Below are 72,089 nucleotides of genomic sequence, written 5' to 3'. Positions count from 1 at the left end.
ATGATTTGGCAATATTTACCAATAAATACTTAAACTGAGTCTGACAATAATAGGTCATATTCTATAGCCTTCTTCAAGGAAAGGAGGAAGATATATTATCTTGTCTATTATCCAGAAACAAACTTTTAATCATTAAAATTACATAATTCTTCTTTTTTATTATTGTGGTTTCATTGTAGTTTTTGTTTTAGTTTTGTTGTAGTTTCATTTTTATTTCATTTTTATGCTGTCATTTTGGGGCATATTTCTCTTTTATATTGTCTTAGCCTATGGTATTGCACTGAACACTGACTATCCTTAGGTTCTCTCTCTTCATATGCTAAAGCTGATTCTTTAATTTCATGTACATCGAGATGTACTCAAGAGAAGTCAAACAGTTACTATTGCTACTATAGGATATTCTATATACTACTATAACAACTATAGGATGGTTGAGTTAATGTTTATTGGATGGTTATTCTTATCACATCTATACTTTATGAGTTCCTATAGATATGTTTCTTATTAAAAGTCAGATGCTAATATTGTCTTAAAGAATACTTTTTAAAAATATAACCCCACAAATAATATTATATAATACTCCACCCATAAATTCAATTGAACTTTCCTACAGTAAGAACATAGTAGCAAGGGAAAGCAAGCAAACAAAGTTCCATGCAGTAAAGCTTGGTTTATATTAGACAAAATACAGAATCCTAGATTTAGAGATGAAATGACCTCAAAAGACATATAATATAATCCTCTGATTTTACAGTTGAAAAAAACTGAAATTTAAGTGACTTGCCAATGGTTATGTAATGAGATAACTATCATCTGTGGGATATAAATCCAAGTTCTCTTTTACTTTATCTCAGCCACACACAGAATCCCACATTAGAACTCACTATACCTATTAGTGTTATACTTCCTTCATTAGAAATTAATATTGACCAATCCAAACATTACTTCCTATCTTTTCAACTTTTGTATAAGCCCTCCTGAGGATATTCTTTGCCTTCATTGATACAATGTAATCCCTGCAAATCATTACATTTTCTCAGGACATTATGTCTGCTGTGACTTTGGAACACTGGGTGGCAAGGTATCTCACAAATCCAAAACTAGAGACTTTGATGTCCTCTTTCTCTCTCATGACCTATGCATAATTTTTTGTTGTTGTTGATCATAGCTTCTGTGCTAAACACATAAATGCAAAACCAAATTGATCAACATTGTATTTGATTATTATCTGACCAGGTCTATCTTAACTCCAATTTCAGAAAAATTTTTTTTTTCATTCTATGACAATCACTCAATTCATTCTTTAATTTATTTAACAGGCATTTATTAATTAAAAGTCACTATATACTAATGAATTATGAATGAAAATAATGAAAGTATCTTCCTTAAAAAATTGCATTTTAATGACAGTAGGGAGAAATAGCTTGTACCAATAGCCTACATAAACTCTGGGAATATCCTAATTCTCACTAAATTGTTGGATCCCCAAAACTTGCCCATATCTTCTCTTGATAGTTCCAAGGACACCTCTGAAGGGTCTTGAGTGATTCCTTAGTGCTACTTGGTTTGAGTCTCCACAAGTGAGTTTTCATCTAAGTTTATCAGGTAAGAATTACTAGTTACCCAGCTAAAAGTAATTTTAGAAAAGGTTAATTATCTAAGAGATTGGATAAAAATAATTGGCATAAAAATTCTCCTTAAATTTCTGTTATATTCTGTTCCACAACTGTCTAGATTCTAGGGGAAAGTAAGCTCAAACTTGTAGAAACAGGTGACTATGGGAAATTCAGACCCTTGGTTGCCAGAGGTCTCTTTTTTTTCTTGACTTTTTTTTATTGTATAGCTTTTAATTTACAAGTATATGCATGGATAATTTTTCAGCATTGACAACTGCAAAACCTTTTGTTCCAACTTTTCCCCTCCTTCCTCCCACCCCTTCCCCCAGATGGCAGGTTGACCAATACATATTAAATATGTTAAAATATAAGTCGAATACAATATACATGTCCATACAGTTATTTTGCAGTACAAAAAGAATTAGACTTTGAAATAGTGTACAATTAGCCTGTGAAGGAAATCAAAAGTTCAGGTGGACAAAAATAGAGGGATTGGGAATTCTATGTAGTAGTTCATAGTCATCTCCCAGAGTTCTTTCGCTGGGTGAAGCTGGTCCTTTATTGGAACTGATTTGGTTCATCTCATTGTTGAAAAGGAGATGTCTCTTTGTCTTATTTATGTACTTATTTGTGAAGAATTCAAAAATTTCCTCTTAAATTTGATGAATTACTGTCCATTCTATCCTTGTCCAAGGTAGGCAAATGGCTTCACTATGACTGTTTTTTGTTGTTGTTGTTGTTGTTGTTTGTTTATTTTGTTTTGTTTTTGTTTTTGTTTGTTTTTAGCATAAATGAGCATTATAATTTGTACAAAATTTGCCATAACATGGATTTGGGATAGGAATGTTCATGATATGTCTCTGTATGTTAACAGTTTCCAAAAATTGACCCATACTTACATCCTTGCATAAACCTAGTTTGGTTGTAGTATTCTCATATACTTGGAGTCAAGATTTACCTGATTTTAAGTTTATCGCTGACAAACTCTTTGATCCTGTTTCCAATTTGTAATATAAAGTGAATAACTATAGCACTTACTTTACAATCCCATGGTGAGGATCAAATGAGTTAATATACAGACATCCTTTTGCCTTAAAATATTATCTAAATACGAATTGTTTCAAGTTGAAACTAAATGACACAGGCAAATAAACAGATGAGTAGTACAAATAGATAACTGAATGTGAGTTTTTAAAAGGCAACCCAAAGATTTAAATATTGGAGGAAAAGATTATTTGTGTCCCTATCACATGATGTAATTTATTCAAATAGACTAAAAAATAACTGAAGTCAAAAGAGTTCAACCATTTGAAGTTTGCTTGTAAAGCCACATATATAATACATGCATACACACATACACATGCATATATAAGCATATGGCAATGCTTTCTAATGAATAACATAATAGCTGACTAAATATGTTTTCATCTGTGTAGGGAGTTCTCTACTTAGAAACCCCTTTTACCAATCCATATCAGCAACAGCCAAGTAACTGTATGTTGTAAATTCTCAAAAAGTCGCCAAGGGCCCTTAAAAGTTTAAATGATTTGCCCATGGTTACAAAGCCAACATAAGTCAGAAGTCAAACTTTAATCCAGATCTACTAACTGGCTTCATTACTGCCAAATGGACCTCCTGATGGCTAGCATTTGAAGAGCACCATACAATTTGCAAACCATTTTAAGTGCTATCCTTACAAAAACCCTGGAAAGGAGGTGGTATTATTATTATTAGTCCCACTTTATAGATGAGGAAATCAAGGCTGAAAGATATTAAATAACTTTGACAAGGTCACACATAGGTAGTGTCTTGGGAAGAATTTGAACCCAAGTGTTCTTGAATCCAAGTTCTATTACATCATACAGGCGATTGTTAATGACTCAGGGAACATCCAGAAAATTTTGGTGAACTGAATTTTAAATGCCCTTAACTTCTCTTCATCTGCACTGCTGATTTCATGTCTCTTAGGTTCAGAAAGGGAAGTGATAGACTGGGATGAAAAGTCCTGTAAATGGAGGTAAAGATATCACAGTTAAGTCATAATTGTATTATTTGCTAGATGGATGATGTCTAGCTAAGTAATTTCATTTCTAATATTCTTTATCTCTTCAGTAAAATGAAAATAATAATATTTTCTCTCTGTACTATATAAGGTTGTTGCAAAGAAAATCTATTGCAAAAGATGAAGGAAATTTAATTTGTTATCAGAATCTGTTAGTTTTGTTACAATGCTTAATGACTTGAAAATAACAATAATTAACAGTTGTATTTAAGGCCAGCAATTATCATTTCTGATCCTCAAAATAAATTCATAAAACAAGAACACTATAAGTGTTCTTGTTATTGGTCTTTTTCTTATTATTAATCCTATATTACACATGAGGCAACTGAGGCTCAGAGAGTTCAAATGGATTTCTCACAATAACAACTTATGTGAGTGGGAGAGTTGAATTTTGTTACTGTTTTTGTTTTTGTCCAGCACTCTGTACTACATGAGAACATGTGCCACAGTTCAATTTTAAAATAAAGTAAAGGAACAGAGCAGGTTATCCTTCTCTCCAGAATTTCCCAAAGTTAAGAGGAGCATCTTGCAGAGCTTGCTAGTGCACAGCTAAGTACATCATTCCCTCATGGAAATTCAGACAATTGAAGATGCCAGCAGAAAGAATGAGCCTGGTAAGCATGGCTCTTTTCCCCTATATTCAGATTATTGTGTGAATAAAGAGAAGACCTGAAAAACCTGGCAGCTGAGATCCCAGCTCAGTATTCAAAGATCAGTATCTGAAGAACATTTTATTATTTTGCATTTTTTAAATCATGTTTTTTCGCTTTTCACTGACCTTTCACTTTTATTCTCCCACCTTCCCCAACCTCCTCTGGGGTTGTTAAGCTTTCATTTTCAGAGTGGCTCAGAAAAGGAAAACAAGGACACTAGTGCTTGTCCCCCAGTCTTTGGATGCAATGATTTCAGTTTCCTCTAAAAATATGAGATTTTCCCCTCACACTGATTTACTATGCACAGATGCAGAAGGAGAATTACCCAAGTTTCCCAATAAAAATAAGCTTGGCTTTGAGAGCACCTGCTTTCCACTGTTTAATAATGCTGAGCTCCCTTCTCCTATGCTCTTCTGTTTACTCTTCTACAAATTATTTTTGTTCTCAGTTGACAAAGATAAATGATGGGATTAATATATATTGAAGAAGTCCCTGTGAACAGTTTGCTAGCAAAGAGGAAGCGTTGATATTATTTCCCTCAGGTAACATATCACAGACAAACTGGATTAAGAGTAATTTGCTATGGGGCTTATAGATGATCAGGATCCATTAGTGAACACCATTTATGAAAATTGCTTTTTCTTAAATAAAAATTAGAATGACTTTCATTACCTTGCCAGGACTGAGCCAAACCAACTAAATTTTTTTTTCCTCAGGAGGAAAAACAAAATGCTGACAGGAGGAGGGCTTAGATTTTGGAGGAAACCTCAAAGAAATCTACAATTGCCTGAAGTTATAAAGAAATATAAAAAATGTGTGACAAGAATTTTAAGTTTGCAAGGGTCATGGATGAAAAATGTAATTAGCAAAAAAATCATATGATATGAGGTTTCTAAAAATATGGGGTAATTTAATCTACTTTGCCTTTTAGGGATGGCAGAGTCCTTTGGCTAAATGTAATTTAAATGTTATTTTAGTTTTATAGGGATTTTATCCCATTGCACCTTATTTTGGTAAAAAAAAGCCATGTTGTTTTTGTATGTAACAGGTCACCTGTTTTCCAAAAGTTAACATGAAAGATAAAACTAAACTGAGACAACCAGAAGTTTGTCCCAAGCTCTTCCCCAACTAAAAGGTGCTGATAGTGCTTATATTCCTTCAGTAGAAAAAAAATTAAGGTTGGCACCTAGTTAGCAAGAAAGAAAATACTTAATAAAGAAAAGTCACAACTAGTGTTCTTATATTCCTGGGTGAAAATTCCTAGGTGAATTCCTCCTTGATGTGCCTTTGCCCTACTTAATTTTCTGGAAACATCCAACTCAGCATCCCGGTGATATTTGAGATATCTGAGATGTCTTTGGCTCCTCACACAAGGTGATATCCTAGGATCTATCTCTACTCTTACAGGGCCTGATATTGCTAGGTATAAGTTCTTTCACCCAAATAGTGTCTTCTTTCCCTCCCCTCCCTCTCTCTCTCTCTCTCTCTCTCTCTCTCTCTCTCTCTCTCTCTCTCTCTCTCTTTCTCTCTCTCTCTGTTTCTCTCCTTCTCAGTCTCTCTCCCTCTCTCTTTCTCTGTCTCTTTTCCCTCCCTCCTTTTCTCCTTTCCTCCTTCCCTCTTGCTCCCTCCCTCTCTCCCATCTACCTTCCTCTCACCTTTCTACTCAAATAAATTTATCTTAAAAAGTTAATTTGAGCTAGGAATGGTAGCAAATACCTGTAATTCTTAAAACTGCGGCTGTTATATCACATGATTTCGGAGTTTTAAGCTGCAGTGTGTTAAAGTATTCACACTAAGTCTGGCACCAACATGGTGATCTCTAGAAACAAATGACTACCATTCTGCTGAAGGATGGGTGGGCCAGTTTCAGTCAAAATTGCAAAAGGGAAAATACTTCTCTTTTGATCATTGGTGGCATCAAAATCAGTGACCTCCATACTTTTTATCTTAACATGTTCAGGAGAATGAATCTTAAAAAAAAAAAAATTAACAATACTTTTCCTGCTGCTTACTCTAGCACCATAATTGCTATTGACCTCACATCTTAATATTTATTTTTTTATTTTTATTTTTGCTGAAGCAATTGGGGTTAAGTGACTTGTTTAGGGTCACACAGCCAAGAAGTATTATGTGTCTTAAGACCAGATTTTAACTCAGATCCTCCTAACTTCAGGGCTGATGCTTTATCCACTGCGCCACTAGCTGCCCCTTATCTTAATATTTAGCTACCACCTTGGGCTAGCAAGGGTAAGAAAGAAAACCCTCATTTTGTCTGTCAGAAATATATATGCATATACACACATACCATATTTGCCATAGTACCTTTTAAACAAAGGGAGTGTCAGGTTTTTGAATTATGTTTGTTGGAAATGAACAGTTTAACAACAGTGATCATTACAGAATCAGAGAGTATAATAATTGAAAGGGACTTTAAGGGTCATTTAAGCCAACTCATGTTCCCCCCCCCAAAAAAAGAATCTTGATACTAAACAACTTTGAAGAATTTGCTTTCCCCTCCCATGCCCCCATTATGCCCCCATGCACTAATTCTGGATCTCTTTCCTACCTCCCTGTTTTGTGGTGCAAGGGCAAAAAATGTTTCATCTCTAATCTTATTTTTCCAATTTGCATTTTTGGGCAGTGATTGTTATCAGAGTAATGTCTTCAAAGTAAAACATAAAAGAAATTCAAGGTCCATGCTACATGTTGTGTCCATGCCAGCTTCAGTCTTCCCAAGATCAAAGGCAGCTGTGGATTTGGTACAAGAATATGTCATGGGTGGTTGCAAAGTCATGGATCTCCTACAAGAAAATTGGGGTGTGGATTATATGCATGATTCAGAAAAGAGAAAGAAAGACTTGTGTGTTCATGGCATTTGGGTGGGGTTCTACAAGCGTGCATTTCTACATCGTTAACCAACTGGCTGAAGAGAGTATCTTGCTCAGTAATATCTGGGACCAGTAATTTTCAAGGGAACTGATAACTTTGGACAATATTCCTTAAAAGTCAAAGAAATGTTGAAATCATTCCTGTTACTGAGTACCTAAATAGATAAGGATAGGGAAAGCATAAGGGGTGACTTTTTCACAGGGTTGATTAGCAATAGCTTCAGTCTTCTGGAGGCCTCAAGTGGTATGAGTTCAAAAATCTCCCCTGGTGAGCAGAGATGAAAGATTTCTTACGTAATATATGTTCTCCTTATGTCAAATGTTTTCATTTGCTTGGCAGAAAGGCAAAAATAATGAAACTCACAAGCAATGAACAATACAGTCATCAATGGAAGATTTCAAATGGAAAGATATTGCAGATTTTCCTTAGTACCAATTCTGTGATTTTATTATAGTACCCAGGGAAACAAAGGCCTAAATATCTGGATAATTTTCAATGTCAAACTTAATAGAATCCAAAAAAAGTCCTACATGAAACTACCTCTTCTCAGAAACACCTCTCCTAAGTCTCACAAAGCAATCTCACTAGTCACAAAAGTTCTTAACCTGGGGGTCAATGATGTTATTTGATTGTATTATTTTAAAGCATTTGTTAATCTTAGTTTAATATAATACAATATAATCATTTCCTTTGTGAACCCATGTATTTTTATGCTTTTCGTAAGCAAGAAGGAGTCAAGAGATTTCATGAGATGATCAAGAGGTTTATGACCCAATAAACATTAATATCCCCCAAGATCCTGCATGAGAATATTGACTACATTCTAGGTTAGAGGGGCTAATCACTAATGAACAAATAAGTTCAGCTCAAGTCAGATTAAGTGATAATTGAGTTTCATGTGTATCCTCCTTCTGCATCACATATGTCCTTCCCAAAAACATAAGAAGGAAGTAATTTTACTGGCTAAATGAAATAGAAGAGCTTTGCTCATTGAGTGAGGTAGTGGAAAAGTTTTAGATTTGAAGTGAGATGACCCGAGTTCAATGTCAGCCGTGCCATTGTTTTTACCTATTTATCTTTGGACAAGTTTCTCTAAGACCTTCAGTCTCCTCATCTGTAAAATCAATAGACTGAAATAGATCACCTCTATTATCCTTTCTAGCTCAGAAAGCTATTAAATATATTAGTGTTTCCTTGTCTAACTATCAGATCAAAAGAGACAACATGGTTGTTGTTCAGTTTTGTCCAACTGCTCATGATCCAATTTTTTTTTTTGGGGGGGGGTTCTTGATAAAAACATTGGAGTGTTTTGTTATTTCCATCTCCAGATAATTTTTACAAATTAATAACTTAGGGTAAACAGTGATTTGGCCAGATTCACCTAGCTAGTAAGTGGCTGAAGCCAGATTTGAAGTCATGAAAGATGAGCCATCCCCAATCCCATGCCCAGTGCTATATCCACTGTGCCACCTAGAGTCCTAAAGGCACATGAGTAACATCCAATGACAAACACTGGATATGGAATGATATAAGAATGGAAGCTTCTCCCTTGTTTTGGGTTGACTAGATCTTAAACTGAAAGGGTGTAGTTATATTTAAGAGAATTATTTCCTGCCAATATCCAAAGACTGCTCACATAAACATCAAGCAGGGCATAGTGAGCAGAGTCCATGTTTTGGATTTTTTTTATCTTCAATTGTTCTTTTTTCTAGTTGTCAAAAGTTCATTTTAGAGAACTTTGCTACTTCTAGGGAAAGAGAGAAGCAAATATGAGTTATATGGATGCCATCTGAAAATGGGAACTCTAGAATAAGATGCAGATAAGGTTTTAAAATAGACTAAGTCAAAAGCTGATGAAGAAGTTAGAGACAGCCCAGAACAGTCTGAAAAGAATAATCTTTTTAACTAAAGCCCCATATTCTGGCAGGGAAAAATAACAACAACAATCAAAAACTACTCATCAGCCTCCATATCACCAAGAGACAGTGTTTATGTTTTTGAGACATCTGGGTTAAATATAGTCATTCAAACTTTTTCTCATTTGTTTCTTGTGGCAGTTAAATTAATATATTTGTTTCATCATTGCAATGATAATTTGTGACAATAAACTTTTTCTGAGGGGGTAGGGTCTCTTCCAGTGATATCATCTTTATAGTAGGAATTGCCTTTGTTGATACACATCACCAACCCATTGTCACTTAAAATCTTACAGAGTTGCCTTTAGACACTGAATTATTTTATCATAAGGTTGATAACTTGATTGCAATCACATAGCTAATATGTGTTTGAATCAGGACTTGAATCCAAGTTATCCTAATTTTAAGGCTGGTCTAGTCACTAAACTAAACTGTTTCTCTAAAGCCATCATCTCTACCTGTTCCCCACCATTCAAACTTTGGATTCTTGCTTAGAACTATTCTGGCTTTTGATTGGCAACTTTTTCCCTTATCTGTCTTTTTCTTGGGCCTCCATTAGGCTTCACCTCCTCATCATCTCTATGGCATATTTTTCCCCTTTCTTCATTTTTCTTTATATGTTGTCTTCCTCTATAGAATGTAAGCTTCTTGAGGGCAGATGCTGTATTTTTATTCTTATAGCTCAGCACACTGCCAGACACAGATTAAGTATTTTAAAATGGTTTATCTATCTTTCTATCTATCCATCTATCTACCTATTTACTTTCCTATCTACCTACCATCATCTATCTTCTATCTATTATCTAGTTATTACATATATTATATATATAGAAAAAAACCCTAAACTATACAATGAGGCCTTCTAAATTAACTCATCAACCAAATTTGAAATTTCAGAATCCTCTTTTGATTGATCCTTTTCCTTTATTCTCCATTTTGAGGCAATCACTACAAAAATGCCATATATAATACACACATACACACACACACACACACACACACACACACACAAATATATATGTGATCTATCTGTATGTCTCTAAAAGTAGATTGTCTAAATGTCTAAAAATAGACATTACTTGAATTCTAAATTCTAAATTATTCATCATTACTTTTTTAAAAGTATAGATATTCTTAATAGCCACCCTTTCAGAGTTATAATGGACCTTAGGGATTATTTAATCCAACCCCCTGATTTTACTCATCAAATATCACATAGCTATTTAGTGACTGGACTGGGATTAAAGTTGGAAGTCTTTTGACTTTCCCCTCTACTATATCCTTCTCAACTTGAAAACATGTCACTTAATAGGCACAACAGAGGTACCCAAAGTTTGTTAGATGATTGGTTTATATTTTGGTCTTACTACTATGATATCCATTTGTCACTGAAGCTTTAAAAAGCTTCTGAATTTTTACCTAGCATAAGGCCAGAGGGGACAGGCTACATTCCAGGCAACATGTACCTATGTTGATCACAGCTTGTTCAAACTCCCAAATTGCCAAACTCAATCATATTTTTTAGAGATCAAGTCCAGTTCATTAGATCTTAAACTCTTACTAATTTGGTTGCCATACTTTTAAAAGTTTCATTTGTCATTGGGTCAGTATTGCTTTAAGATATAACTGGGGGACAGTTTTATTTCAACCAAGTTTTTAAAATTTTATTATTTCATTTTATATTTGACAGCTTTTATTTGCTTTTAATTAAATACATTTCATTTTATTATAGTAAGGTACATATGATTTTTCATCTTGTGTAATGTACCTTTTAATATTATATTAGTATTACAATTTACAAAATGTTTTATTGGTTGGTGAAGCTGACTTTTTTCTTTTTTTGTAATTTATTTTTATTTTTAATTAACAAAATGTCTTATAAATTTTTAATCTCACCACTCCCAATTGAACAAATTAAGTCCTCAATATATAGGAACTTAATTCAGCCAAACAAATCTCCATATTAGCCATTTTGGTGTCTATACATATATACATACACATGTGCATGCACACATAATATGTGTGTGTGTGTATATATATATATATATATATATATATATATATATATAACACATAAATACATATAAATTCCCATTTTCATATCTGTCATTTCATTTGCATTGAATACAACACAATACAAGATGGTACAATACAATACAATATACATTTAATAAGAAACTACTATGTGTGAGGAACTGTTCTAGCACTGGATGTATAAATAGTAAAAAGAAAGGTAGTCCCTGGCCTCAAAAACCTTACAATCAATTAGGGGAAAATAATACATAAAAAGAAGCTGCAAAGCCCCTAACTGGGCAATATTTGGAGGTGGGAAGAAGGTATCCATATCTAGCTCCAGCATGATGATGATAGATTTGATTGCAAAGAGCATAAGTTCATTTCCTGAACTTCTTTACATGGGGCCTTCAGGAGTTTTTTGCTCAACCTTCCATCCCTCCAATCAGAGATATAGAGGCACTTTCAAAATGATTTAAATCATCATACAATTAGACTATGTCAGAGGTAAGACTTAGACCAATTTCTTTCTAATAACTAGGTCACCCTTTTGTCCATTCTGTCATTGTCATTGTCTTTGTCCACCTCTTATTGAATTTAAAATGCATGAGCTTATTTTTAATCCAAATTAAATGAACATTTTATAAGTCCTTAATGTTAGGATTCAGTCTTCAATTTTATAGAAAGCACGAATTAATGAGGACCCAGTTTAAAATGGTGGAATGAAGGGAAAGGTACAGACATAAAAAGGAAGAAAATGTCATTTTTGTAGTGATTGCCTCAAAATGGAGAATAAAGGAAAAGGATCAATCAAAAGAGGATTCTGAAATTTCAAGTTTGGTTGATGAGTTAATTTAGAAGGCCTCATTGTAGAGTTTAGGATATTTTTTTCTATCCATCCCAATAATTCTTTTTTCTCCATTTATTAAATCATCTGACCTTTTGCTCCACTGATTTGAATATGTATACATTAGATTTTTGACATTTTAATCTCAGTCCTTAGTGTTCCTTTCCAGCCAAACCTCTCTCACCTAAAAATTATTCTGTATACCCTGAGGATCATCTCTTACTCCATTGGATTATGAACCCCTTGATAGTGATGACTGTTTCTGATTTGTTTTGTTTTGTTTTGTTTTGTTTTGTTTTTGTATTCTCAGCAGACTACCACAGTATTAGGCACTTAGCAAGTGTTTAATAAATATTTGTTGACTCACTGACTCACTCATTCAAATATTAAAAAAGAATTTATGGAGGATTTTTCTCCACATGCATAATTACATCAATCTTTCACTGTGCTGTTCAGCTTCTATCCACCCAAATGAATGTTTGGCTCTCCCTTCCTTCTTATGATCTAATATCATCCATATTGATACACTGAAACTATTTTTAGCTCCCTGAGAACAATTTGGGAATGCACTGAATGGTTGACACTTGGACGTCTGGACTCATTTGTCCACCTACTGAGTATATCTACTGACTCCTGTGTATTGTGGTATCTATCCCTTTATCCTAAATTTAAAAAAATAGCACAATTTGAGCCCAGTAGATTAAATTATAAATTTGGTACACAGGAATTAAAAGTTTTAATTCTGCCTTAGTTGCTGGCTCTTAGTTGTGTGGCTCAGCCTTTCTGAATTTTCTTATCCCAAAAAGGAAAATAATTATATAGTGGCCTGTGACAGTGCCAAAAACCCTGCTGATCAGGATAGAAACCAGTCAGTATTTATTTCTATCATAGCACTTCCCTCTCCTTGCTCAGAGCAGCCTTAACTCTGTGACTGAAAAAGACCAGAGTTTGTCTGAAAAAGTCCCTCCCATCTTATGGAATTGGGAGCATCTAAGCCACAATAGAGGGATGGAATGAAAAATTAGTGCTTAAAAATGTGAAGTTACAGAGTTACAGAGACAGACAGATATAGACAGAGAGAAGGGGGGGCAGAGACAGAGAGAGACAAAGAGAGAGACAGAAACAGAGACAGAGAGAAAGAGACCAGAGACAGACAGACAGAGAGAGACAAAGAGAAAGACAGAGAGAGATAGATATATAGAGAGAGGGAGAGAGGAAGAGAGGGAAGAAGGGAGAGGAAGAAAGGGGAAGAGGGGGGGAGAGAAGGGCAGGGAGAGAAAGAGACAGAAAGGACAGTTAAGAAGGCTACAATGTCAAACTCAAGAACCTCAGTATTGGATTCCAGAATCTTCACTTTTAAGTATAATAAATTATTCTTTACCAAATCTTTCGTTGATTCTTTCCTTTGGATATGATTTCCTCTCCAGAGATTGCCTTAGGTCCTCCTCTCTAGAAGAGATTTCTTGTGTTTAGGTATCTTAAATGAAGAATATTGAGAAAGACTGATGAAGACCTCCCTTAAATTGTGATCCACAAAGAATGATTCTTCCATTTTCTTTTCCTTCTTCCCTTTCTTTCACCTCAGCTCCTAGGAAATCATATATCTTTTTTTTTCTCTGAATTTATCTCCATTTCTTAAAAGTGTGTTTACCTTTCTGGTAATCATAGTCTTTTAAATTTCATAAACCTGATTAATCATCACATTGTCAACCTTTATGTCATTTTCCAAACAACTTCTTTGGCTAGAGGCAATCCCAGTATACCTAGCAATGAATCTTCGGGGACAACTGAATGCTAAAGTGGAGAAAGACTGGGACTAATGCATGGATAAACTGCTAAAAATAGACAAAATAGAAAGATGGAGTTCTAGAGCTACAAAAATATTCTCTATCTTGAGGAAGACAAATGTCAACATATTTATTTCCTTCCAGGGTTTGGATCTAGAAGGGCCGTAAAAGCTCACTGGCATAATATATTGTTCTACACTTCATCAGGTAACCCCTCCTTGATCGTATTCCCTCCTTCTTTCCATGGCTACTGCACCAAGCTGATGCTATTATGTGCCCCCTCAATATGAGGAGCAGGAAGTTCTTCATGCTCCCTGCAGCTAGAGAAATTTCTGTCCAGTGTATTGTCACTGTGATGATCTACTCTTATTTCCCCTCCACCATTGTATATTCTGCTCTCTTTGCCTTTCTTACTTTCCTTTATATTCCAATTTATTCTCTTTTTTTAATTACAAATTTAATTTACAAAACACATGCGTGGGTAACTTTTCAACAATGACCCTTGCAAAACTTTCTGTTCCAAATTTTCCCCTCCTTCCCCCCATCCCCTCCCCTAGATGGCAGGTAGTCCAATACATGTAATAATTTATTCTTCTCTTTAAAGAGAATTAGGTGGAATAGTGAATAGAGCATGGAAGCTTGGCATAAGAAGGCTTGAGTTCAAATCCAGCCTCAGGTGCTTACTAGCTATATAAATCTGGACAAGTCATTTAATCTCTGTCTACCCCAGTTTCTTCAAGAGTAAAATGGGAATAATAATATCACCTTCAAGGACTGTTGTGGCATATACTAGCTTCTTAATAAATGATTTTTCCCTTTCTTTATGGTAAGACATTTTAAGCATGTTAGTTTTGACTATGTGGTCATTTGGAAAATAATGGAAGTGGGGGGAAATAGTTTCTTTGGAATGAACATAATTTTTTTTGCTGTATCTCTGATAATAGGACATCCAATCAAGAAAACAACAAGCCATTCTTGTAGTAGCACCAGCACTTACCATCTTTTAAGCCAGTTTAAAGTAATAAAAAGAAGAGATAAAGAAAAGCCAGGAAGAATGTTATATTTGAAGCTGCATTCAACCTGAAACACAACCTAAATAAACCCAGGAGTTAAAATGAAAGAGGAAAAACTAGGGAAGGGAAAGCCCACCCTTGTTTTTCCCTGAGTTCTTCTGGTCCTGGCATTAGACTGCTATCCCACTACAAAGAAGCCACATAAGCCTCAGTACAAATGGAGCATATTATGACCCATTATTTATAACTTCCCAGAGCAGAAAGTCTAAGAGAAGACAAAATCGGCAAATTTTGTCTGAAGAATGGGTAAGCAGTTTAGCTAAAGGAAAAATCGGTGACTGGTTAGAATGAAATGGATGTCTTGGTCATTCTCTTTCCCATTTTTCCTTTGGTTAGGTTTGAAAAGGAAATCTCTTCTAGAGCGGAGGATCTAAGGCAATCTCTGGAGAAGAAATCATATCCAAAGGAAAGAATCAAAGAAGTAATTGGTAAAGAATAATTTACTATACTTAAAAGTTGGGAGCAAATAAGAGGTATGGATCATCCTGTTTGCCCTGCACATAAGCCCACAGAGCTAGTACTCCTAGAATTATATCAGCTATACAGAATTATGGAAAACTAGAAGTATAAGCATTTTCAAAACAATAATTATAAAGGATCTAGAATCTTCTGTTAACTGTTAATCAAATTATTGCTAGTCAAGATAACTCAATAAGTGTTTATTAAACATTTATCCATACTTGTGTTAAACACTGCAAATAAAAATACAAGCAGATAGTCCTTGCCCTCAGAGAACTTATTTTTGGTGAGGGAAAACGAAACATGGAAAAGGGAGCTGAAAAGGGAAAGAGGGAATGAAAGTACCTAATTTGGGAGCACGAGAAAGTCCAGAGAATCAGGAAAACAACCTGGAACAGAATGAAAACATGGTTGTCCCGGAACTCTTTAAATGAAGGTTCTGTGCAAGTAACCAGCTAACTATAAGTAGAGGGTATAAGAGTATTTATACTGTGAGAAGCAATCCAGAACTTGAGTGATTTTCTAAGGTAAAAAAAGATTCTTTGGCATGGCAAAGAAATAAAAAAAATATATAGAAATGACTTGGGAGTGCAGCAAAGAAAAAAATGAAGAGATCTTTGACCCAGTCTCTTTTATAAAATGGACATTCATTTCTAAGAAGTTAGTTGCTCTATTTATCCAGACCATGAATTCAAAAATTCTTGCTATCTCTACAATGCAATCTATAAAAAATAACCTAACACATAGTTGAAAGAACTATCCATAGAGTGTGTCTATCAGAACCTATATCTTGGCCACACTCTGAGAATGGACAATATGCTGGGTTCAGAACTCAACAGGAGGTGTGAGGTATAAATTATTGTAAAAAAACTGTACAATACTTTTAATGACCCTCAACTTCTCCTTGAAACAAAAGCAAAGGTTCTTTTTTTTTAATAATAACTTTTTATTGCCATGCCAGGGTAATTTTTTTACAACATTAAACCTTGCACTCACTTCTGTTCCGATTTTTCCCCTTCCTCTCTCCACTCCTTCCCCTACATGGCAAGCAGTCCTATATATGTTAAATATTTTGCAGTATACCCTAGATACAATATATGTGTGCAGAACCAAACAGTTCTCTTGTTGCACAGGGAGAATTGGATTCAGAAGGTAAAAATAACCCGGGAAGAAAAACAAAAATGCAAATATGCAAATAGTTCACATTCGTTTCCCAGTGTTCTTTCTTTGGGTGTAGCTGCTTCTGTCCATCTTTGATCAATTGAAACTGAATTAGCTCTCTTTATCGACGAGATCCACTTCCATCAGAATACATCCTCATACAGTATCGTTGTTGAGATATATAATGATCTCCTGGTTCTGCTCATTTCATTTAGCATCAGTTCATGTAAGTCTCTCCAAGCCTCTCTATATTCATGCTGCTGATCATTTCTTACAGAACATTAATATTCCATAACATTCATATACCACAATTTACCCAACCATTCTCCAATTGATGGGCATCCATTCAATTTCCAGTTTCTAACCACTACAAACAGGGCTGCCACAAACATTTTGGCACATACAGGTCCCTTTCCCTTCTTTAGTATTTCTTTGGGGTATAAGCCCAGTAGTAACAGTGTTGGATCAAAGGGTATGCACAGTTTGATAACTTTTTGAGCATAATTCCAGATTGCTCTCCAGAATGGTTGGATTCATTCACAACTGCAACAACGATGCATCAGTGTCCCAGTTTTCCCGCATCCCCTCCAACATTCATCATTATTTTTTTCCTGTCATCTTAAAAGGCAAAGGTTTTTAAGAATAACCAGTGATGCTCCCTTACTATGGCATGGAATACTAATCTCTACAAAAATTACAGTTCATACTTTAATACTGAATCCTTTTTAAAAAAAATTGTAACATCTGATTAATGCTGGGTGGCCAGTTCTGACTTCAGAAATCATCCCATCTCTTACTAGGGAGGATGATAGATTGTAAAGACTTACATCTTTAGACATGGCCAATATATTGATTAGTTTTGTTTGGCTATACTTATCTATTGTGAATATTTCCTTTCAAACACCTTTTATATTGATCTCTCTTCAATGATTGAGAGTGATTACTCAGTGTTCAACATCTAAGTTTTTCTCTTTTCAGGGAGTTTGAAGTCACATATTTTCTCTCTGGAAGTGACATTCTAGAAAAGGGGTAGGCTATCTTTTTCTGCCAAGGCCTATTCAAATATTTACAATATCAGTCCAAGGCCATTTGAAATTATCCATTTACACATTCAAGCAGTGGGAAGTTGTTATACCTTAGCTCATCACTGTCTATGATTGCCTTGGCAAGGCCATAACTAATTATATCATGAACATATAAGCCGGATTTTCACTACTCCTACTATAGAAGAATAGAATTTCTCTTATTCCAAACTCTTACCAACTTCACCATTCACACAGACATAAAGCATTGGAGTCATATGTATGTGTGTGTGTGTATGTATTTGTGTGTGTGTATATGTGTGTGTGTATATGTGTGTGTGTGTGTGTGTGAAGGGTAGTCAATGGATAGTGAGAAAGATGTGAAACAAGAAAAAAAATCAATAAAACATTAAAAATGCCAAAAGAAAACAAAAAGAAGAAAAGATTTACAGTACACAAAGTACAACAGAGAGGTACAGTGTAAGAATAAGCTTTTTGTAACACTATGAAAGTGGTATAGGGACTGACTATACCCACTATCACCTTCATTTCTTTGAAACTATAACCTTTTCTCCCAGACTTTTTCCGTGGAAATAATGTAAATGAGTTCTCTTCCAAATTCATAGATCATCCAAAACAGCCTTCTCATTTCACAACTGAGGACACACATTTTAAGTGATTTCCCAAACAACAATAGGTAGCAAAGCTAAGATCCATTAGATAGTAGATAAATATCAATAAAGAATGTTAAAAGGATATATTATTGATGTAACACATACTATCACCCCAGTCTCTCAGGATCAGGAGGACTTCTCTCTTCATCAGGATTCTAGAAGACCCAGTTTTGTTTTTAGATATTTTTCTCTTCTCTTCTCTCATCTTCTTTCCTCTCTTTCACATTCCTTTTCTTCCCCACTTATCCTCTCTCTTCTTCTTCCTTCTTCTTTCTTCTCCCTTTTTCTTCTGCCTCTTCTCTTTCTTCCTGAAAAAGGTCCATTTAGTTATACTCTTGAGTGTAAGAAGGTAAATAATGTATTGAACTTTAGCTTGAACTTTAGAAAAATCATTTTGCTAGCCAAAAATAATATGGATTATAAAGGAGACACTTAAGGCAGAGAGGATCAATAAGGGGGGGTCTTACAACAATCTAGGTGAAAGATTATGAGGGCTTAATTTACAGTGATGGCCACATGAGTCCATGTGAGAAGAGAATACATGTAGTAGAAACTTTTTAAAGGTAGAAATGCTAAAAAATTGGCAACTAATTTTTATTGGATAAGTGAAATGATAAAAAATTAAGAGAAAAGAAGAATAACACAGAATTTGTAGATCTGAATTACCAAAAGAATGGTGGTGCCCATAAGATAAATTGGGAAGTTCAAAAGAGTGTGTGTTGTTTTGTTTTGTCTAAATGTGTTTTTGAGGTTCTTTAGTTAATTGTCACCCCAATCCTCATCATTCCTCCTTTCACCTAAGGTGAGTGGTCATCTCTGGGAAAGTAAGAAAAAAACAGAGAATACAAAGTGAGAAAGGGGAAACAGGAAATTTAACTTAGAAAATAAAAGTCATGTATGAGGAAACAAGAAGTTTAACTTAGAAAACAGAAGTTATATATAAGCTTTGTTTTGTAGTAAGTTCACCATGCTTAGTCACACATATAGTAAAAATACATTTAATATACAATAGTATTTAAGGAAAGTAAATATTTAGTTATATGTTATAGTTGCAATTTATGATACAGAAATACTTTTTTTCTTATAATATTGTACCATGTCCTTTGTTTAAAAACATAACTTTATTTTCCCCATTCATTGGTTAGAATAGTTTAACTGTTTTCATGTCAAAGTGGTCTTCTGAGAATGTAATAACATTATAGAAGTTTTTTTTTCTTGTCAGGTTTAGAAGTTTCATGCAAGATCTTGTCTTTTTCAAAGTATAAATTAATCCAATAGTGCCCTCTGTGAATTAAGTAACCGCATATGGATGAGCATTTGACTCTCAGTTTAATTATCCCTGATTCACCATTATTTTTCCTGAAAATATGTTTAGGGAGTTTCCATCTGACTAATAGCTAAACTGGTTTATTATCAAGGTGCATGTACACCAGTCCTCCAGTTGCTTTTAGTCACAAAACTTGTGACTTATTTCTTTGGTCTTTTGGGTTATCTGTTTAATAATAACAAAATAATGATAATAATATATATAAATATTATTACATTATTATTTACAAAGCACTTTGCATATATGCTCTCATTTGAATCTCTTGGCAACCCCATAGGATAGATTTTACACATATTATTATCTCCATACCTAGGAATTCTAATAGGAGGCACAATTATGAAATAGTTTGCACTCAAAAGAAGCAAAATCATCCCTTTGGAGATTTTCCTCCCTTTTAACATCCAGTATCTTCCTGTACAACTTAATAGAATCATAGAATACCTGAGCTAGAAGATCTTAGAGGTAATTTTTCCAAGTTTCTTATTTTACAAACAAGGAAATCAAGGCCAAGAGAGGTAACTTAATTTGTCCAAGGTCAAACAAAGAAAGGCTAGGAAGCTCAGCCAGAAGCCAAATCTCTTAAAATTGAATACAGAATTATTTCTACTACGCATTATTCCTTCTTCCTTCTACTCCTCTCTTTCCTTCTCTTTCTCCTCACTCTTCTACTCTTTCTTCTTTTCCCCAACTCATGTTACAGTTTTGCCACTGGTCCAATGTATTATCTATAAATGCTTTTAAGCACAGCATTTAAGATTGATAAGACAGCAAATTTGTCTTCTAGAATTTCATCTCCCAGGAATGAAATGTGACAGAAAAATTGCTTTGATCAAAACACCCAAGTTAATGATGAGATAATAAGTGTCCATCCAAAAACATTATGAGCTCCTTAAAATCAAAGATTGACTTTTCCATTCATTTGTATCCCCAATGCTTAATCAGCACAGTGCCGGCACATAGTAGGAGTTTAATACATACTTGTTGATGGTTAATTGAATCAAAGTAACCTAACATTATCATATTCAAAATTTTGGCATTCTAGCATTCTAAGAATTCCAGCCACACACACACACATTTTTCCACAAATAAACTGGTTTCTTTATTATTCCCCCCAAATGTTCCTACTCACTCTTATCTCTTTGATTTTGTCGTTCCCCTGCTAGAATCAGCTTCTTTATCCATTCTCCCTATCTTTTCTTTACGATCTACTAAAATGTAAAAAATATATTGGAAAAATTTCTGAACTTTGCTCAATGAGATGGCCAATTATAATTTCATAAGACAATGGCTCCTATCTCAGTAGAAGGCTTGCATATAATTTGGATGAGTTGGTAATGATAGAAATTTTATACTTTCAATGTTGCTCCCTATGAGCAAAAGAAAATTGTAGTAGCTTAAAAGAAACATGCGATGTGGTCATTTAAAAGCTCCATTCCAAAAATTCACATAGACTATTTGTATTCTACAGTATTTTGAGCTCATGTTGATCCGATCAGCCACAATTGACTTTAATGTAATTTGACTCTAGTGTAGAGATGTCATTTCTTCCTCTTTGAGAATGAAGAACAACTACTAACCAACCAATTATAGAAATGCCAAGAAAAGAAAAAAAAGAGCATCAATAAAATATGAAAAAATGCACAGAATAAAACAAAAAATAAATTCAAAAGGGAGGGCATAAACATGGGAAATTTTCATACCATTGAATATGCAGGAGGAGATAATGATGATAAGATAATATGTGCTTGCATGACATCAGAGACATGATATTCTTTAAGATATTCTTTAATAGCATTTTTAGGGAGAAAGGAAAAAGGACTTTGAAAACTGCAGGCATGTAGGGGAAGCCTTCTCAACACATCCTTGATTTCCAGCTTGTTTTGTTCGAGACTTTAGGGGAATTTCTACTTGTAGAATATCAGAGTCTCTCTGTCTCTCTCTGTCTCTGCCACTGTCTTTGTTTCTAACTCTCTGTCTCTCTCATTTCTTTCTCTCTGTCTCCCTCTCTTTCTCCTTATTTTGCTCTCATCAGAAGATCTTATTCACTCTTTTTATGATTTCTATGTCTTTTTATGATATATGTGCATATACACAATTTCTATAATTTTTGTTTGCTATTTTGCTCAGATCAATGACTTTGCTTACCACTTATTATTTGTGAATGATATTTTCTATAATCAGTATTGATAGGACCAAGTCAGTGAGTAAGATTTCTTAAGTTGTATTTGTTAGAAAAACATTTGTGTTTTCACCTATTATGTCCCATACTAAAAATAGTAAGAGGGGTAGATACTCATCATTCTAGTTGAATAACACTGTTAAAGAATGGAGATTAAAAAAGCCTAATTGTGAACCTTCTGAAATTCACTTTGAGGCAGGAGTCAAAGTCTCACATGGAAGGAGTAGGATTACAAAGATATCTATGTATCACTAATAAGCAGAATTCAGATAGCTTATGTGGATATACATATCCTATGTGTACATACACAAGCTAACATGTATATAAGAAAAAAACTATACAACAGAAATTCATAGTTTCATTTAGTATTGCTTTTTTGTTCTTTTTTCTATTAAAATGTTCACACCTTAATGATTAAGTTCACAATAATTTAAAAAAATATTTCTTAAAAAGATTGAGTAGCTCTACAAAATCCATTCCAATCACTTCCTCAAGATTCCTGAACTACCTCTTATCAAGAATTAGTTATATTTATAGATTTATAATTTAAAGGGAACTCAGAAGTTCAGTCTAAACCTTTTGTTTTATACTTCAGGTAACTGAGGCCAGGAAACTCACTTCCCTATGGTCATATAGCTGGTTAATAGCAGTCACTATTTAAAACCAGTTCCTCTAATGCTGAATCCTGAATTAAGCTCTTGGGACTATGCTACAGATACAGACATTCTAGAGTGTGTCATTCAAGAACGTAGCTGATTTACTTCAAACCAACTCATGAGAACCAATTGTCAAATTTTCATTGTGAACACTTACACCTCAGAGATCAACAAATACTGCAAATCAGAGCTTGATTTATTGATTGTATAGAGTAGAAAATGATGGAGAATGGTTAAAGTAAGTTATAACTAATAATATTGCTGTGTTCATTTTTTTGAGAGCCAATTGTTAAACATTCACCAGCACATTCCTAATGCAATTATTCTCTGGATGAGACAACTTCTTTTTTTTGTCCTTACTGTCCCCCAGAAGTTTGTAACTGATCATGCCTCATACCTTTCCCTGACCCATTTGGGATTTTCTTGGTAAAGATACTGGAGTGATTTGTCATTTCCTTCTCCAGCTCATTTTACAGATGAAGAAACTGAGGCAAATGGGGGTAAGTGACTTGCCTAGAAAATGTATTCCCCTCACCTTTAATCCTAAACAATAATCTGATCTAGGAAAACATACTTTTTAGCCTATTTAAAATCAGTTCAGAATCATCTAGGAAGGTCAGTAGGTAAAGTACATAGAATTAAGCTACTTGTCATGATTCATATTATTTAGCAATTTAGGCAATATCTACAAAATAAGCAAATTGGTCATAATTCCACCAAAAATTTGGCATCATATTGACAATTAATTGATTTTGTCATGCAGTGATGGGAAGTGATTACTAAATTAGCAGGAAAATAAAACATACTTACTTCAACACTGTTTTGGAGGCTGTCTAGAATCCTGTCTCCATGATTAAAGTTTTTTCTACTATCTACATCTATCTATATCACTGTCTACTCAATAAATTCCAGTGGCAACCTATCACCTCAAAGATCAAACAAAAGTCCCTTTATTTGGAATTCAGAGCTCTTCATAATTTGCCCTCTATATTCCAATATTCTTATACCTCACATCCCACCACATGCTCTGTGCTCCAATGACATTTATTTTCTTGCTATTCCTCTAACAGTACATTTCATCTCACAGCTAGCCATTTTCACTGGCATCTTCCATTTTTGGAATGTTCTTGCTTTTTATTTCTACCTCCTGGCTTCCCTGTTATAATCCTACCTTTTATAGGAAGCTCTTGTTCTGAGACCCTCCCTCTTCTAAGAATTTCTAAATTATTTTGTATGTAACTTGTTTGTAGATAATCTTTTGCATGTAAGCTTCCCCATTTGACCATGAGTTTCTCAGGTCAAGAACTGTCTTCTGCCTTTCTTTGTATCCTTAGCATTTAGTATAGTGCCTGGCACATACTAGGCACTTAATAAAAAGTGGCTGATTGATTGACTGAATATCTCTCATCTGAGGACCAATCCAGTAAATTTGGAAGTTCATCACCAATAGTTTGACTGCCTGGTAATTTGGGACAAGAAGGTTATTCATTTTTTGCCAGTGAACAAAGACTTTTATATATATATATATATATTTATATATATATATATATATATATATATATATATATATATATATATATATATATATAGCAGAGGTGTTGTAATCTGCATCAACGAAGGGGAATACCCAAACCAACAAAATCCTATTTAACTGACATTTCCACACAATACCTTTCCCAGATATGGGACTTTAGAGAGAACACGGAAATAAACTGGTTGCTGTCTACATATCGGGTTCAGTTGGGCCTTAAACTTGTGTAACACAAAGTTTTATAGAAATAAGGAAAGAAGATACTGTCTCACTTTTGAATTATACTCCTTAAGATGGCTTTAATTATATGTCAATGTCATCTTTTTATATTGTGATTCATATATATATATGTGTGTGTGTGTATGTATAAAACAATGTTATTCTTAATTGTTGTTTTAGTCATAGAAATATAAATTTATAATTAGAAACAACTTTAGAAGTCATCTAATTTGGCACACTCATTTTACAGATGAGGAAACTGAGTCTAAAGAGCTTGAGCTATGATACTGCTTGAGATCATGTAGTTTATGGTAAATTTAGGACTCAGACTCAGTCATTTTGGATAAGGGTCTTCTACATCCCACACACAGTCAATAAACAAACACATCAATACTTATTATATGGCAGGTATTAAGCTCTGGGGATACAAAGAAAGGCAAAAACGTCACTGTCCTAAAAGATCTCAGTCTAGTGGGAAGAAAACATTTAAGTCACTAGGTACATATGAGATCTATACAGAAGTAGATGGACGATTATCTGAGAAGGAAGACCAATAGCAATTAGGGGGATAGGGAAATGTGTCTTGGAAAGGAAACGTCAGACATTAAAGAGCAGAGTGCTCATTTCAGGCATAGGGAAGAGCTGGTAAAAAGAAAAAGATTGGAGACTAGGTCAATTTATTTGCATCATAGGATTTGTGAAAGAGTATGTTACTGCCATTATCTTAGAATTTTATAACTGGAAGTATTCTTGGAAGTCAGCTAGTCCAATTCTGTCATTTTAGAAAGAAAGAAACTGGACCTTTCTACTTACTTACAGAGAAAGTAAATAAAATTACAAGGTTACCCAGACAAAAAGTGGAATAATTGAAGTTTAAACCTAAATACTCTGGTTACGCTTAAACTTTCTATCTACTACACTATTTCCTTGTGCCACATGATTCCAAAATACCAACTTTACAATCAAAAAATATTAGAAAAGTAATTATTTTAATACTAAATTGGGGAGTAGGGGGGAAAATGATTGACTTTGTGAACATAAGTAAGTTTGTCCACAAGGTGGCTCCATAGAACAACTTGTGCTTTCTAAATGAATGAGGTAGTCATAATCTATGCTAGGTTTCCATTATTTTTATGATTGAATCTCTATTTTCCATAGTATAAGACTTTTTTCAACCATGAAATCAAGAAAATCCAGAGAAATTAATTATTTGATTATTGATAAATTTAAGATTCTTAGATGCAAAATTTATCCATATGAGAAAAAATCATATTCTGTGATACAGGAATCAGAATCTCTCAGTCAGAAGCTATCTCAGAAGAAACTATAATCTAACCCAAATGTGGATAAGCTCCTGTTCAGTTTATCCTGAGAAGTGATTACCTATCCACTGCTTAAAGATCTTCCAGTAAAGGGAACCCACTATATCCCAGAAAAGTAAATTCTACTTGTGAATATTTATAATAATTACAAAGATATTGTGTTTTATTATTGGCTCTTATACAAATTCCATCCATTGCTCCTCTTGTCCCTAAGGCCAACATAATAAGTCTAATGCTCATTCTAGATGGTAATATTTCAAATACTTGAAGATTTAAGTTCAAATTCCACTGGACCCAGATGGCTCTGCAGGGGAAAGTGAGGTAGGTGACCTTGACCAGCCTTTCCTCACTTAAATCCAATTTACTTACATGTCATGGAAGCACGTTCTTGATTTCATGGTTCTCTTCCAGAATGAAGAATAAATAACAACAGCAATAATCACTACCTCTGGCCCTGTCAATGTCCTTATATGTAAAATGAAAAGGTTGGACTAGATAGTCTCTGTTATCCTCCTGCTCTAAAACTCCACTATGTTCAGCCAATTGATCCTCACATAGTATTTTTTCTAGGCCCATCACCAATTTTGTGCCCTTTAGTTGACAGTCAACAGCTTCTCAAAGTTCCATCTAAAATATGGTTCTCAGAACCAAAGAAAACCATACAGATATGTATAACCAGGATAGGAAACAATGGGTTTTTCATTCCCCCAGTTGAAATGATGATTCTTTCACTAAAATTCTCCTTCTCACACTTTTTGGATTTTTTTTTCCCTCACATTATTGGCTCAGAAGCATTTAAAATAAATTCTATTGAATGCAAGGTTGCAGAGAAAAAAACAAATACTATTGCCCCACGTAATAGGAGCAGAGCCATTCATATCTGGAACTTGTGTCAAACTCTCATATGTCATTTCTAAAATAGCACTTTTAACATGTCACATTTAAAGATGTGACATTTAATATATCAGCTTAGCAGCTGGATGTGCAGATATTTCTACTGGGACCCAGGATGAGAAAAATTAAGATGTTGGGGGTCTAGTTCTGCCTCAGTGTGGAACAGGTTTAAATGCACAGTCCCATCTACTTTCTCTTCCTCCATAATATCCTGAGATCCAGTGTCCCTGTTTAATTTTCCTCTCTCTGCTCTGAGTATCTACCATACAATCCTCTGATCTCCTGCCAGCACAGGGCTCGCTTCTGAAAACTAGCCTTCTTTCATCTCCAGGACCTTTTTTGGAATGGGAGCCTCATTGGGCAACTGTATTTCTCCTTTACCCTGAGATGGGAGGGGACTCTTTGGAGGAGAGTGAAAAGCCTCACAAGTTAGATCAAAAAAAAATAGAAAAAAAAAAAAAGAAAGAAAGAAAGAAAAGAAAAGAAAAAAACTAAGTGCCCAGGTCATCTACATCTGGCAACAGAATTGCAATGAATAAGGAACCTGGGTTCAGTGAATAGAATAATAGTTTTTGATCTAGCCTTCAAGGACCTTAGAGATCATCTAATATATTTTAAGAAAAACAATATGCCGTACTGTCTAGAATTCTAGACCTAGAATTAATATAGATGTAGGTATGAATCCATGTTGACTAGGATACCCAGTTGTAGTCTTATGCTACACCATGTTCATTCTCCCAGGTTTAGTATCTTTAACTATAAAATAATAGTAGAAATGTCAAAAACAGTATACTAAAGTGAACAGAAAGTTGGCTCAGGAGTCAGGAAGATCTGGAGTCATCTCTGGCGTACATTAACTGGACATGTTAAACCTTTCAGTCACTTAATTATCTGTCTTAGGCTATAGGTATGTAATGTTCTAGTATATGTAGTATGCCAGAGTAGGTGCCAGTATATATTGGCAGAAAAAGATCCCTCGCCAGGATTCCCTATGCCAAGGAAGTCATAAATCCACTAAAAAAATCCTCCCAAAAAACAAAAACGTAGACCAGTAGTGTCTACCTCCCATGGTTAAATTCAATGAAATGATGTATTTTAAATGCTTTGCATATTTTAAGACTGTAATTATTAGTTATTGTAATCATCCTCATCTTCATCTTCATCACCATCATTATTATCTAAAAGATGTTTTTAAACTGGGGCTCATGAACTTTCCTCTTAATTGATGACTAGATTTCTAGACAATTGGTTTAATTTAATAAATTAAATTGATAAGCCTTTTAATACTTTAAAAACATTGCTCTGAGGAGGAATCCATACTCTTCAACAGGGTACCAGTCTACCTTTCATCTAAGGCAACATCTTTGACTGATTGAGAAGCATATGAAGGAGTTGGGTTAGTTCATATCTTATAGTTCAGTATAAATGATAAACTTTGTCATAGGGGATTATTTCAGGAATTGAAACAATGTTAGTAGATTAAAATGTATTTATTAGTGATATGACATATAGCAATAATTATATATGTATATATATAAAATTTGTCCTTTTAAGGAGTCTTTCTCTTATCATCAAACATTGTGGGAACATGGGATGCATCAAATAATATAAAGCCTATCCACTGAATTTTAAACTATTTTTTATACGTTTTCACATCTATTATCTTACTTGTTCTTCATTTTAAAAAATCTCCCAAGTTATGGAAATTTGAATTATTGAGTGTGTCTAAAGTGAGTGACCAACATCTATCCTATTTCACTAGGTATGATGAGCCTGAGATTTAGAACTGGAAGTAAATTGAGGCATCTTTTTAACAATATAGAGGAACAGAATTCAGAGAGCTTGAGTGAGTTTATCTAAATCAAACAATAATAAATAAAAGAGCAAAAATTTGAATATTTTCTGTTTCCAAATCCAATCCTTTTTTCTTATTTGTCTCTGAAGAGATGGTCAGGATGTCTAAGGAGAGGCAGCAGTAATCATGAATGTAACGTTGGTCCTGAAATCAGGTTCAAATTTCCATTCAAGTCACTTACCAGCTGTGTGGCCCGGATAAATCATTTGCCCTCTCTAAATTTCAGTTTCCTTGTATGTAGAATGAAGTTCAGGATGCTTTGTAGCACCATAGTGTATAGAGCTCTGGGATCAGGAAGACTCATCTTTCCAAGTTCTGGACTCAAACACTTAATATCCATGTCACCCTGGGCAGGTCATTTAACTCTGCTTTAGTTTCTTTATATGTAAAATGAGTTGGAAAAGGAAATGGCAAGCCATTTCTAGTATCTTTGTCAAGAAAATCCCAGATGGAATCATGTTGATTTGGACAGTGCTGAAAAATTGACTGAACTGAAAACAAAAATTGGACCTGATTGACTCTAAGATCCCTTTCTGCTCTATGAGCCTTTGAGTTCTGGCTATTTCTTACTGATAAGGTGAGTCCAAGAAATTACTATTGAATCTCTATGAATCTCTGTCTCCATGTATTAAAAAAAAAGGATATCTACTTTATTTTCCTTATAGAATTCACTATTTATTATGGAGTTGTCAAAGGGATCAAGGGAGATTTTGAATATAAAAGCACGTTGTGATACATAAAATGCTATATGAATGTAAGCTAATATTATTATTGCTTGTCTTATGTTAAACTATTTTAAACCTTCCTTTCATAGCAGTGTCTTTCAGAGATTTATTTTTTAAAATCCTATATAATGGCACATAGCTATATCTGAGTGATAATAATCCATTCCTCATGAAATATTTAGGTTTATGTACAAGCGTCTGAGCTGCATCTGGTCCTGAGCATTGCAAGGAAGCAGGAGTGTGGAGAAACCATGCCTTTTTATTACGAGTTTTTAGAACATACCCATGATTTCAGACAAATTTTGAAAATGTCAAGTTCCAAGAGGCACATCATTAATGAGAATGTGCTATGTCATGGTCCTTTCCCCCCTTCCTCAATTTGGACAAATGTTACCAGTTTCACTGCCTTTAGAATCATTATAGGATAATAATTTTGTCATCCCTTTGGGTTTTGAAAACAATACTCAAAGTAATCCCTTTTTGATCTGATGCTAATCCAAGATAATTGCTTTTGGGTTTAATAGGAAAACTGAAAATTCTTAATGCAGGATTTACTGAATGGATCTTTCAAAAAGGGACTTTGGGGGACTTCCCACCCTCCCACTTCCACCTTATTGAAAACAGGTACTTGTCTTTAACAAAAAAGAGTTGTAGGCCAAACTGCTCTTTGCTTCACTGAATGCCAATTGCTAGTTCCTTTTGGAAATAGGAATAGATCTCACCTTTGAGGAACTCAGACAGGTGCTCTTTAGAAATCCCCCATTTCATACTAGTTGCCTAAGCTTTTGTTTTAAGCTATCATGGATATTCCTCCAAGTCCCTAGCATTTGGGTCACTGGGGCCTTATGTAAAAGCTAGGGAGATTCTGTCTAATAGGCTTGAGATTTTTGATAAATAAAGTGTCAAAATTATATTTGCCAAAAGGTACATGAGAATTTTGGTGAAAAATACTTTTGAAAATGCTGCTAGTTTAATAATAATATAATATTTTCAAAGTGCTTTATAATTTAAATTTCATTTTATTTTCAAAACATCCTTGAAGATATCATTATCCCTATTTTAGAAGGGGAAATTAACACAAACAAAAGTTAAGTGACTTGCCTGAGATCATATCTAATAAGTGATGGAGGCTAGATTTGAACTCAAGTTTTCTCCACTCTAGGTCTAGTATTCGATCTATTTCACCACCTAGCTTTAAATTAACTTGTTATTGGATAATCCACTCTAGGAAGAAATATTGAACTGTCCTGGACCAAGTCAATGCATCAATAATCTTTTGTGGGGATATTGTGAGGATTTCTTTCAAGAAGACAGCAATCCATCAATAAGATTTCTTAGAGAAGTGCCTGGGAGCACAGAGAGTTTAAATAACTTGACTGTAGTCAAAATCATGTATCAGATATGGTATTTGAACTCAAATCTTGATTCTTGAATTCATATTCAAGATTTCACTCCAATGAAATCAAACATTTTTGTCTCTGGCATCAGGATGACAAATGCTATCAATTTGCACCACATAGTATAACATGAAACTTTCTCCTCCTTTTTTTCTTGCTTTTTTTTTTTTTTTTTTTTTTTTTGGCCTTCAGAGCATTACTTATAAGGAAATATGTTTTGCATGATTTCATCTGTATAATGGATATCATATTTCTTACTATTTATAGAGATGGTGCTGTTGGGCACTAGGCTCATAGCCACCCCTCTTCCCTACCATTGGGATTGAGAGAACTGAGTCAGGAAAAACTTGGAACTCAGAACACCTTTATATATTATTGTGTCATAAACTCCAGGTGCATTATCTCAATCCTTGCTAGGATAATATCCTCTCTGTTTGAGTATTATCCTTCCCCTTGCTGTCTACTGTTCTCAACCTTCTTATCTTGATCTCTATCCTGTCAGGATTAAGTAATGATCCTTTCCTAGAAGTATGACTTGTTCACCCACCCAATGGCTTTGCCTCCCCTAATCTGCCTTTGTTTCCCCAATAAGATGCATTCTGTTTGCAAATCCTAGTTAGCTAAAACCCTATATAATTTCCCTGCCTTAGTTTATCTGGGCAGAATGCTTTGCACATGAATCCCATTTAGTTGGCTAACCCCAACTCTCCATATTAAAGATTAAAAACCAATCTCTGTCTCAGTTTCTTGGGTATTACAATGTAGGAAGAGAATCTGTAACCGAAAATGAATATAAATTTTAAAAGTTTCTTTAATATCTGACTTCATAAAATATAACTTCTTATATCTGCTTCTGCAATCAACATGTCAGACCTTTAAATACAGTTAAAAAAAAGTTAACATACCCCCCTTAATTCTCCTCCTCCCCCCCCTCCTCCTCCCCCTCCTCCTCCTCCTCCTTCTCTTCCTCCTCCTCCTCCTCCTCCTCCTCCTCCTCCTCCTCCTCCCCCTCCTTTTCCTCCTCCCCCTCCTCCCCCTCCTCTTCCTCCTCTCCTCCTCCCCCTCCTCTTCCTCCTCCTCCTCCTCCCCCTCCTCTTCCTCCTCCTCCTCCTCCCCCTCCTCCTCCTCCTCCTCCTCCTCCTCCTCCTCCTTCTCTTCTTCTCTTCTTCTCTTCTTCTCCTTCTCCTTCTCCTTCTCCTTCTTCTTCTTCTTCTTCTCCTTCTCCTTCTCCTTCTCCTTCTTTTCTTCTTCTTTTCCTTCTTTTCTTCTTCTACCCTTCTTCTTCTTTTCCTTCTCCTTCTCCTCCTCCTCCTCTTCCTCCTCCTCCTCCTCCTCCTCCTCCTCCTCCTCTCCTCCTCCTTCTTCTTCTTCTTCTTCTCTTCTTCTTCTTCTTCTTCTTCTTCTTCTCTTCTTCTTCTTCTTCTTCTTCTACTTCTCCTCCTCCTCCTCCTCCTCCTCCTCTTCCTCCTCCTCCTCCTCCTTCTTTTCCTTCTTCTCATCTTCCTCCTGCTTCTTCTCCTCCTCCTAATCCTCCTCCTCTTTTTCCTTTTTTTCCTCCTCCTCCTTCTCTTCCTCCTCCTGAATATGCCCCATTCTTCCAAACCTTCCTCAAATGGCATTACTTCAAAGCCTTTCACCATTTTGGCTATCTTCCTCAGAACATTTTACACCTTATAAGTGTCACTCCTAAATTGTAGTGGTCAGGAACAAATATAGCACTATAGATGTGACCTCCAAGTACTATAGATGTGGCCTTACAAGGACAGACCATTGATGTTTAGTCTTTTTTTTCAGTTTTGTCCAAATTGCCATGACATCATTTGGGGTTCTCTTGGCAAAGATACTTGAATCGTTTTCCATTTCCTTCTTCAATCCAGTTTACAGACAAGAAAAGTGAGGCAAATAGGATTAAATGATTTGTCCAGGATCACAAAACTATTAAATGAGTGTGGCAAGGAGGAAGTACAGTGTATAGAGCAACAGGCTTCAAGTCTGGAAGATTCATTTTCATGAGTTCAAATCTAGCCTCAGATACTTATTTTATTAGCTTTGTGACTTTGGACAACTCATTTAATCCTCTTTGACTCAATTTTTTCATCTGTAAACTGAAGTAGAGAAGGAAATATTAAACCATTCAAAAAATGGGTCCTATGAAGTTAGACAAAACTAAACAACAACAAATGATTCTCTACTGCAAAACTAGATCAAATTATTTTTATGGTTGCCATAGTTTACAATCACACCAATCAATCAAGCTCATGATCTGCTTCCCAGATGTTTGTTTGTTGTTTTTCAGAAAGCAAAACAAAAACCATCATGTAATTATGCTTAGCTCATTGTATATGTGAAGGTGATCTTTTAAACTCATTTTAGATTTTATACTTATCCCTATAAATTTTCATCTTCTAAGATTTAATTCAATGTTCTCTTTGTATTCTAACTCTATTGCACAATTTGTTTTATTTCTCTCCTACTTCTGTGTAATTTGTAAATTTGATAAAAATGACATTTATGATTTTATCCCTGTCATGGATCAAACATCTCCTACTGTACAAGAAAAAGCCCTGATCCCTGTGATATACCTTCAAGGAAATCTGCGTCCAAACTTGAGAGATGATACTATTCATAAAAATATCAATGAGTTCCCCAGAATTCTTTCTAACTCGCTATAAGCCTACAACCTCTTTCTTTAAAATTATCTATGGCCTTGTCTAACTTAAGCCCTTTCCTGTTCCACCCCCACTCTAATTATTAGTATTTGTTTTCGCTTAAATTTGTTTTTTGTATTTTCTTATGCAGATACATTTTGTATTTCTCCAAGTAAAATGTTCAAATGAAGTAAATTTCATTTTTGTCTTTGTGAATGTCCTACTTAGCAGAGTGATTGGCACTTGTTTATTTTTTATTTTTTACTGATGCAATTGAGGTTAAGTGACTTGCACTAGGTCACACAGCTTGGCACTTGTTTATTGAATTAAAATTTCATAAAATCAACCAGATAATTCACTCTTTGTTTTTAATTCATTTCAATCATATTCAAGAGTGAGACCTTCATTTTGGACTGAGTCACAAATATGCCAATAAAAGTCTTTGTAATCCAATTCTACCAATCGAAATATTGACACTATATATAAAGTATTATCTCCATGCTACTTAATATCCCTAACAAAAAAAGAGTTGATGATATACAATGGTCCAGACTGAAATGTAAAGGGATAATAAAGACAATAGCAAATATATGTAATGTGTATTTATGTAGCTCGTAGAATTTTATAAAGCACTGGGTACGTATATTATTTCACTGAACCCTCATAATAACCCAATGTAGAAAAGTAGCACAGGAATTATCTTCTTCAATTTACAGATAAGAAAAACAAATTTTAGAAATAAAATGATTTGATATACCTACAAAAGTATAAACTTTGAACCCAGGTGTTCCTGACTCCAAATCCTGATATTCTGCCCACTACAGACTGGCAGGTCCCCTAGTCCCACATAAAAACAACCATTGAAGAATTTGGGGGGGAGATGTGACTTCCCATTCATAACTCAGTCCTTTAGGGTAATTATATATAACTTAATATATTATATGGAGAAATAAATAATTATGAGGATAAATCCGAGGATCCCAACCATCTGACTTACATCTAAATCTCCCAATAATGAAATAATTTTATTTGGCTATATTTGTATTCTAATTCACTTAATTTTCATCTTTTAATTAATTGAAAGAGAGAGAATCTAGGTGGGGAGGAGCATAAGAAAAGAGCCAGTGAAGCCTTGTTGCCTGACCAAGAAAGTTTGGCTTGGGTGTCAAAGGAGAGGTCACTGTGTTCCTAAGCCTTTATGCCTAATATCAAGAAACAAGTTGACAGTGGGCATTCTTCCTGACTAGTCTCCAAAACTACCAAACAATAGTTTTTCATTGTTCATTAACCAAAGGTTGAGATTACTAGTGGCCTTCAACAAATGGAGATTTGGGAGTTGAAGTCTTAGCTACAGCAACATTTGGAAATGAGCACATTTATGTTGTTGTTATTTTCATTGTCATTGTGGCTGTTGCTGCTGTGCTGTTTTAAAATATGAAAAATACATGATTTATATTGTCTCATTTCTTAAAAAGGAAGAAAATATGTCATTACCCAGGGAACAGGTAATGTATATTTTCGTTATACCGTTTATCACTCAGTTTGTTTTATAAATTTATATTAAACACATATATATGTATGTATGTATATGTATATATACACATGTAAATATGTGTATGGATATACATTTTTTTTCTTTTAAAAATTAAATAAGTTAATTTCCTTTGTACAATTTGGCTGCCTTTAGTTTGAGGTTATAGTTAAAACGGTGTTGGCTTGTTTTGAACACTAGAGGGAGTATTAGGCAATAAATGAGAACCCCAATTTGATCTGTAATGCCTAGTGAAATTACATTCTCTAACCTAAGTAATAGAAGACATAATTTAATTGATATTTAAATGAGATTTAGGCTGAACTTGATCTCCATGAACCTGAGGTCCTGTGGATAGATTATAGAGAGAGGAAATAAAGTGGAAACTCACAATTAATTGTCTTTGCAAAACTGAACAATAGAGTGAGCTTTTTCCAAAACTTTTCTTCCTCTTTTTTCCTCTAATACACAATGAACATCTCTGATATAGGGTATTTGGTTTAAAATCATCATGAAGCAGGGGAATTACAGCTCACCTAGTTGGAGAAAATATATTTTCATATTTTCATACCAGTGGAATCTCATATCTTTGATTTGGTCAAGAAAGGAAGAAAAAGGAAAGGGGACTAATGCACTTTGAACTGCTCAAACATAGCAAATTCAAATTCTTGGGGGGAAAAATTGAAAAGTAGTCTCAAAGTCAATCTGAGATTAAGGACCTGAATAATATTACCTACATATAGATACCAGAGCTATAATTTGGAATTCTATCACTAAAATTTTTTCTTTCTTAGTGGTCACTGTTACTCTGCCCCCCACCAAACCCATGAGGGACACAGGGCACTAAGTAGTTATAGAGATGAGTAAGCATCCTCACCACTTTACTCACTTCGTCCTCTTTTAGAGTTGACTGTCATGTCAACTCATGTTGGAGGAATGGATCGATATAGGACCAAAAAGTTCTAGGATCATGTCCTTTACACTAAATTTGGAGGAAATAGTGTTTCCCAGATGTTACTCCTGTCCTAATGATAGCAATGCTATCAACCAACCTGACTTGAATGGCTGATAAAACAAGAGAGAAAATGAGACAGTAGAATATCAACTAAAATGTAAGTTTTTTGATCAAGTAGATAGACTAAAAGCTGCAGCCTTGAGGAAATAGATAAGAAGTAATAAAATATGGTATTCCTAGTAATCTTCACATAGCTGTGCATTATTATACTTATTTTAAATTTTTTATTTATTTTTAATACATGAATTATGTTGGGAGAAAAAAATCAGAGAAAAAGAGAAAAAACATGAGGGAGAAGGAAAGAAAACAGAAAAAGAAACAAAAATAATATGCATTGATATACATTGAATCTAGATACTTCTTTTTCTGGATGCAGATGGCATTTTCTGCCCAAAAATCCCTGAGAAGAACCAAGTCTTTCACAGTTAATCATCACACATTCTTGCTGTTATTGTGTACAATGTATTCCTGGTAATGCTTGTTTGGTTCAGCATCAGTTTATGTAAATCTTCCCAGGTCCTCCTAAAATCAGCTTGTTCATCATTTTTTTTATGGAACATTAATATTTTCCCATTTTTCTCTTTATTGATCATCTTTGAATTTATTTGCCTTAAAAATCTTCTGGTTATTATTAGCTGGTTTGCTATATAGCAAGCATATAAAGGTTAATTCTCTCAATAGCTGAGACTTTACTACATATCAGTAATTTACAATGTTTGACATTTCTTTTAAATTCCTCTTAATAGAAAGCCTTTGAGATTCTTTTTTCATGCTAAATATGTTAAAGTATATGTTAAATACAATATATGTATACATATTTATACAGTTATTTTGCTGCACAAGAAAAATCGGATTGAGAAAGAAGGTAAAAATAATCTGAGAAAGAGAATAAGAATGCAAGCAGACAATAACAGAAAGAGTGGAAATGCCATGTAATGGTTCACACTAATTTCCCATAGTTCTTTCACTGGGTGTAGCTGGTTCTCTTCTTTACTGAATAATTGGAGCTGATTTGCATCATCTCATTGTTGAAAAGAGCCCCATGCTTCAGAATTGATCGTCCCATATTATTCTTGTTGTCGTGTATAATGATCTTCTGGTTCTGCTCATTTCACTTAGCATCAGTTCATGTAAGTCTCTCCAGGCTTCTTTGAAATCATAGTGTTGGTCATTTCTTACAAAACAATAATATTCCATAACATTCATATACCACAACTTATTCAGCCATTCTCCAATTAATGGGCATCCATTCAATTATGGAAAAATAATATTTCATTATCTTTCTATACCACAAATTATTCAGCCATTCCCCAACTGATGGGCATCTACTCATTTTCCAATTCTTTGTTACCACAAAAAGAGCTGCTATAAACATTTTTGCACATGTAAGTCCCTAATGATTTCCTTCTGATATAAGGTTAGTAATAGCACTGCTGGGGGCAAAAGGTATGCACAGTTTGAGAGTCCTTTGGTCAAAGTTCCAAATTATTCTCCAGAATGGTTGGATCATTTCACAATCCATAAACAATGCATGAGTATCCCAGTTTTCCCACATCCACTCCAACATTTGTTATTACCTTTTCTTATCATCTTAGTCAATCTGAAAGGTATGTAGTGATACCTCAGTGTTGTTTTAATTTGCATTTCTCTAATCAATAGTGATTTAGATCATCTTTTCTTATGACTAGATGGCTTTACTTTCATCATCTGGATATTATCTATTCATATCCTTTAATTATTAATTGGGAAATGACTTGTATTCTATAATTTTTGTTTTCTTTCATTGTCCCTCATCACTCTCCATTTTAATAGTCTTCCACAAAGAATTAAATGATTTATTAAGTCATTGAATGACAAGTTACTTATTGGGGGAACAGGAGGAGTGTTAATCATTCTAATAATGGACAAAGTACTTAGAAAGACAACCCTGAGCATTTCTAAGAAAAACCTGAGTTCACATTTGGCCTTAAATATTTACTATGTGATCCTGGGTCAGTCATTTAACTCTGTTTGCCTCAGTTTCCTCAATCATAAAATAGGAATAATAATAGCACTTACCTCTTAGAATTGTTGTGAGGATCAAATAAGATATTTTTAAAGCACCTAGCACAGTCTGGGACACAGTCATCACTTAATGAATATTTGTTTCTTCTTTCCTTCATTCCTTCCTTCCTTCCTTCTAAGACTTTTGTCCTCTTCTAAATATATAGAATTAAAATTCCCACTTATTCTCATTTCTAATCAATCCAAATCAAGCACTGATTAGTATACAGATGTTAAAGTCCTATTTATTATTTTTTTCCTATTGGACACTTTTGCTTTCTCCAAGGAAAGATAATTAATTGCTAGTATAGCTATATTCCAACTAACCTATTGGAAGATGAGAAGTAAAGCAATATAAGTAAGAAATAGAGTACCTCTATAAAATCAGTAAATTATCAAGAATAAAGTAGGAGAAACATAAGATGAGAATTTGGGAAATAGATTGATAACTCCTTTCTCTTGATGTCTTATCTTTTTTCCTAAGAATTGTCAATTACTGAAGTAAGGGCAAAGATGGCTTTTTTTTTCTCTTTCTTTCTCTAACTGAGCAAAGTATCAGTAATTAAATGCTTGTTGAATGAAATAAAATGACTCTTTTCATATAATATAACCCATCAATCTCTTTAGTCATTGTAATCCCAAATTTAGGATTAGGCTATTAATTTTCCTTTGAATGTGTTTATGTTTTACATTGAATGAGAGAGTCTGCAAATGGAAAAGAATCATTAAAAAATGCACAAAAAACCATGGGGAGGGGACAAAAGGGTGTGGGGGGAAAAAAAAACTTTAATAGACTTATCAATTTGCTGGGATGGAGGAGAAACCTGAAAGCAATTCAGTCCAGATGCAAAGAAATGAAAGCCTGATGGAAGACAAACAAAAATACAGGCATACAAACAAAGCCTTGTGCTTTTGCAAACTCAAAGATGGGGTGTGGTGCAGAAGAGTGTGGACAGGCTGTGGGATTTGTGTTTCTTTGGTCAAGTCAAGACTTTCCAAACCAATTCTTCTTTGTACAGAGCAGAAAACCCCAAATCATAAGAATTAATCAGGGCTTTACTAAGTACAGGAAGCCAAAGAAGAAATGGTGTAAGGTCTGAAAGAGCTCTCTAATTATTTCTTCTCATTCCTTCCCTGGTACAATAATTTGTCCTTATCTATTCATAAAATTGATTCTTTAAGAACATTTGGGCCCATCCACTTTAACCCTTTAACCCCTCAGTTTTTACGCAGAGAAAACTGAAACCCAGAAAGGTTAAGGTAACACAGGGAATAAATAGCAGAGGATCAGAACCAGATTCAATACCTTTCCCACTATACCACACCACCTTTCTTACAAATGCCTTTAAAGTAAGTACTAAGTTTAAAAAAAAAGTCTGGGTAGACACTTAGCTACACATAGCTGAAAGATATAAAAATCAAATTATTTTGTAAATATTAGGGAAGCTTACAATTTAATCCAATTAGGATATGATTTTGTGACCTGAGAGATCCCTTTGTGGTAATGGACATATTTCAAAAGGCCAGATTTTTATGTATACTAGACTCTAGTAGCTGGAATTCTAAAAATTGAAGTCCCTATAAAGCAGCACAACTATTGTGCAGTACTGTCATTCATAACAATCCCATGACCCTACAAATGTCTTCTGAATCTTCCCAAAAAAAGTTTCAGGTCATATTTTGAACCATTTTAGGGTTTACTGTATTTTATTGTGTTCCAAACAATTAAAATTTGGTAATCCAGATATGTCACTTTTGGCAACTTCTTGTAACCAGCATTATTAAACAGAATATCCCATAACCTGACCATGCTAGTTAACAAGTTTACTGAATTAGCAGAGTAGAATGATTACAAGTTATTCATTTTAGCATCATGGGAACTTCTGAGGAAAATTTGGAAAGGCAGCTTCTTTTATTTATTTCCAGGACAATTTTTTGATGTCTTTAGAGGGTTTTTCCTGTAGGATCCTTCGAGCTATATCCATATTCTGCCTCCATTTACTGTGAAACAGTAGGGCTGAATTTCTATTTCTTTGGGTTTTTCCCCCAGAATGTTTTTTAATAGTGTTTAAACTTTGTATAAAAAAGAAGGAAAAAGCCCTCACACCCACACTCCACTAACACCTTGCTGTTTGACATTATTAGTACAGTAAACTTAATAATATTGATTCAGAGGATTTGTGGTTTACCAACATAGTTTAGCTAAGTTACCCTTCACACCCCTGGTGACTCATGAATACACATCCAATCCTAAATAGTTTATTTACCATTTAAACATTTTTTGCCTCTTATATTTTGCTTTGGGCAGTTCACAGAGGGTACTACTGATTTCAGGCCACAAAAGGCAAATTAAAAGCAAGAAATATCCATTTGGATTTAAATGAAAAGACTGTTGATAAAAGCTTATACCAAGACAACCGCTCTGTAAAAGTAATTAGCAGTCTTTGACCTTTGAAGAGATGAGGTAATGTACTTCTCTTCTTTTTCTTGGAAAGGTGAGGGACTATGGATGCACAATGCTTCATGTGCTCTCAGAAAAATGGCTAAGTTTTGATAAACTTTTATTTTGCTAAAAGGGAAAATTCAGCATGGGAGGTCACTCTAGAACTGTAAAAAAAAAACAAAGAAAATCAGTAAGAGTTTCAAAAAGAAAGAAATATCTTAGAAGTAAATGATGGAGTTTGGGGATTTCATCATCTGGAAACATGCTATCTTGCTTAAAATGAATGTGGAGCTTGAGGAAGAGGGAGGAGAAATATGACACCTCAGGCTGTTCCCTCACTGGGAATGAGGAGGGATGCTTGTCCTTGAACTCACCTGAGGATATGGTGTTTGCTCATTACTGTTTCCTAAGCCAAATGCCCCTTAAAGGGTCTAATCATGACCAATGTGAATTATAGTCTCTAAAATTTCATGAGATAATACAATGAACTTATTGCCCAGAAGCTTCACAATAATTTTTACAAAATCTTCCCTGGGGGTACTTCAGCAAACAAGAGGAGTTTAAAGTTATCTTAAACAAACAATTATTATATACCATTTATATGCAAAGAAAATATATGCTAGGATTTAGAAAAATAAATGCATATAAAATCAAGTCCCTATCTCCAAGCAGCTTATGCTTTAGTTAGAGAGGGAGTACACATTCATACATACATACATAGATATATATATACACATATGCATATGTGTGTGTGTGTATGAACAATTACAACAACACAGTAGTTCCAAATTCATCAAAATGTTTCAACTACATCAAAATTTGAGAAAGCAAACCAAAACTAGTAAGTAAACAAAAGGACTTTTATTAATTTAACACTTTACCCCTGCAATGAAGCTGGTAGGCAATATTTCACCAAAAAAAAAAAAAATCACTTGAAGTCCACTACTCAGAGAGTATATGCAATTTACTTCATTTCTAACAAATTTTATTGTTTAGTTAGCCTGTCCATATTAAATTATAAGTGGCAAATTAAAATAGTGGATGGGATACTGTAAGATGTATCAACAAGGGACAGTAGTGAAAGGAATAGGAAAAAAAACGTAAATAGCAGGTACATAGAAACCTGTGGATTTAGTTTAGGATGAATGACTCAGAGAATTAAAAAAAAAATTAGTGTCAGAAAATTCCATCTGCCTTCTAATCCATCCAATATGCCAAATAACTCATTAAAATATACTCAAGAGATATTCATGGAACTTACACTAGAAGAGCTTGAAATGTGGACAACTCCTCCCTAAGATCTTATTTTACTTTTTGACAGCTCTAATTGTTAGTAATTCCTTGTTTTGTCATTTAGTTTGGTTTGAGGGGGGAGGAACTTTTTTTTTTCTTCTTATGGCATTTAAAATTTTCCTTCTTTTTCACTTTACCCAGTGTTCCTCATTCTGCCCTTTGGAACCAAACTCCTCCACATGAATGACAGACCTTTAGATTTTCAAAGGCAATTGTCCTATCTCACCTGAGCCTTTCTTCATCAAGTTAAAAATTCCCACCTTCAACAATTCCTCATGTAATAATAATAATTCAAGGCCCTCCACTATTCTAGTTGCTTTCACTGAGAAATTCTTCCAATTAGTCATATCTTTTTAAACAGTCATATTCAGAACTGAAAGCAGTATTTCAAGCATGATCTGAACAGAAAAGAGAAAAAGACCCTATTCCCTCCTTATTCTAGGAAACTATTTTTCTCAGTACAATCCAAGATCATATTAGTTATTGTTGTTGACCAGACCTGGATTATTTCTGAATTTTGGTGACACTGTGCTTTCTTCTCCTTCTATACTAGAGTTTCTTTTGGTACCACAAAACTCTTCCTCAAATAATGATTAGAAACAATTGCACAACATACATACTAAATTTCCATTAGAAGTTAAATGAAACTAAAGATGTGTGTATATATTTTTTTTTCCTCATCAAGTTCACATACTCCATAAATTCTGGGGTTTTGTGCATCCCTGAATAACAAATGCCTACCCTATATTATCTATCTTGGTGATCTCATCATCAATCAGTTCAACTATCATTATACTGATTATTAGACAGCTAGATGGTTCAGTGAATAGAGTACAGGCCCAGAGTCTGAAACATCTGAGTTGAAATCTGGACTAAGACACTCACTAATTGTGTGATCCTAGGCACACAGAGAACCCTGGGTTCTCATCTTTAAAACGAGCTAGAGAAGGAAAAGACGCATCATTTCAGTATTTTTGCCCCCAAAAAGTGGGGGGTAGAGATCCTGAAGAGTCGGTCATGACTAAAAAACTAAATAAGAACAACTACCACGTGCTGATGGATACTAGATCTATTGATCCAATTGTAGGCTGTCTCCTGAGATTTGGTCCAAAATACCTGTCATTACAAAGTACCAATTGAGCAGACCTTTTTATCTTTGTACTCTCGAAATTTAAAATGCCAGACACAGGAGAGGCACTTATTAAATGTTTATTTATTGACTGATTACTTCTGATTCTTATTGAATTATCAGTCCATCCATTCCTTTGATATTTTACAGCCACATTTCTAACCATGTTTCCTCCATCTCCACATTCAAAGCTGTGAATTGGTATGATTTGACATTTTTCCATTTTGAATTTCATATCATTGCATATGTCCAAGCTGGCTGAGTTCTTCTAGACCTTGTCCAGTGTCCTGTAACTATTTTTCCTATCTTTATATCATCTAAATATTTGATGAGCATATTATGTATCAAATCACTGATAAAAATGCAAAGACCACTGGACACTGGATTAGTGACTTCTGCCAAGTTAACATCAAACCATTAATAATTTCATTTATAATCCACCCAAATTTTTGGTTAGTTTAATATACCTTTATTTTCCATAAGAAAAGATTGAGATGCTTTATCAAATTCTTTGCGGTAGGTAAACTATACCTACATCATTACCCTGATCTGCTAGCTTAGTAGCCTTTGCACAAAAGGAAATAAAGTGTCAGACATGTTCTGTCTTGATGCACTCTCTAATCAAGACTTTTTTCCCCTTTTCTGCCAGATATTTATGAACCGTTATGTCTTTAATGATTCATTCTAGAATTTTCTTTCTCCAGGAATTAGAATGAATTTCCCTAAACAAAGTTCATAGATCTGGAGAGATAAAGGATCTCAGAAACTCACCTGATCCAACCCCTTTATTTTACAATTTAAAGAAATAAGGTCTAGGAAAGTAGCACGATTTGCCTATGTTTATGTGACTATTAAATATGAGAAGCAGGATTTGAATTCAAGTTCATTTACTCCAAATATAAGATTCTTTCTATTTTACTTCCAACATTGATCACACTTTGTATATCCTCTTGTCTTCTCATGTGCCTTTATCCAATCACTTTATCATATCATATCTGATTCTGTATCACTGTTAAAACAAAACTTGAAGAAATTGGTAGGATTTTCAGAGATTTAGTCTTGACGTCAAGAAAAATCTCTGTCAAAAGTGAAATATGTTACCATTAGACACATACTTCTATTTCTTTCTTTGGGGGAAAGAAAAAAATGAAATAAGTTACATGATCATTTCATGATATATGCAGTTTCATGTACAAACACCTTCCCCCTTCTCCTATTTTATTATGCAGCAGTAATTCTTGTTTTATTTCTTAAGTTCAGAATAAATCAATAAAATTAATTTTTAAAAGTGAAATGGGTTGCCTCAAAGAGGCAAATTGTGAAAGGCTCTGAAAGCCCTTTAAGTAAGATGCCCAAGAAGAATTTGAAAACATAAAGTTAATTTTTAGAAAATAAACAATAAAAAGTCGAGAATCTCAAGGGAATTAATGAAAAAAAAATCAAATGAAGGTGGCCTAGCTGTACCTGATCTAAAATTATATTATAAAGCAGCAGTCACCAAAACCATTTGGTATTGGCTAAGAAATAGATTAGTGGATCAGTGGAAAAGGCTAGGCTCACAAGACAGAATAGTCAACTATAGCAATCTAGTGTTTGACAAACCCAAAGCCCCTAACTTCTGGGAAAAGAATTCATTATTTGATAAAAACTGCTGGGATAATTGGAAATTAGTATGGCAGAAATTAGGCATGGACCCACACTTAACACCATATACCAAGATAAGATCAAAATGGGTCTATGACCTAGGCATAAAGAACGAGATTATAAATAAATTAGAGGAACATAGAATAGTTTATCTCTCAGACTTGTGGAGGAGAAAGAAATTTGTGACCAAAGATGAACTAGAGACCATTACTGATCACAGAATAGAAAATTTCGATTACATCAAATTAAAAAGCCTGTGTACAAATAAAACTAATGCAAACAAGATTAGAAGGGAAGCAACAAACTGGGAAAACATTTTCACAGTTAAAGGTTCTGATAAAGGCCTCATTTCCAAAATATATAGAGAACTGACTCAAATTTATAAGAAATCAAGCCATTCTCCAATTGATAAATGGTCAAAGGATATGAACAGACAATTTTCAGAGGATGAGATTGAAACTATTACCACTCATATGAAAGAGTGTTCCAAATCATTATTGATCAGAGAAATGCAAATTAAGACAACTCTGAGATACCACTACACACCTGTCAGATTGGCTAAGATGACAGGAAAAAATAATGATGAATGTTGGAGGGGATGCGGGAAAACTGGGACACTAATGCATTGTTGGTGGAGTTGTGAACGAATCCAACCATTCTGGAGAGCAATCTGGAATTATGCCCAAAAAATTATCAAAATGTGCATATCCTTTGATCCAGCAGTGTTTCTATTGGGCTTATATCCCAAAGAAATACTAAAGAAGGGAAAGGGACCTGTATGTGCCAAAATGTTTGTAGCAGCCCTGTTTGTAGTGGCTAGAAACTGGAAAATGAATGGATGCCCATCAATTGGAGAATGGCTGGGTAAATTGTGGTATATGAATGTTATGGAATATTATTGTTCTGTAAGAAATGACCAGCAGGATGAATACAGAGAGGCTTGGAGAGACCTACATGAACTGATGCTAAGTGAAATGAGCAGAACCAGGAGATCATTATACACTTCGACAACAATATTGTATGAGGACATATTTTGATGGAAGTGGATTTCTTTGACAAAGAGACCTGAGTTTCAATTGATAAATGACGGACAAAAGCAGCTACACCCAAAGAAAGAACACTGGGAAACGAATGTGAACTATCTGCATTTTTGTTTTTCTTCCCGGATTATTTATACCTTCTGAATCCAATTCTCCCTACGCAACAAGAGAACTGTTCGGTTCTGCAAACATATATTGTATCTAGGATATACTGCAACATATCCAACATATAAAGGACTGCTTGCCATCTAGGGGAGGGGGTGGAGGGAGGGAGGGGAAAAAAAAATCGGAACAGAAATGAGTGTAAATATAATGTAATTATTAAATAAAAAAATTTAAAAAAAATTTTTAGAAAATATTAAGGAGAATAGAGACATAAAGATAACTACATAGATCTATGTTCTCCTTTATTGGAGGTCTTACAACAAAGATTAGATCACTTGTTAGGCATCTTGTGAAGGGGTTTTTTAACTGAGGTAAAAATTGGATTTACGATAGCTAAGGTTCCTTCCAATTCTTATTGTGCATTTTTTAAAAAAAGTTTAAATTATTTGGAGGGGTATTCATTTAGAAAGGTAGGAAAATATCTTAAAATATGTACTTCAAAATGTGTTTTGTTTTAAAGGGGCATTTAAAGAGGTAAGCTTCTGTGATTTGAGAAAATTATTTTATGGAATAATTTATTTTTCAAATAAAAAGTAAAATTGAGACCTTAGATTCAAACTCCGTGTCTGATGTGTATTTGCTCCCTATAGTACTATTGTATAAGCTACCTTGTACTAATGTGGGAGGAAGAAAAAGTATAGTGCAATCCATGTCACAAAGGTGTCAATGTTCAGGGTGTATTGAATAGACCATTAATAGACAGGACTGCCTGGAGCTGAGGATTCCATGGAGGGAACTACATTGACATTCACAAAATTAAGATATTGAAGCAAGGAACTATGCAATAATGTTGAAAAGGCAAATTGTGAAAGGCTCTAAATGCCCTTTAAATAAGATGCCCAGGAAGAATTTGAGAATATAAAGAGGTGTTAATTTCTAGAAAACATTAAGGAGAATAGAGATATAAAAATCTTTAATAACAGTATAGATCTATGTCTATAATGAATTGTCTAGCTGAAACATACTTAGAGAAAAGTTAAATATACTAAATTACTTCCAGAATTTCTATTGTACCTTCTACTGTAGTAGTCTATTATAGAGTTTCTTGATAATACATTTTTGTGTTCTAGAACCTATCAATAGCTCCATATAAAAATGTAATGATTGTGGTTCCTTTAGAGAGAGAAGAGTAGCAGGAATCTTTTTAAATATTCATGGGTTAATCCTTCTGATTTCTTAAAACTAAATATCTAACCCATTTCATAAAGCTATAGCTATATTATAGAATTAGGGTGATGTAGGTTTTCTCTGGATTTAGAAAAGAATTGTTATATATCCATTTTTATTTGCTTAGATAAATTTTCAGATATGTGTGATTATGATTTTCAGTTTGATAAGGTGCCATGGAGAGATCCCTGTGCTTGAAATAAGCAGAAATTTGAGAATTTACATTTTCATCCTGCCTATGTAATTAAAATTTTCTTAGTTTCCCATTAAAAATCACTCAATATACTCAATTAGTTGCTAGAAAATACATTAACTCAAACAGCATAGCAAAAGCAGTAATTTTAAAATATGTGCCCTAAAAACCTAGGGTGACACAAAGACCCATAGAGCTCAGAGGTGAGAAAGAGCACACAATCTTAAAGTATAATTATGTAATTTAAGGAACACATAGAGAACATACATGGCCAATTGAGCTTGAAGTTTGGGAACAGGAAGGTCCCAGCACCCTTTCTTTCCTTAGAGAATGATCTTTATAAGGTTTAGGACAGGTAAAAGCCACAGTGTTGGGACAGGTTGATTCATTCAGGCTGATTCTCTTCACAAAGAGAATGGCATTTCATCTAAATGAATGATTCATCTGGAATTGCTTTTCACAGGGAATAATATCTCAGTAAGCATATCAATCTCCTGCTAGGTTGGACCAGGCATGTCACTCGGCCACTGGGCTGGCTCCTCATAGGATATAATATCTGTACTGAATAGTTTTATAGGCTGAAATGTCTGAGTTTACTTTTCAACAGAGAATAGCCGTCTTCTTCCAATTTGCGCTCAGTTAAGTGTTATTGTGCCTTTTTAATGAGGTGTTACAGTTCATTCCATCTGGAATATTGCACTTTTTCAGTGGTAGTATTATTGTGACCTTTTTAGTTAGAGTACTACTGTGCTCTTTCAGAAAGATAAATACTTCTTATTTTAGGATTGTCAGAAGCTTCTCTTGTTTTGCTTCCTCAAACCTCTCTTGTTTTTCTCCCTCATTGCCTAGACTTTGAAGCTTGTTAACTCCCAAGCAGATAGTGGGAGAGGTATAGACTTTTGTTCTCCAAATCTTCTTGGTTCAGGAATTTATTACCTCAGCGAATGGACTCATTTTTACTTATAATATGCATTCAGTTACACTTATCAGATTTTTGCTGAATAAATATGCAAAAAATATTTGTAGAACAAAAATTAGATAGTCTGTGCCCTGGGGAAAAGTTCATTGTCTCAGCTGGCATTTCAATCTGCAGTTCAGTTACTTAAATCTCTTCTAAGATATGTAATATTTTATCATACCCAAAAGGACCTCACTCATATTTCATTATCTTTGTTTTTGCCCCATTATAACACTTGACTCTGCTAAAGACTGAACAGGGCATATACTCTTACACAATGAGATATCTGAATATTGATGGGGGAATAATTCACTTTTAAAAAGTCAGTGATACAGAATAGTTCAAAAATGAACTAAAAGAGGTGAATTTAGAAGGCAGTTCTGAAAAATGATCCAAGTTCTATTATTTAACAATGTGGCTTATACAATAAGTAAGTGACTTTACCTCACTGATTCAATTCATACAGGGTTTCTTAAACATTTTTCCACTTGTGATACAGAAATTAACATGTAATTCCAGGTAAATAGATATCTAAATAGGCATACAAACCAAATATTTATGGATAATACTCCTAATTTTGTAAAAACCTCATACAGCTATGTGACCTCATATGAGGTTGCACTCCACAGTTTAAGAAGTGTGATCTATATATTGAAGATACCAACTAGATGATATTTAAAGTTTCTTCTAGTTCTAAATCTATGATTGATGTAGCTAATTTATTCCACTTCCTATCATTATGTATGCACCTTTGTGTCCATGGCTTTTGGCTAATCGTTATGCAAAAACAAAATAAGTAAGCAAATGTAATTAAACAAAAGCGATATAGTTTTTAAAAGAAGCAAAGCTAATAACTGAGCAAAATATTTACATCAGTTTTCTCAAAAAAACATTAGCTTGGGGATGGGTTATGGAAAGCATTGCTTTATAAATTAATTACCAAAAATCCTTTGAAGTGACAATTTAGGAGATAGTTCTGTTGTGAGCTGATGTATGTGTATATACTTAAAGAACCTAGTGGTGTGAAAAGAAATAACAGCTGAATTACTATATGAAGTGATTGTTAAATATTTTATTTTGGTCTTACATCAGTTTCTCAAATCCATGATTGATAAGAATTTTTTTCAAAATTTATAAGAATAAGATCCATACCTCAATAGATAAATGGTCAAATGATTTGAAGAGTAAACTATCTGCATTTTTGTTTTTCTTCCCGGGTTATTTATACCTTCTGAATCCAATTCTCCCTAAGCAACAAGAGAACTGTTCGGTTCTGCAAACATATATTGTATCTAGGATATACTGCAACATATCCAACATATAAAGGACTGCTTGCCATCTAGGGGAGAGGGTGGAGGGAGGGAGGGGGGAAAAAATCGGAACAGAAACGAGTGTCAATATAAAGTAATTATTAAATAAAAAATTAAAAAAAAAAGGAAGAAATCCTGACTAACCATATTTTTAAATGCTCCAAATAAGTAATAATTAAAGCAAAGTAAATTAAAATAACTCTGAGACTCTACCTCATAATCATCAAATTGAAAGGAAGTAACAAAAAATGCAAAATTACAAACATTATATTTACAACTGTAAAATAGGAACACAATGTACTACTGGTGGAAATGTTGAACAGGTCCAGTCTTCCAGAAAAACAATTTGGAACTATGTTTCCAAAATCACTGTCTGTGCATTTCTCTTTAACCAGCCATACCATTATTAGGCCAATTCTTGAAAGACGGTGAAACAAACATATTTATACTAGCTTTTTTTTGTAATATCAAAATACTATAAACTAAGTAGCTCCTCACCTATTGGACAATGCCTAAACAATTTATGGTTCATTAATATAATAGAATATTATTATGCCATATAGAAAGACAAAAAGGAGTGTTTTAGGGGGAAATGGGAAGGCTTGTCTAAACTCACCCAGAATGAACTAGGCAGAACAAAAAAAAAAATTTATAGAATGACAATATTTCAGAAAAACAACTTTGAAAGACTTTAGAACTCTGATCAGTGCAATAATAAAAAAAAAATCAAAAACACGTTTCAGGCAAGTAAAGATTCTTGTTACCTCCTTTCTGGCAAGTGATAGTCTCAACTACAGAATGAGACATATTTTTAAACATTTTCAAAGAAAGAATTTGTTTCCTTTGACTATTCATATTTGTTATGAGGTCTTTTTTATTTATTCATTTAATTTTTGCTATTGTTCAAATGATCAATGGAGGTGGGATGGGGCAGGTATTAAAATTGCTGATTCATTTTAACAAACTTTTAAAATGTATTAAAATAATAAAATCAATTTTAAAGATAAAAGATAGCAAAAGCAAGTTAAATAGCCATGTCTCTAGCCCAAAGGAACTTAGTTTCAAACATTTGTTGAATTATAAATGATCTGAATAGGATAATTTTGTCCTTATTATCTGTTAATAAGTACCATTCTCCTACTGTATTAATGATGTGAAAACTAAAAGGTCTCAGCCAGAGCAATTATTAAGCTCTTTTCTCTGAATGGCAATAGAGTCTATTGGAAATGAGATGAATATGAAATAGTGAGAAAATGAAAAAGGAGAGATATAGCACAAATGATTTACCAAAATTCAGGCCAGAGGATGGATGGTAGAGGGCATTACTTTATAAATTAAATACCAAATGTCCACTGAAATGGCAATTTAGGAGGTAGTTCTGCTTTGGATGTGTTTGCAGACTTGAAGAACCCGGTGGCATTCATAGAAAGCTGAACTACTTTATGAAGCGATTGCTGTACATCTTGTCTTTTGTTCACTATTCTAGTACTTGAGATATTAGTACTTGTACAATTATGGAAGTTACAAACCACTCATACCTTATCATCTTATGTGAGTCTTGCCCACATTCCCAATGGCAAGCATTGTATCTGATACATAGTAGGTACTTAATAAATATGTATTATTTGATTGATTGATTAGAGCACTTGGGATTTGCCAAGAATTACACAGTCAATATGTCAGAAATCATAATTGAATGTGATTCTGTAATTGGTCTCTGTAATAGGAAATTTTTAAGAAGGATAATCATTTATCAGAGGTGTTATATAATTATATAGTCTTAGATTTGCATCAGCAGTTAGATTATATGACTTCTATGTGCCTATTCAATTCTAAAATTCTATGTTTGAAACTGATGAATATTATACCAGCTGATGAATATTATACCAGTTCTTTAGGATGCTTTGGTCAAAAAATCTGATCTAAGAATTACTGCATGGGTAACAATAGCATAAAGAGTTGGGCTGCTTATAGTAGACTAAAGACAAATCTATTTAACCAAGGATCTGCCATATAAGCAATGATTTTCAGCTCTACTTTTAAACTTAAACTCCTTTCACTCATTATAGAACATCATTATAGCACCATGAAAAAGGTCATTTCCAAGGAATAAATGAATTTTAGATATTAAAAAAAATTTTGTAACCTCCAAATTAATTTTTATAAACCTTTCCTAAATTTTGACTTTAGAAATATTTTTATTGTTTTCTTAAGCATCATAACTTTGAGTACTCTAGGCTTTCCTTTTGAGTACTATTACACATGAACACATGAAAAAAAAAGAAGATATATATATAGAGAGAGATATACTCTATTAGAGATCCTATAAAAAGCAATAAATTTTAGACTGTATTAAGAAACACAGGTTTTAAGAATAGGCGATAAATTTAGTTCTTAGAATCACATTTTAGGAAGGATGTTGATAAGCTTTCGAGCTTCCAAAGAAAGGCAACCAAAATTCTGTAAGGTTTTGAATTCATATCAAATGAGTTTAATTTGAAAGCACTGAGATATTTACCCCAGAGAAGAAAAGACTTGCTGAGGATTTGATAGCTCTCTTCAGATATTTGAAGAGCTGATATATGGAAAAGAGTTTAGACTTTTTCCTCCAGGATGCAAATTTAGCAGCTTTGAATGGAAGTTATAAAGAAGCAAGTGTGGATTTGATGTGAGTAGGGGGCAAGTTCCTAATGAATAAAAGTGGAATGAATTATTCTGGAAATAGTTGGCTTCCCCGCTAGAGAAATCTACAAAGACTCAATGACATCTTGTTGGGTATGTAGTAGAAAGTATTTATTTGGGGTATAGATTAAACAAAATGGCTTCTATGATCCTTTCCAACTCTAAAATTCTATGATTCTATAAAACTTACATTTCTCTGTTAATATAGTTCAAAGTATTACTGTATGGAAACTCATAAGGAAAAAAAAATTACAAAGTCTTTGTTTTACAACACTTCACTCATATTCTATTGTTTATTCTTACTATTGCTTTTAAAAATTTTCACTTGGAAAGAAATACAGTGTGTACATTTTGCAGCATATATCATATTTTAAACAAAATGAAGAGATTTTCTATTTGCTTACCATTCAACCTAATCAGTAGATGCATAATGTATTTTCTCTGTATTTTGACTATGAGTGAATTGAAAACTGCAATTTAAACCCTACTTGAATGAGCACTTGCAGGCGAAGCAGCAACTACATCATAAGAACAATTCTACAATCAAATTAGTAGTCAAATAACCAACGGCCATTGGAAAAATTGGTCAACATCTTCATTTTTCTATAGCCTAGGTCAAAATGCAACAGTCAGAAATGTAAATGTCTCTTTTCAATGTTAGAGGAGCATCAGTAGGATGTTTCTGTGAATAGGAAAATAGGTATTAAAATAGTGTCTACCTATTTTTGGTTCATCCTATTATTTAAACTGTCAAGACATATATTTGAAAAAGAATTCTACAATGGGAATTAAGGGCAACAGAGAAAAGAAATTCCTCCATTAGCTGTTGTAAGTCAGTTATGTTACAAAGATATTCTCACACAGTTCTCTCATAGTTTCCAGATAGAAGCCTTATAATATTACCAGATAATTGAGATAATTAATATGTCGACACAATTATAAGAATGGTCACAAAGTATGAAAATGGACATCAAGTTCTTCTTGATCCTGAGATTCAGTGCTTTGTATGATTATTACTATTACTTCTGGTATTGCTATTACTACTCCTACCACCACCTGTTTGTGACTGGGTCTTCCTAACCTGCCCAGATTGGAAGTATCAAAAATATTCATGTATTTATGAACCCAATTACACTCTGATTAACACCAAAACCTAAGTTAATGTGAATGTAGTTAACTTAGCCCACTGCATCCTAAAACTCCTGAGCTCAAGAGATCCATCAGCCTCAGCCTTCCCAACTACAATTATAGTTATAATGCAATTATATCACAGTTAAGATTATCATTATATGTCTCCAAATCTACCTGTGTTCTATTTCAGAGAAAGTTCAGGGACAGTAACCATAAAAAAATACTTCTTTCAAAAACCTTGTAATCTCACATTCTCTTATTTCTATCTCTTTCCCCCTTTTTTTCCCCTCTTTTCTCAACATACTCCAATACCATTTAATCTTTCACACAAAGTTATGGTAGAAGTCTAATTTTAAAAAGATAAATAAATATCTGTAGGCAATTTGGAAGAATCCTGCAAAATATTGTTTGTTTCAAAGAGTCTGGGAAGAACTATGAATTTGGAATTAGAATAGATAGAATCTCTGCTATCTATCCCTGTTATTATTCTAATAGAGTGTCATTGATACTTAAACCTCTTTAATTCTAAATATCCTCAGCTGTAATTAAGGGATTTGGACTTAGTATTCTTTAATGCCTTTTTGAGTTCCTTCCAAAATTCCATGATAGTAAACTATAGATCTTGTTATTTTATCTTATCATGTTGTTCTCTTGATCTATCTATTTTACTGCTGAAAACATATTCATTACCCCAAGCCCCCTACAACATTACAGAGTCTACCTGATAAATGAGATTCATATTCAATTGAAAGAGTTCTATATTTGGGCAGAGCCAAGATGGCAGGGTAGAGAAACACCAAACCAAACTCTCCCAAATAATGCCACAAATTGAATTCTGGAGTGGCAGAGTCAACAAAAGGATAGAGTGGGACATTCCTCTACTCCAAAAAAGCTTAGGAGATAGAAAAGAGAATTGTAGGCTAGCCAGGAGCCCACATAAATGCAACACCAATAGTTTAGCAACACTAAATCCTGACAACAGAAATTATAGAAGCTTCAGTTCTCAAGCTAGAGATATTAAAGGAATTTGTCAACTGGTCAGAATAATATTATAGGGTACTTTTGTGCTAGTGCTGAGTGCAGGACCAAAAGCTATTTGTTATATTTATTGTCTTTACCTATATGTAAGTCATTGTTCAAAGAAGAGAAAAGCATTTGTAGTCAAGAGGGAGTGATAGCCCTGAAGACCAATTGTTTGGAAACTACATTGTTTATTCCCATTTTTGAGTTATGTGTAGAAATTTTTCAGTAGAGAAGGAGTAGAAGCCAGGAGGAACAATATCACTTCAAGTCACAAGGAATCAGGGAACCATGTTGTTTTTGATCCCAAGGGAAAAAGGGCTTTGAGGAGCAGTATTAATTACAATCACAAGGGATCAGGGTTCTTTTCTGGATAAAGACAAGAGTACAGAGCAAGAGAGCAGTCATCAAACATCTCCCCAATTCACACCATCTTGGAAGTACAGAAAATTTGTAAACACCCAGAACTAGCTGTGAAAACAGCAATGGAAAAAAAGGCTAAAGCTTGTACCCTTCATACACACACATACACACACACACACCTAAAATAGAATCCAACATTAACATAAAGTCAAAAATCAGGAAATAGGGAAGAAAAATTACTAAACAACAACAAAAACACCTATCCATAAAAAAGCTAATATAGTGACTGTAAAGATCAAGACACAAATTCAAAAGAAGACAGTAAAATCAAAAGAACTATCAGCAAAGCCTTAAAGAAAAATGTGAGTTGAACAAGTCCCACAAGAATTCCTGGAAGACTTTAAAAATTTTCAAAATTGATAAAGACTGGTAGAAGAAAAATTAGGCAAAGAAATGACAATACACAGTAATGAATCACCATAATAATCTATTCTTTGCTAAAATTAATGATTTAAGCTTTCAGGGTAAGAACCATTTGACAAAATTTTCTGGGAAAACTGGAAAGCAGTTTGGCAACTATGCATAGACCAACATGTCACAGTTTATACCAAGATACAATCAAAATAAATGCATAATTTAGACATAAAGGGTTGATAGCACAAATAAATTAGTAAACAATGGGAAGATTGATCTGTCAGATTTATAAACAAAGGAAGAGTTTATGATAAAATAAGGGATAAAGGTTATGAAAATAAATTACATAGTTTTAATTATATAAAGTTTAAAAGCTTCTACACAAAATTAACATAGCCAAAAGTACAAGAAAAAGAGAAACTAGGGAAAACTTTTGTCACAAGTTTCTCTGATAAAGGCCTCATTTCTAAAATATTTAGAAAACTGAGCCAGATTTTAGATAAGATCTATTCCCTAGTTGATGAAAAGGCAAAAAATATAAATAAGCACTTTTCAGAAAAAGAAATCAAATCCATCAATGTCACATGGGGAAAATGGTCTAAATCTCTACTGATTAGATATGTATAAATTAAATCAACTCTGAGACACCATTTTACACTTATTTGATTAGCTAACATGATAGCATTTTTTTTTCAAATGCTGGACAGGATGCTGGCCCAACAAAGTACTTCTGATGGAGTTGTGAACTAGTCCAAGCAATCTGGAGAACAATTTGGAGCTGTGCCCAAAGGAGTACAGAACTATAGTCTCAATCCCAAATAAATCCAAAAAAGAGAAAAGGACCTATTTGCACAAAAATATAAATAGCCATTATTTTAATAATGTCACAATTCAAAATTGAGACAATAAAATGTCCATCAATTGGGAAATGGTTGAATAAGTTGTGGTATATGATTGGGGTGGAACGCTATTGTGCTGTAAGAAATGATGAGCAGAATGCTTTCCCAGGTAAAAATCTATGAAGATCGAACTCATACAAAATGAAGTAAACAAAACCAGGAGAATATAATACACAGTAACAATAATGTAAGAATGATCAACTATGAAAGATTTAGCCATTAATCAAGACAATTATTAAGATAATTCCATATGATCCATGATAAAAAAAAAAAAAACAACACTATCCACCTACTGAGAGAGAATAGATGAACTCTGAATGCAGATTAAAGATGCTTTTTTAAAGCTCTCTGTATTTTTTTTTAATATGGTTAAATAGAAATATATTTTGGATGACCTCACATTGCAATCAGAATCAAATTCTGTTGTGTTCTTGCTCTTCTTTAAAATATAATATAAATAGGTGGTTCTTTCTGGGAGAAAGCAGGTTTCTCGGGGAGGTTTTCTGGAGGCAGCCTTAGTATCATTTAAGAGTAAATAATTACCCAAAACGCAGCCAGGTGATAAAAGTTCAGATCTTTTATTGTCTCCAATGTAGCCCGGTTAGCTTTTCTTAGAGGCCTATCTCTCTGCTTGGTTCTAAGAGCTCTTGCAGCTTTGTCCTTGGCTTATGCCTCTGCCTCCAGCCAGCACCAAGGAAAAAGTTGTAATGAATCTGTCTTGCTTCTGAGAGAGAGCTTCTGGCTCTCAATCTCCCAGAGTGCTCTGCATCTATCCCAGCGTGCTTTTCTCCAATCCAGCTGAACTCTCTTCCGCCACCAGCCAGCCAAGTGGAAATATTGGAATGAATCTCTCTTCACTGGGTTTATATATGACTCTTCTGAGAGAATGGGATTATGGGTTTCCTCTCGTAGTGCTCTCTGGCCCTAAGAGCTTCAAGGGAGGTGTGAATTCACAAAGTTACAAAGTTTACTTTGTGAATCTCCCATACTTGTGAATTCCAATGAGTAAAGGTGTGAACACAAGCATTGTATCAATTAGTTCTACTTAGTACCTTGTTTCAGGTTCTGGCCCAAAACATCAACTCTAATGAGTTAGCAGTTTGTAAAGATTCCAACAAAATTCCATGCTTTCTCTTATAGGAGGGAGAGAATTTGGAATTCAAAAATATGAATGATTGGTTATTTTTCCAACATATAATTGAAAAGGATTTAATGAATTAAATAAAAAATAAAATAAAATTTTAAAACTTCCACACTGAAATCATCGAGTATCAAAATACATATTGGTCTAACTTAGAGAGTTTTAGTGAATTGCTTATAAAATATCTCTTCCTCTTCCTTTTTTGCAATAGATGAGAGTGCATATGATACAATTCAATTATTTGCATGAAAATATTTTTGCACGTTCCTACTATAGGGATTATATCAGGAAATGACTAAATATCCCATTATGTAGGTTATATATTGCCTTGGAACACATAAATTCAACTCTGTCAAGTTTTCCATTTTATCTTGTGTAATACATAGATTAAATGTAAGTTAAATATTTGTATATTTGTTAAAAATTGTGTGAGTCATAGCATCCCATCTTTTCTACCCTTTTCTACCCTACTATAATAAAACTGTAGAAATAGAATGGGGTTGTACATGATGGAGGCCATTTTATATTTTTCTTTAGTTTAGATATTACCCCACTTAAAGAATTCACCACCAAATGATCTATCTTCTGAGGACTAGTCACTCCATACTTTGTTAAATTAGTCCTGAAAAAGTAGGAATAGTTTCTAATTTTGTGCTGGGTTCAAAATGGAAACATCTTCAGATTGGTGGAGGATTCTAGAGCTTGTGGTGTGCTGGCATATATTTCATAATTTCAGGGTCACCTCTATATTACAATGAGGTATCAGAGTAGCATTTAGCCAATCAACAATCAATCAACACACACACACACACACATATATAGCAATTGGGATTGAGTGACTTGCCCAGGGTCACCCATCTAATAAGTTAAGTGTCTGAGATCATATTTGAACTCAGGTCCTCCTGACTTCAGAGCTAGTTTCTTAATCATTGCACCTTCCAGCTGCCCCTTGGAATATATTTCTTAAGCATTTATCATAAACCCGTCACTATGCTAAAGTTTGGAAAAAGAAAGAAAGAAAGAAAGAGAAAAAGGAAGGAAGGAAAAAGGGAAGGAGAAAAGGAAGGAAGGAAGAAAGGAAGGAAGGAAGGAAGGAAGGAAGGAAGGAAGGAAGGAAGGAAGGAAGGAAGGAAGGAAAGAAGGAAGGAAGGGAAAAAAAATTAAAAATAGTGCTTTCCTTAAAGAGCTCACATTTCAATGGAGGAAGAAGAAAAAACTCCCATTACAAATTTCTATTTTTTTTCTTTTTCGATTATCTGTCCTTTAATTAGAAATAGTTTCCTTTGAAACACTGTTTTTACTGAACTAAGTATCATCCATGATAACACATCCATTGGTTTACCCAAACAAATTTTGGTTAAATGGAGAAAGATCTGAGATCTCAACTCTTCATTTTTCAGGAGTAAAATAATGTGTTTAGGATTAGAGGGAAGATCTGAAAAGGGAAAACATAAATAAACATCTGCAGGTCTTCACAATGGTTCTCACAAGTCTTTCCAATTCAACTCTTAAATAAAATTTTCTATTATGGAGGTCTGAGCAGGTCATTTTCTACTCAGTAAACTCTAGCAGCTACTGATCACCTCCAGAATAAAATATAAAATCTTCTATATAGAATTGCAACTCTTGATAACAATCCCTACCCCTTTCTACTCTTCTTAATCTTCTTACATCTTAAGCCCCTCTATTCCTATATACCCTCCTATCCAATTATATTGCCTTTCTTGTTATTCCTTCAACAAGCAATCCCATCTCTTGACCCCTAGCATTTTGTTGCCACTGAGTGAAGTGTTCTCCCTCATAATCTCCATCTCCTGACTTCCTTGAAGTCTCAGCTAAAATCCCATATTCTTTGGGAAGATTTTTTTAATGCTCCTTAATTCTAATGTCTACTTTCTATAGATTATATTTCCATTTAATTCTGTGTATATAGTTTTAATGTCACTTGGACAGCTTATCGGCTGATAAACTGATAATTATATTAAATAATAAAGTAAAAAAGCATTTTTGTTTGCTGTTTGGCACTAAGTTAAATATTTGGAACACAAAAAATGAGACAAAAAAAGGCTTTCCCCACAGCCAAGGAGCTCACAATTTAATAGGGTGGACAAAAGGCCAAAAAAAAAAAAAAACTAACTAAAAACTTTGTACAAATAAGCTATATCTAAGATATGATAAAAGTTAGGAAGATACAAGAATTACAAGGGGTTAGGAAAGGTTTTCTGTAGAAGGTTGGATTTTAGTGGGCCTTGAAGGAATCTAGGGAAATCAGAAACAGAAATGAGGTTGCTGAGCATTCCAAGCTTAAAGAACAGCCAGAGAGATGGATCAGAATTGGGCACTAGAGTGCCTTGTTTGTGGAACAGGAGGAGGTCAGTGTAACTGGATTGAAGAATAGGGGCTGGAAGTAAGATGTGAGAAGACTGGAAAGATGGGGAAAAGAAAAAAAGGGACATGGCTTAGACAATTTTGGATGCAAAAATGAGGGGTTTGTATATGGTTTTAGGAGCGATAGAGAGCCCCTGGAGAATATGGAGTAGGAGGATGACATGGTGAGACTTGTGCTTTAGAAAAGGTAGTGCTTTAGGATAAGGAGAGGATGGATGCATTAGAGTAGAATAGAGGGAATGGGCATCAAGATGAATGAATTCTAGACTTTAGTGTTATTTAATGGTGCCATTTTATCAATTTTATTATCAATCACTTTTAAGAACATGTAGATACTTATTTGTTACATGAAATATTTATTGAAATGAATTTTAAGGACCTGGAACAGCTCTTTTTACCATGTGATGCAATGAGAAAGACTTGCATTTGGAAATAAGTGAACAAGGTTCAAATCCTGACTCTTAGCTACTTAATTCAATTTTTCCGAGGATTGTTTTCTAACCTATAAAATGAGGGAGTTGGACTAATTATCCTCTAAGGTCTCCTTTCATTTCTAAATCTATACTACTCCTTGTGTTTGTGGTTTTGTTTGGAAACTTATTGTTGAGATTTGTTTTCAGTTTAAACACAGTGTTCCTTTCTCTCAAGACCTTCAAAAGAAACAATGAGTTTGGTTCTCCCCTGTGATTCACGTAATTCATGTTCCCTTTATGACTCCCCCTTTCCTTCTCCCCATCCCTTCCCATGTATTGTAACTGTACCTCTTACAAACCAAAGGCATTTTAAGTTCTTTGATGTTAATGTTGGGTTGATATTTGAACAGATGCCTAGATTATCTGACCCAAAGAATATAACTGTGAATAGTAACTATACATGCAACAAGTAGGACAATAAATGTGAAATTGAGGTCATGAGGTACTCAGCAAATGTTCAATTTAAAAAAACCATTTATTTAATATGCAAGAGGCACAGACATAAATGAAATAAAAACAACTAAAATGAAATTGTTTCCACCTTCACTGAGCTTACAGTCTACAAAAATAAAATGAAAACTACAAAATTAAATACATACATAATACATATGCATGTGTATATAGTCCAAGTCTTTAATTGAACTCAATTCAACAAAAACTTATTTTATGAAAGGTCTGCTATGTGCCAGTCATTATGTTCAGTGCTAGGATTCAAAAAAGAAAAACCATAACATTATTTGCCCTTAAATAAACAGATAAGTAAAAAAAAAATCCATGTTTTCATACATATGTTTATACGCATTGGATCTGTATATGTGGGTATATACATGTAGGGACATCCCATCTTTTAGGGAATGGCTAAATAAATTATGGTATATGAATGAAATGGGATATCAGTACTTCAGAAAGTTTTGTAACAAATATCAGGCAAGAAAAAAAAAGTCTCTCATTGGTGGGTAATAAAGAATCTTTGCGTTAAGCTGTTCATATGCATTCAAAAATGGGCAGTTCCAGTGGCCTTAAGGGATAGAATTTTGCTCATGAGTACATGAACCCCAAGACCAGATATCTAAAGAAAATAAGACAGGGGATGGCAGGAGTGAACTGGAATTAGAATCAGGTCAAACTAGTAGTTCTACTATTGTTTGTGAGAGTGTAGTCCACTAAATTGTTTTTGTTTTGTTTAATTTTCTCATTCTTTCTCAGAAAACAATTCTGGGGAAAAATTTCCAGCAAACATTTAAATCTCAGTCCTTTTCCATGGAAACTTTTTTCAGAACTGCTGATGGTTCAGGAAGAAAGAAAAAAAGTGATCTTGGCTGCAAGTCAAGTCAACAATAGCCTATTAGGTATCTACTAAATGCCAAGCACTGTGATAAATACTGGAGATACAAAGCAATGCAAAAACAGTCCATAACCTCAAAGAGCTCACAATTTAAAGAAAGCATAAAAACAATTATGAACAAACGATATAGACAGGGTAAATTGGAGGTAAATTGAGAAGGTTGCAATTACCATTAAGGGTGTTGGGAAAGATTTCTTGCAGAAGGAATTTTAACGGAAATTTAAAAGAAGCAAGAGAAGCCAGGAGGTGGTGTAAAGTGGGGGAGAAAAGCTCAGAGGCAGTCAAAAGGTGAAATGTCTGGGAGGAACAAGAAGAGGCCCATTTTCACTGGATCACAGAGTATGAAGAGAGAAGTAAGATGACTGGAAAAGTAAGGAGTATGATTATTCTGGGCTATGAATGCTAGAAAATTTTATTGTCCATCTTGGAAGAGATAGGAAGCCATTGGACTTCATTGGTCAGCCTAATGGTTTTAGCAAGACAAGTTGAATAGCAAAGTGGAAGATGGACTGGGATGGAAAACTCAAGGTCAGGAAAACAATTAGAAAATATTATAATAATACAGGTATGAATTGATAAGAATCTGCACCAGAATGGTACCAGTGTCAGAGGAATAAAGGGGCCATATATGAAAGATCTTGTGAAGCTAGAATTGACAGGATTTAACAACAGACTAGATATGCAAAAAAGTGAGGAATCTAACATAACATCTATGTTGTCAACCTCTGTGACTGGAAAGATGGGTGTGAGTGACATGACAATAATAGTAAAGTGGAAGGAAAGAGAAAGTTTGAGGGTTCAAAGTTTTTCGAAAAACATGAGTTCAGTTTTTGAACATGTAGATTTTAAGATATCTATGAGACATCCTAGTTTAGATATCAAAAAATCAGTTAGAGATGCATGAGTGGAAGTCAGAGAGAGTTTGGGACTGGAGGAAAAAAATCAGAGAATCATCTGCAGAAAAATGATAAAGGTTCTTTTTGAATCCATAGCAGCTTATGAGACCACCAAACAAAAAAAAAGTTTAGTACCAAGAGCCTTGGAGGAATCCACAATTAATGGATACATGCATGATTGTAATATTCTATACTTTAACTGTTTCCCTGTGTTTTTGTTACTTCACACTGCTAATAAATTATTTGCTATTAACAGTAACTTTTTTCTTCATGTATACACTTGATATCAAAGATTGAGAAGGGGAAGCCAGCTCATGAAGAAGTGGTCTTTCTGATTTTATTTCAGAATGGTTTTGAACCAATTACACAAAGAGTTTCTTTAATTTTTATCAATTTCACACATATTCATTGAATTGGACCTTAAACTCAGAAAGTAAGAATTGAAAAAAGAACAAACCAGTAATGAGAGTGGGGTTGATGTGATCAATCCTGAGTATACCTGACAGTCATGGTCTTGCACACCCACAGCTCAAATAGGTAATCAAGGATTTGGAAAAGGCCTCATAGAGGAGGTAGTATTTGAGCTGAAATTTAAATGAAGGGAGGGATTCCTAAGGACAAACACACATATATAGCATATCTTAGGTATAAGGAAAAGCCTATCCACTTAAGTTAGATGCATAAAATAAAAGATTATATAAGAGAAATAGCTAATAGACTATTTTGACTGTAATATAGAATAGTTGAGGGAGAATAATGGAAAATTAGTTATTTTTAAAATAATGTAAGCAAATTATGAAGAACATCAAACACCAAAAAGAAGTTAGTATTTAGTCCTAGAGGCAATAGTAAGCCAGTGAAACTTCTTGAGCAGGGAACCAACATAGAACTATGCTTTAGAAATATCAGTTTAGCAATTGTATATGTATTGAATTGTAAAAGAGGAGAGTCCAAAAGATAGGAGATGAATTCAGAAGATATTGAAGTAGTTCAAGTGAAGAAGGATGTAGATCTAACTTACTATCATGATTGTGTATGTGGACAATATGTGTCAGAAACAGAAATTCAATTCATGTCTTCCTGATTATAACATGGTTGAATCTCTATCCACTCTATCATTCTTCCTCTTTTTTCCTTATATTTTAGTAATAATTACCATAATAATCATTGTTACAGTTATGTAGCATGAGTAAATAAGTCCAATAGCTATGGGAATAGCAGCATTTTGCCTTTATACCCTCCATCAATACTTCCAGCCATGCTTCTTGTCAAGCCCCCATAACCATCATCCACTTATAAAAAACCATCTATTCCCACTATGCATAACACCAACATTAAAGACCTACTGCCATTGAATGGCAAGGAATCCCGAATCCCTTAGATGTAGAAATATCCCCCAGACCACCAAGCCATCTCTCAATAGATATTACTTAGAGGACAACAATTGTAAGAAAGGAACCTGCCATCCCTACTGCCACCAACAATGGGGGCAATTACCAACCAATGGCTACCAACACAGCAGGTAACTTAACCTAATTGAAATAGCAAGACACCCTGTGGGAGAGACACAATATAACATATGGCAACTCAATTAAACCACAGCTCCTACCTTAACCACTATCTTTAACCACTACTTTCCCTCAGATCTCAATAGAGACAATTCAGAACCTTGAGTCTGAGACACAGGAATAATAACGTCCCTCAGATCAGCAACTCTGATTTCAGCACCCATTGTGGGAAAGGGTAATTCCCCCTGCCAGTACTAATGACAATTGATTAATAACTACCATCAATGAGAGCCTTGGGAATATTAATCCCCGCCTCCCAGATCATTGGCTATATATGCCACCTAACTACTATAAACTCTTATCCCAGGAAGCAATTTTTGTAAAGACATAATCTTCTTATTTCAGATAAACCTGGAATGACTTAAAGGAACTGATGCTGAATAAAGTGAGCAGAACCAGGAAAACATTGTAAACAGTAAGAACAAGATTGTTATGATGAGCTATGATAGACTTAGCTTTTCTCAGCAATGTGGTTATCCAAGACATTTTCGATACCAAAGAGAGAACTATGGGGGCTGAATGCCAATTGAAGCTTACTATTTTCACTTATTTTTGTTCTGTTTTTTCTTTCTTATGGTTTTTCTGTTTTCTTCTGCTTTTTCTTTAACAACATAACTAATATGGAAATATGTTTAAAATGATTTTACATGTATATAATCTATATTAGATTGCTTATTGTCTTGGGGAGAGGAGAAGTAAGAGGGGGAGGAAGAAAAAAATATGGAACTCATAATTCTCCAAAAATAAATGTTAAAAACTATATGTGTAATTATAACAATAAAATATTATTGAAATAACAAAGAGAAAGAGACATAACTTGCAGGTGTTTCTTTCCTCACCTCAGTACTCACAACTACTAAAGATCCAAGAAAGAAAATTCTGACCACTAAAGTCGTTGACACAGCTTATCACTTCAACATTAGAAAAAGATATGGTTTATGTACAAAAATGTTTGTGGCAGCCCTTTTTGTAGTGGCAAGAAACTGGAATTTGAATGGATGCCCCTCAGTTGTAGAATGGCTGAATAAGTTATGGTATATGAATGTTATAGAATATTATTATTCTATAAGAAACGATCAGCAGGATGATTTCAGAGAGGTCTGGAGAGATTTACATGAACTGATTCTAAGTGAAATGAACAGAACTAGGAGATCATTGTACATAGCAACAACAAGATTATACAATGATCAATTCTGATGGAAATGACTTTTTCTAATAATGAGATAATTCAGGCCAGTTCCAATTATCTTGTGATAAAGAAAGCCATCTACAGCCAAAGAGAGAACTGTTGGAACTGAGGGTGATTCACAACATAGTATTTTCATTCTCTTTGTTGTTGTTTGCTTGCATTTTATTTTATTTCTCATTTTTTCTGGTTTGATCTGATTTTTTTGTGCAACAAGATTATTACATAAATAATGTATGCATATATTAGATTTAATATACATTTAGACCATGTTCAACATATATTGGACTACTTGCCATCTAGAGGAGAGGATAGGGGGTAGGGGAAGCGGAGGAATTGGAACATAAGGTTTTGCACAGACTAATGTTGAAGAATTATTCATGCATGTTTTGAAAAACAAAAAGTTTTAGTGAAAAACATAAAAATAAAAAACTTGTGATTCTATCAATAAATGACATTGAAAAAGATACAATATTTTTTGATTTTCTTATATACCCTAAGAACTATGTTTTTTTGCATGTGACAATTAAACTCATATATATTGCCTACCTCTAAGATGTAAACTTCTTAAGAAAATGGACTTTCTTTCTAGTTGTAATCTATATTCTCAGAACTCAGTACAGCATCCAGCATTTAATAATTGCTTTAAAATATTATTCATTTGATTTGCTTAAATTACTACCTTAATGCCTTGCACAGATGCCACATAGCAGCTTATATTCTCAATAGAATATTGTAATACTGTCTGTACTCACCTCCTAATATGAGAATGATATAGTCAGATTTGTCAGAGGATTTGTATAACTTTGTATAACTTTGGGCAATCACTTCACTCTCTGAGCCTGTTTCCGAATTTGACTTGATAAGTTTACAATCCCTTTCAACTCTAAATCTATGATGCTAAAGTACAGACAAGAGGGGCCATTTCAGGAACAGATAAGATTTCCATTATCAGAGGGAAGACCCACATGGTTGAGCAGATGTCTTGGAGCATTAAAGTCAAACTAAGAAAAGATTTAGTTGAAGTCAATATTTCCATGCAGATTGCCCAGCATGTCCTTTGAAGATCTCTCTGTGTGATGAAATCATCAGTAAGTGTCTTTACAGAGCCAGGATAGAAGCCACTCTGACATTGTTACTGGGGTCACTAGCCTCCCCTCCCTGAAGCTGCTCTTTAGGCTTCTCAGGGTGTACATGTTGTTTGGGAAGTCTCCAAGGATGCGGAGTGGTCGGCTGGGGGGGATTACTGATATTTTGGAAGCAGACCCATGAAGAATGCCTCATCTTTGGTATGAATTCCATGGCATCCTTAGTTTCATTTTACAGCAGGAAACAGCCTGCTTGATATTGGTTTTGCAAAGGCCATTGCCCACTCTTTTGTATACACTGGGTCATAAAGACAGGTGCAAGCAGGGAAACAGAATAGGAGACAAACCTGACCTTTAAAGTTATGTCTTGGTTCACTGTGGATGGCTCCTAAATGCATACTGACTTACACAAATAACTTTTGACCTCTGCCCTCTTTGCTTGTGTCACCGTATTGTGGAAAGACATTTATCTTCCCCAGTGACACATCTTTTGAAGACAGAGAGACTGTCTGTGCTTGGTGTTATTGGGATTATTATACCTTCCTTTGTGTTCAGTCATTTTTTTCCACCCAATAAATAGGCTGAGTGAATTTAGCTCAGAATATGTACTGCTGAAGTAGAGAATAATCTTTTGTTTTGTTAAAATTTTCAAGTTATTTTTCTATCCTAACTTTCCTCTAGTCAACTGAGTCACTCATTTATTTATTCAGAAATCACCAATTGAGTACCTGCAATGTATGTGAAGAGAATGATTTAAAGATAAAAGTTCTAAATTCTTATCAATCATCCATTCAGTATTTATTGAATATCTTCCATGTGTTCAGATCTGCACTAGGTATGAGGTGGGGTGCGTCATTTCAGCAATTGTCACTACACAGGCCCTGCCCCATTGTAAAATTGATACACTAGAAATAAAATGAACAATGATAGACAACATATAAGTGCTTAAACGTATATCCTAAACTATGCATGTTAAGGGAATTCAGAAGTAAAAAGAGCATTGAATGATATTGTCAACAAAAAGAATAAAACAAATCTTAGAATCACATTCAGTACTCTGAAATTATCTAATTCTAATTCTCCCAATATACTATATTTATACTACATAATATATTATGATATATAATATAACTCATATTTATATAATTTGATATAATGTCATAAATAGATATATGTTCACCTGTGATAAAGAAGGGGATAGAGTTTAACTTGTAATAAGAAAAATTGAGGGGAATAAATATCCTCTGGGATCCCAATGGATACTACCTTGCTGGAAATGTAATTAATTCTCTAAGGAAATGCTTATGGTAGGGACAAAACTATGAAAGGGAGAAAGGAGGCAAGATAAGTAGTGGGGTAGACAGGTGAAGAAATTCCATCAGGAAAGTGCTAAAGATATTTCCCAAAATTTCTTACCATGAGAAAAGTTTCCAGCTGTCCCAGAACTGTCTTAGTGAATACCTTTGAGAACTTTAGCTCTTAAAATTCTTTCTGGTTGGACAATATTATAATTCATGTTTTAAAGATGAGAAAATTAGAGTTCAGAGAGTTTAAAAGATTTGCCTGACATCCTGGGTCTAGGAAGCCAGGACACAAATCCATAAAGTCTGACCCTGAGACTAGAGCTTTTTTGATTATATCACACTGCCTCTAAGAATCATAACTGACTCAATTTGTCCTTTACTAATCAGTGCAACCATTATATTTACCTGCATACATACTTTAGATTTACTCTTCATTGAAGGATTAAGTTAAAAAGATCACTTTGTAATGTATGTTCCTTTTGTGAGAATGACTCAAATATTGATCAGAATTTTAATGCCACTAATATATACAAAAGTTTTAGTGCTGGGATAGACTGCATTCACTTGGCCATAATCATATTCAACAGTGAGGAAACTGAAACAAAGAAAAGTTAAGTAATTTCTTAAAAGTCACAAATCTTATATTTTTATGGCTAGGATAGAAGCCAGGTCTTATCTTATCCAATAAAGCATACTTGCTGTTCTCTTTCAAGTTAAAAAGATAAAACTTTTAATAATCCCCATGAAGTACAATGGATGAATCTGCAAAATGTGAAAGTATACTACACGCGTAATTAATCATATGTTGTTGTTCTTGTTCTTGCTGTTGTAATTCAGCCATTCTCAATAGTCTCCAATTCTAGACATAATAGAATGGTTCAGCTTTTTGATAGATGAGGAAACTGAGACAAAGAAAGTTAAATTAATTGTCCATAGTCATACAACTAGTAAATATCTGAGACTAGATTTGAACTCAAGAAGATGAATCTTTCTCACTCCAGGCCATGACACTCTATCCCCTATACCAACTAACTGTCCTAATAAGCAATAAGATGTGTCTCATCTTAGTGCAGGCACAGTACACAAGCCTAAACTGGCAAGCCCCAGTATGCTATATCTACCCTCTTTCATGATTCCTAGGCTACTTCATATTATTCTGAGGACTTGTCAGCTGGCATCTCTGTTGACATGCTGTGTGGAATTTCATTGACCTGAAGATCACTTCACAGGTCCTGGATAACCTAGGACAAATTTTGGCTACAAGTAGCCAAAGTCCCCTAAGTATTCTCAGTTCCTCTGAGATTCCAAAGCTTGAAGAGTTGGCAAGAAAAATATAACCCCTTGTGTTTAATTCCCTATTCAAGCTGAAAATAGCTTGTGCTGAGATGATATATGTCCCTCCCAATTCTCTAACAGACTATACAAATTTATCTTCCTCTTTATCTGGGTTATAACATCATCACCACAATAACAGCCAGTATTAATATGGCATCTTTTATGTTCCAGGTACTAGATGAAGCACTTTATAAATTTTATCTCTGAGCCTCACAACAACCCTGAAATGTAGATACTTTCATTATCCTCATTTTACATGTGAAAAAACTATAGCAAACACAGGCTAGGTGACTTGCCCATGAAATAGCTAATACCTGAGATCAGATTTGAACTCAGGTATTCCTTACTCCAGACCACAGCTCTTCCTAGATGCTTATAAATAGGATTCTATGAATGCTATGCATAAGATAACCATCAACTGTCTAGTTGTCATTGGTGAATAAAGTCTTCATTGTTCCTTCACTCTATGCTTTAAAATGCAACTATCTTCTTTTCAGGCATTACAAATGGAGCCCCAGTGGAAACTACATCATCTCTGCAGGGTCCCAATTATTCTCTTGAGATATTTTGCAAAGTAGAAAAATTCATAGTTGCTCAATTATTTAGTATGGAGTGGCTCTTCACAGGGTTGCTCTCTCTTGAAAGATAAGTTGCATTTGCTGAGCGAGATAGATGATGGAATTCATTCTAATTGAACAGTAACCAGGGAAGATATAAAAGGGTATAGCAAGCTTGTTGAACAATAAAATGATTACCTGACTGGACTATATGCTGCTAGGGTGGAGAATAGTAAGTAATCATCTTAGAATGAAGCTAGATGATGAAGGGTTTTAAAAATCAGTCATAAAAGTTTAACTTGAAATTCCTAATCAGAGACTTTTAACATTTTTTATGTACTAGACCTCGTTTGGTAGTCTGGGGAAGTCTATGGACCACTTATTTGAATAATGGTTTTTGAATGACTTAGAAGTATACATAAGATTACAAAGGAAACTAATTCTTTTCTGAAATACAAGTATCAAACATTTTTGATGGAACCTGTGAATTGTTCCAACCATTCTGGAGAGCAATTTGGAACTGTGGTCAAAAAGTTATCAAATTATGCATATTCTTTGACTCAGCGGTGTTTCTACTGGGCTTATATCCCAAAGAGATCTTAAAGGAGTGAAAGAGACCCACATGTGCAAAAATGTTTGTGGCAGCCCTTTTTGTAGTGGCTAGAAACTGGAAATTGAATGGATGCCCATCAATTGGAGAATGGCTGAATAAGCTATGGTATATGAATGTTATGGAATATTATTGTTCTGTAAGAAATGACCACAGGATGATTTCAGAGAAGCCTGGAGAGACTTACGTGAACTGATGCTAAATGAAATGAGCAGAACCAGGAGATTATTATACATGGCAAGAAGACTATATGATGATCAATTCTGATGGATGTGGCTCTCTTCAACAATAGATGATTCAAACCAGTTTCAATTGTACAGTGATGAAGAAAGCCATATATACCCAGAGAGAACCCTATGAGAACTGAGAGTAGACCACAACATAACATTTTCACACTTCCTGTTGATGTTTGCTTGCATTTTGTTTTCCTTTTCAGATTTTGTTTTTTCTTTCTAGATCTGATTTTTCTTGTACAGCAAGATAATTGTATAAATATGCATACATATATTGGTTTTAACATATATTTTAACATATAAAAAGACATACAATTGTCAAAAGACAGAGAGGTGGTGCAGTAGATAGAATCTTGAGCTTAGAGTCAGGAAGACTTATCTTTCAAATCTGGCCTGAGACACTCACTACATATGAGACCCTGGTCAAGTCACTTAACCTTGTTTACCTCAGTTTTCTCATCTGTAAAATGAGCTGAAGAAGGAAATGGTCAACTACTTTACTATCTCTACTAAGAAAATCTCAAATGGAGTCACACAGAATTAGACATGACTGAAAAATAACTGAACAATAGTAAACAAAAAAATATACTTTAAAAAAGACAAGCTCACAGTTTAGGAAGTCCTGAACCTAGATCATAAAAAGCTACTTGCAATTATTCTCATTTTTCATAGGTCTTTTTTCTTTCTTTCTTTTCTTTGCAAGATGCTGAGAGACTTGAGTGGTATTGGAGCTCATACTTAAGTGGGATGAATCAGAGCACTCACCTGGGTGATAAGCTGGCAACTAGCTGACAGCCACTCTGATACATACATTGATTCCCATTCTTCTAGTTCCATCATAGTGGTGCTGTATCTCTAAAGTGGCCTAAGAAAGATCCAGTTGTTCCCCATGCTGAAAAATCAGAAGGAAACAAAGGACTCTTTTGAAATGTGGACTGTTCCTTTTTCAACTGACAGATTATTAAGACAATACCAGTATTAGTGGAAAGGGTATCATCTAGTAACTACTCAAGGATAGTAGACAGACCACCTTTCCTCGAGTCCTTGCATTTAAATGAAAAGTATCCAAGATCGTTTATAAAATAAAGCTATGTGGCTTTTATAAGATTACAATTAAACACCTGCAAGTTTTGAGATTATATTCAATTTAGTAACTAGAACTGATCTGCTGCTTGACTTTCTTTTTGTACAGCTAGTTTTCTACTAAACTGAGTAATTAGATCTCTAATGAATGCTTTTAATTTCTACTGACATGTATGACTTGTGCCTGAAGCCAAAGCTTCATAGTTCTGCATGCTTTGGGCTTTACTCAATAAAGGTACTTCTTTAGGCACTCACGCCTTTGAAAGCTAATGGAGCAAGGTACAGTTTTGTATAATACTTCTTAATTTACTTGTATTCTTAGATTATTTTCTTTGTCAATGTTATCATGTTAAGCTTTATAACATTTCCATGAAAGAAGTTGTTATATTTTAATATTATTCATATCTATCTACAAATATATAAATCAAGCCTATTTGCTTCCCATCCTAATTTGTTCATTCTCCCCTCTGTCTTTTTGTCCAATCCATGACACCCTTCCAAAAGGCTTTTGTTTATTCTCTATCAAGAAAACTCAATCTATTCTGTAAGAAACCAAACAGCATGGTTTTAGAAAACTATTGGATCTGGGGCTTGAGGCCAAGGTTTAAATGCTACTTCTTATGTTTACAACCAGTATGACCTCAGACAAATCAAGTCACAGCACTGGACTTCAGTTTCTAATAGAAATGCATAAAGAATGCAATTATTGCCTTTTTAGATCCAGTCTACTTCTGACATTATCATCAAATTTCCCTCACAATGAAGCTTTGAATAACTATTATTCTTCCTCCCAGTGCTCTCTCCTCTGAATACTTACTGGTTGCATCTATTGATTAAGAAAATTCAAGGAGACTCAAATGATCTAGTCTATTTGTGTCAGCCAAATTGATCATAGATTTAAAAAAAATATTAAGCACTTTCCATGTACCAAGCACTATGCTAGGCCTATAGATATAAAATCAAACGAGCCAGTCCTCAAAGAGATCACATTCTAACAGGGGATGTTTATACACAAAGGGAAGATAGATGGGATGACAAACATTTGGAGGCAGGGCATAAAGATGATCTTAAAGTGAGATGGAAGTCTGATTTCCTGAAAAATAAAATGAAAGCTCCCTATCAGAGCTTAGCTTTCCAGGGGCAGACTCAAGGTTCTGGAAGAGAAATGTGGATAATTCCCAAAGTACATATGGCAGAGTATGAAAATGTCTAGGAAATGTGGATTTGTGAGCTACCAATTTGGGATTCAGGTCACATAGGGGTTCTCTATTCTAGACCAACAACTCTAGAATAGTACAAACTAGAAACAGGGCATTAGAGAGATCTAAGAGGCCAGATTATTGATATTTTAGTATCAATAATAAATATACAGTCATTATAGTGTTTTAAGGTTCTCAAAGTAGCTTTACACAAATAGTCCTGTTTTTTCTCATACTAACCTTACAGGATGGGTCACTATGGGTATTTTTATATCCATTTTACAAACAAGGAAACTGAAGCTCAGAGAGATTAATTTA

The sequence above is a fragment of the Antechinus flavipes genome, chromosome 2, assembly GCF_016432865.1.
Source record: "Antechinus flavipes isolate AdamAnt ecotype Samford, QLD, Australia chromosome 2, AdamAnt_v2, whole genome shotgun sequence".
NCBI lineage: Eukaryota > Metazoa > Chordata > Mammalia > Dasyuromorphia > Dasyuridae > Antechinus > Antechinus flavipes.
The sequence above is the reverse complement of the archived record's forward strand: the minus strand, read 5'-3'. Positions refer to the sequence as shown.